This window comes from Aulostomus chinensis, chromosome 5 (genome assembly GCF_037954235.1).
Source record: "Aulostomus chinensis isolate RoL2024-O1b breed Wild chromosome 5, RoL_Achi_v1.0, whole genome shotgun sequence".
Taxonomy (NCBI): Eukaryota; Metazoa; Chordata; class Actinopteri; order Syngnathiformes; family Aulostomidae; genus Aulostomus; species Aulostomus chinensis.
This window is the reverse complement of record NC_141324.1, coordinates 2,312,787-2,374,639: the sequence shown is the minus strand read 5'-3', so window position 1 is coordinate 2,374,639 and position 61,853 is coordinate 2,312,787. Positions and strand designations below refer to the sequence as shown.

Genomic DNA, 61,853 nt, shown 5'->3' with positions numbered 1-61,853 from the left:
CAGAGATCACGACACAAAGAAGACATCAATCAAACTGCAGTCACCTTCCCAATGCCACGTCTACTTCCCTGTCCTCAATTATTCACAATACCTCACCACCTTACAGAAGACCAACCTCATCACTATGAACAATGCCATGAGTACATCTCCCCATCTCCCACATCACAAATCCATAACAGAAAAAGATCACATCCACTGGACACCGTCCACAGCAACCTGGATTCTTAACCACTGGCTCTATCACCTGGATCACCAATAAACCATGGACTCTTGCCACTAAACCCTATCCATACCATAACCCTAACCCTAACCCTGAGTCCGAACATGTCAACCAAAATGATACCAACCCAAAACTCAACCACCAAAATGAACTTAACTTTAGGAAACTTAAAACCCAATAAAATAGGACATCAGTGATCATAAAATTAAAAAAAAAAATTACACTTCCCATTGGGATGTCTTGGACTTGTCCCCAAAGGGTGATAGACACATTGAGGCATGATCAACCTTGGATGGGCCTCCCTTGGGCAAGTGTGTCTTGTGACAAGTGACCGAAACACCTGTGCACACCAAAATCCACTACTGATGATGAGTCCTCCTCCTTCCAGTCGGGAAAACAAGAAGAAAAATGTTTGGTTCGTCCACAAGTTAAATAAATGTCCAACTTCTATTTCGGACAAAAAGAGCCCAAGAATGAAAACACTTTAAATACTGTAAATACTTACTTGACCAAGCAACAAAATATGATGAAATGAGTTCCTGAACCTCATCTTAACCCTTTCCTTAGCCTAATCTTTACTTTAGCCCTCACCCCAACCCAGCCCTAATCCTAACCTATCCCTAAAACTGAAAAACCATAATTGTTACTTTAGACTGGACTTTTTAAAAATTCTACCCTAACATAAACCCTAACAGCATTGAATGGGTTAATTTTGAGCCATAATGCCTCCAAGAAGTAAAAGAAAATAGAAAAATTTCCTCTGCTGTGGCAACACAGAGGAGGAAAACTTGGAATGACCTTTTTTCTCATAGCATTTTTTACGAACAATGTCTCCAGGTGTGTAAGCGCTCTGAAACAATCCTCAACAACCACACAGTTGAAACAACGGTTCAACACTGTGACATTGTCACATTAAAAACAGACCCATATGGCAGCACATACATCACATCAAACACGTATTGCTGATGGATAGTGAACATGTGCATGTGCGTAAGTTTTTTACCCTCCTACACTGTACAGTCCTGGGGGAGCGGGGTAGTCCTTTCAGAAGTCTGCTGCCCGTTAACGCCACTGCGCATCCAAGATTATATATTGGGTGACGTGGAGTGTGAGGGGGGCGGACCATATACGATGAGGGCAGCGACGCATGTCACAGCTTTGAATGGTGGCGCCAAGTCAAGGGTTGCTCCTTCAAAAAGTAATCTCCTCGTGAACCAGGTCAGAAAAAACTAAACCTAAAAACTGTAACAGACTGTGATACCTGGGGTTAGGGTTAGGGTTAGGGTTACAGGTGGACAGCCCGAGGAGATTAGTGCGCCCGGACCGCAGAGACGTCACCAAGCGAGGATTCAAGGACCAACGATTCAAGACTCGCCAAGCCAAGGACTACCGATCTGGTGAGATCGATTCATTTTTTTCCCCCTTGAGAACTGTTGCCGTGGGATTCGGAGTCCAGCGACCGCTGTTTGGTTGATCTTTTTATTTTTGCTTTGACACCCTTTGGATTTTTTTTTTCTGCTGCGATCTGTTACTGCCCTCTGCGTTCTGTTCGCTGGATGTTTCCTGGATGCGCGAGCTGGAAGCGAACTGACTGTTTGGACAATTAGATTTTTGTTGTATGAACTATGAACAAAAGGGGGGGTTCACTGGGGGTTGTGAGAGGTTTCAGTTGCGCATCATATAAATGGCGTGGATTCGATGCGCATAATTAGATCTTGTGGGGGTGCGTCTTTCTGTATGCATGTGCAGCGCCGTCTGAATGTGTGTTGCTGGTGGCATTTACATTTCTTTCATACCTATTGAACTCCTTGTGCGCTGTGACGCAACTATTTAAAAAAAGTTGGATTTGTCAGAACACATTTTTTGAAATTATCATTTCAGATTGACGATAGATCCACTCTGACCCCAGTGGAAGGATCTGTGTAAAAGGTTCTTTTGTAGTTCTACAAGTCATCTCTTCACCTTAATTGTGTGAAAACCAGATCCAACAAGATCATTTTTGAGAACCGTCCTGGGAGACAGCTCAAATTTGGGCTGGCGACCTTAAGTGGATTTTACAAAAAATATGGAGCAAATCACCTTTTTTTTTCCTTGGGAAAACCTCTAGTGTTGGTCTTCTGCTTCACACAGTTAAATCTGGCTCTGCAGGGTGTGGATGACAGGGCGCCTTGTGATAACAACGCTACCTGTGTGACTTTGACCAATGGCCCTGGATACTGCAGGTGTGCACCAGGTTTTCTGGGAGAGTACTGCCACCATAAGGACCCTTGCCATCCTGGCTACTAACCCTAACCCTAACCCTACTGCCTGAAAGGTGAGAAATGCTCTGTGTCAATTTTGGCCAGGTGTGTACCAGGCAGCGCCTCCTGCATGTGCCCTCTTGGCTTTACCAGACATCAATGTCAAGCTCCTTTGACTCCAAAAAAAGGAATAAGAAAAGGGACAAACACAAATTAAAGACCAAAAGGGGAAGAACTTAAGGGACAAAATAGAAAGAACAACACAAAAGTATAATTCTAAAGACAAAAGAGAAAAAGTGTTTGTTGGACGTAGTCCAGCTTTTGCCAAGCCAAGCAAAGCCACTCATTTTTTGATCAGCTGTGCCTGAGGAAGGCTGACAAAAAGCTGAAAGGTTGCATGCTAGGCTGATCAATATGATGGCTAAAGGCCTATTTTTGAACACCTGAGGGTGGTAGAAATTCTGTTTTTTTACTTAATGTCTTGAGCCTGAATGGTATACCCCCCCCTCCCCAACCCACACACACATCCATTCTGAACCCTAATCCTAAATTATTTTTCTTGGACCAGGGAGGACTGTGCACCACCCCCTCCATGCCTGAACCCTAAATCCTAACCCGAACATACACACATCCAAGAAACACTTCTACACATCCAAAAACTGGCCTTGAGCTGATCTTCCATATTGTCTCTGCTTCAAAGGCATCTTGATGTTGTCATCTCTGACAGACACAGCATGTCAGTGTCCCTGCGTGTAATGTAACCTTTACTGCTGCAGAGTTGTAACATGGTTTGTGAGAGGATGGTTGGACTGTGGTGCGACGGAGGCGCTGTCGCTCACGCCAAGTAGGTTGGGACTGAGAAGATGTGGGGTCCCAGGGTTGGAAAGACCGTGCATCCCCTGTCTCACCTGAGAGGGGGCCTATTCCTTTTTTCTTAATCTAACACTAAACCTAACCCTTCAGAACCCTAGGAAAGACAGAGCAGATCCCTGTCCCACTTCAGTGGCAGGGGCTTCCCCTAACACCTAAACCCTAAACCCAAACCCATCAACTACAGGAGCATGAATTATTCTGACGTGTGTCGGCCCATGCATTGCCTTTGGCTCCCCATTCAACTGCCAAGTCGTTGGACAAGGCAGGGAGTCATCGAGAGAGACTGTCTGACCCCTCCCCACCCAAACCTACACCCAATCACAGAGCAACCAGACTCCAGGAGCCGCAGCAGGTCGGAAACACTTGGAAAACCAGTCACCCTCAGAATGAAGTTTACGTGATGTTGTACCAATTTAGGTGAGACGGCCAGTCACAGCAGGGTCAAACCAAGAGGCAACCCCCCCCCCCCCCACATAAAACATTAAAATGGAGCTGGCCACCAGCACGGCTGCTAAGCTAAATACTCGTCACCATCCTAACGAGTCATTAAGAGCAAGTCAGTTGGTAGGAGGGAACTCTAACATCCACGCTGCTAACAGTGTTAGCATCAGAGAAGGTCAGCGAGGTGAAGACCGGGTCATCAGGTGTGATCCTGCACAGCCATGACGGTCGGACCTGGACGACCCAGCGAGAGGTTTTACAGATTTGTGGTTCGTGAACGTCATTGTTCTACTCCCAAAACCAGATTCATTTGATGATGCCAGACCACAGCCCTAACCCTAACCCTAACATTACATTTTAAAAGCTGTGGTTAATTTTCAGCTAACTTGCAAATGAGGATGGCAGGATTACAGAGGGACAGTAGGGAGACAGATTGGGAAAAGAATAGGAGGGAAAGATATTGGATAAGGAGGTTGGGAACGAGGGAGCCATTTGGCTTGCAGAAAACACAACCAAGGAGTGGGGTCCAAAAGGCCGAACATAACAAATTTGTAAACCAAAGCAGGGAAGGGAGGATAAAAACAGGTCGGGGAGGTTTGGGAAATTCAAACACAATTTGGACACCAAAAAGGGAAGAATGTAAAGGATAAACACAAAGTAGACACCAAAAGGGGAAGACCTTAAATGACAAACATAGATTGAAGCATACAAAAGAATAATTTTAAAGATGAAAACAGGAAAGGGTAGCAATAGGAAAAAGGGAGAAGGACATAAAAGGGAAGGGCTTGTGGGACTGAGTGCAGCTTATGCCAAGCCAGGTAAATCCTCTCACTATTTTCTGATTCAGCTGCACCAGAGGAAGGCTTAACTGAGCCTCAACGTTGTGCAAGGCTGATCAATGGAATGGCTATCGGCCTAAATTTGGAACACCCACCACTTCAGGGTGGTGGAAATTTTAATTTGTTAGTCAAATGTTTTGAGCCCTACGAGCAACTACCCCCAACACCAGCACCCATTCTAAACCCTAATCCTGAACACTAATTTCTCTTGGACTGGGGAGTCTGGCCAGTACTTCCTTGGAGGACTGTGCACCGCAGCCCATGGGGTGCCCCAACCCTAACACTCCTTGATTGGGTCCATGTTGACATGAAGCTCCTCTCTCAGGTACTGCAGTTCACCTGTTCTGTACTAGTGTGCATGCTTCCAGGTATTCTCTAACAACCTGCATGACACTGACAGACCTGCTGCTGGTCACGGCACTCCTGATGCTGACATGTTGCAGTGTTTAGAGCTTTTGTATAACTTGGGATGGAAACTATAAATTATGAAAGATGGTGAAGTGTGAACCAAAGACTCTGAACAAAGAGAGAACTATGAGGTGTCAGTTCAATGTTGGAAAATTGTTTTAAATGTGTTTTATCTAGTACAATGGTACACACTGTATTTGTACAGCTAACAAGGCAGTAAAGTTCCTATTGAAATGACATTTGTATTGTGGAACTGCGTTCACTGCATTTTTGGTATAAATTTGAGTTGGCTTTCTTGTCTTTCTTTGTGTTTTTTTTCTTTCCCCCTTTGGGACAGTGTTTGAAGTTCATTGTATTTTTCACTTTATCTTTTTGTCTATTTTTGTTTTTAAGTTAAACAAAAATTATAAAATACACAAAAAAATCACAAAACATAACATAAAAGTATACAATCTTCAACCCTGATGATGGGTGGAGGTGTGCTGTCGTCGGCATCACTGTGGGACGGTCGGTAGGTGGTTGGACGGACAGAGCACCTTTCTTCCCCTTTAGGGGAATGGCTCAGGCCCAATGTCCTAACCCTAAACCCCAACCCGTGCACGCACACACACAGACCCACACACACTCACATGTACACACATGGCCATACATACACACTAACACACAATAACTGGGGAGTAGGCAATCTTTTGGAGCTCTAGGACCCTAACCCTGGTCCTTGTAGTACCAACTGGTCCTTCTTTGCTGTGTACGATGGTCACACAGGATCAAGGGTTGCCAACTGTTTCTCCAAGCATCGTCTTGAACATCTAATCAGTGGCAGTTCAGGTGCTGGAGGGACACGAGGCTCCCTGACTGGGTCTGACTGTGGCACCAGGAAAGCGGCAAGAAGCTCAGACCTGAAAGCCCTCCAGCTGAGACCCAGGAGGAAAAGAAGAAAGAAGACCACCACACCACAAAAGGTGTGGAGAGCAGAAGAGAAGTGGTGAGACAAAACACCACAGCAGACAGACAAAGGGCTCAGGAGCCAGACTTGACCACAATCCCTCCAACCACTAACCCCGAGCCCAGTCTGGATCCTAGATTGATCCTGATACCCCACCGGAGGGACGGGTGAGTGCAAGTGTTTTCTGTGTGTGAAGATGGATTCAACTCACTTTTCTTCTTGTCCATTTTCTGTTTTTATATCAAAAACCTGCAAAGCCAAACAAACCCAGCCTCAGCAGCTCTCAATGGAACCGTAAAGCAGTGACGTTCACTCAGTCATGATGTTTCAGTTTTATTTACTAATCATTCCCAACTAATATTTTCATTCAAATGAAGATAAAAACACAAATTGACAAAGGTGGGAGATGGTTGGACAGTTGTCCAGTGTGGTAACAGGGCCAGACCACCTCTACAGATACCGATCCCTCACCCTCACCCAAAAACCTGCTGCTGACTGGTTCCCAGTGACAGCGGTAGTGGAACGGATGAACTTCCTTGCAGTATTCCTGCCTCTTGGCGCTTCCTGATTTTTCTCCTCTCAACTGGGAAAGGGGGGAAATAAAGGGTGGAAGAGCAAGGATCCAGCAGTCTGCCTCTGAGCCAGAGCCTGCCTGACTCCTTCACTGAGTTGTGGGACAATGGAGGAACCGCCTCCATCGGCACCATTCCCACTGGGACTCTGACGGAGGGGAGGCTGAGAACATGGAGATGCATGTCCTCAGTGACAAGGCGCTGGCTGAGGGCTTTGATGAGAAGCTGTTGGAGCTGCTTCCTGACGTGTCCACTCCAGACGGCGCGTCCCCCCAGGTCCACCTTTGTTAAACTTGTGGGCCAGTTTTGGTTCAAATATGGCAAACTGAACAAGTAGGGAACTGGACGTGAGCCTAAAGTGGTCCACATATCAGGTAGCACACTTGGTCCACCTTTGTTAAACTTGTGGGCCAGTTTTGGTTCAAATATGTCAAAATGAACAAGTAGGGAACTGGACGTGAGCCTAAAGTGGTCCACATATCAGGTAGCAATATCCACTAAAAAAGAAAAAACCAATACACGAATGAACAAAAAGCTCCATTTTGTGTCCTGCAGCTTCAAAGTGCTGTCTGAAACTTGGCCTGGGATGGCGTCCATAAAATAGAAAATCAAAACGTTGTCATGGAGCTGAACCAAATACTTTGTTGCTAAGGTGTTGACCCGGGGCCTCAGGGTACAAATGTGGGCGTAATGAGGGCGTAAGAACATTGCCACCCAAAGTAAGGGATAAATCAACTTGTACCTGTGCTCAGAACCGTGCGTAATTGAAGCCCAGCTCTGACCGTGCGCACACACAATCTGGTGGTAGAAACTACCAGAGCTACAAGGCTGCCACATCATCTTGGCCACCAGACAAGGCGCTCCTGTGGACCCCCCAGAGGGACTGGCTTGAGTTTCTGAGTTCATCTCATCATCCAACGTCACATTGTTGTCCCGTTTCCTTCCATTCAAATTCCCAAATCCAGCTAAATAAATGTTCATGAACGCCTCAGCTCAGCTGCTCATTTCACCTGCAGTGTGACAGCTATGGATGTCTTGGTTGGTTGGTTTAGTTTGGATGGTTGAGCTTGGATTCTACTAATGTTGGTTTTGGGTTGGTAGTCCAGCTTCAGGAAGAAAGCACATTTGTGTTTTTGTGTTGAGAACTGTTCAAGATATTCAGATCCACAGTGAGGGAACACTCAGCCGGTTGTCTCCCCCACCGGACAGATGCAGACTGATCAAACTACAATAAAGAAGTAAAAACTCATGAATACACGTTGAGTAATGGAGCAGTTGAAGTTCAAAAATGAAGGACAAACGAGAACCAAACTCTACAACTTCTGCTCCTTGATCCCGACTGACCATAAAAATGAGCCTCAGGCAGGAAAGAGAGTTCCCTTCAGTTTGAACGTTGTGCCAGTGCCACAGAAAATGGAAAATTTGTGTCTGCAGCCCAGACACACAGGAACAGATTGCATTTGGTCGCTACAGCCTGCTGCTATAACTCAGTAAGATGGACTGGGTTGGACATTCCACAACATCAAGAAAACACAGCCATGAACAGCCCTTTGACGCCTCGTCTCAGTGATTTGTTCCCAACAGAGTCAACATTCCTAAGTCTCCATGAGGATCTTCATTCCAACTATGTTTGCCCTTGTGTTTTCTCCCTATTGGTGGGGTTTTGTGGCTTCATGTTGAGCTGTGTGTTCTCATGTCATTGTATTTGCACTGTTTCGTAATTTCCATGTGACGTTACTTACCTTTATTGTGAAATAATCACCGGATATAATGTGGGCGGGCACTTCCTGTTCCGTTGGTCTTTGCCGCGCTATTTCGGTGTGTTCGTTTTTCCACGCACGAGAAAAGAATGCTGAGGGATGTAATGCCCACAGAATAAAGACACAAACAATTACCAAGGGTGTATTACTAATTTGTGGACAAGTGGAGCCTGCTGCTGGTGGTGATGGACACTCAAGGAACGGGAGGTCAACAAGCAGAAAGCGCAACAGGTTATGGGCCAGGCGCGGTGCAAGTGGAGGAAGATGGCAAAGGCTAGTCTTCGATGGAGATGAAAACAACTTCGAACGTTGGCAAGTTACGCTTCTTGGACACTTGAGGAAGCTAGGACTGAAGGACACAATACTTAAACCACCAAATGAAGAGCCAGATGCAGACAAAAGTGAAGAATGCTACGCAGAGCTGATACAGTTTCTCAACGATAAGAGCCTATCGTTGGTAATGAGAGATGCGACTGACGACGGCAGAAAAGCACTCAAAATATTACAAGAACATTACGCGAGTGATGGTAAGCCAAGGGTCATAGCGCTTTACTCCGAACTAACCTCATTGAAGATGTCTGAAGAAACGGTAACAGAGTACATCATCCGAGCTGAGAAAGCAGTGACATCTCTGAGGAATGCGAAGGAAACTACTGGTGACGGACTAATAATAGCCATGATCCTGAAAGGGCTTCCAGAGTCGTACAAGCCATTTGCCAAACACAGAACTAAAAGCAAAGAAGGCATTACCTTCACAGAGTTTAAAAGCAGACTATAGTCGTGTATTACTAACTCAAAGTCATTGAGGTCAGGTAACTCAAAAGCAGATTTTTAGTTTAAAAAACTATAAACTATTGAGTTTTCTGAATGAGTAATGCATTTTTAATTTGAAGTACATCAGTACTATTGAGTTAATGGCTGTCATTCAATGATATCTTTTAAGTAAATGGCAGAACGCTGCGTGGTGACGTCATGGGCGTCACCGCGCGGTCTCATCCGGCGCAATTTGACTTCTCAACGGCTGAACCTGGCAGAGACTGACGGATTATTTAGCAAGTTAAGGTGACAAGACAAACAATTTTTTTTTTTTTTTTTTTACAAGGACCCAGTGTATCAATGCTGTAGTCGGTGCACAGAAAAGGAATATTTTGTGTTCTTGTGGTTTTGACAACAGCAGAATTGGATAAGTCAATTTGGGGCACTTGCCGCCTTTGCAAGCTAGCAAAGATGGTAGTTCGTGGTCGTGCTTGCGACTGAGGCCATTATCATCCACTCGGTCAGCTGCATTGTTCTGAGCCTGGGACTTCTCCTAATGCTAAGCGCTCTTCTGTGGTGAGTATGAATGTTTCTTAAACGTCTCTTGTCTGTTGAAAGACACAGCAGTGTTATTAAGACAAAGAATAGTACCGCGCAGGTTTATGTGGGCGGTGGCGGAGTAATACCTGTCACTTGGTGTGTTGCAGGTAATGTTTCTATCCGCGTGCGAAGGTCTGAGAGGACATAAAGTAATCGTCAAAGTGACAAAGTTGAAGCATTCCTAATAACATGTTTTCTTTCAAAATAGGATGTCGGTTGGTTTTTTTTTCCTCTAAGGTTTAAAAAAGCTGTTTAAAGACAAATTTAGATAGATGTTTTTCTTTCAAATAATACAACAGTGGTGCAATAGTAAACAATTCTTGTCAGCTTAAACCATCTTTGTGATTTTTTGGAAGTTAAACTTCATTCTCTCTAGGTCATGTACTGTCTTGGTTTTGAGATGCTGCAGACAAGTGCTGCAATGTTAAGCTTCCTGTCGCTTCCCCCAAATTAAAATGACTTTTATCTCCTCCTGCTTTTGATAAAGGAACAGCGTGATATGCACATGCTCTCCCTTCATACCTACGAGAAGATGACTCCCAGTTCTTCAAGACATGCAATGTATGTATTGCCTGACTTAACGCAAATGTCTGTCAATGGCCACAATATATACTGTACATGTTGTTTCTCTTCTTTGGAGCAAACAAAATCTGACTCCTTAGATATCACAGTGATCAACTATTCGGCCTGTTTGGTGCTGAGGCACCACTGCCTTTTGCAAGGCCAAGCTTTGAAGAAATCTGTGACAAATTTGTGCCTCTTGTTGAATGTAAAAAGTAGTTGAGTTAAAGAAGGGAAATATAGAGGGAGAAAGAATATCTCTATCTCATATTATTTGTCAAACAGATGCATTCACATCTCCAGTATTCCATTCCTGAGTTAACGATTCAAGCCGGAGACCAGCTTCTCAAGCAGACTCGAGCACAGTGGCCGAGCGCAGGCATGTTTGTGTTCATTCTTATAAAACAAAACAGACATTGGGCCTAAGAGTACTGAGGTGCGGGCCTGGGTTACAAATGTGAAAAAATCCCCAAATCACATTTGGCTGAGATTTTAGAGTCAAGATCAAGAGAGCAAATCATTATGACTCCCAAAAGCCTGTTAACTTGGGTAGTTGCATGCAAGTGTTGTGTCAAGACAAGAAAATGTTAACTCATCTTTATTTCTGCATGTAATTCCAGTGCATCACCCCAAATCCAGCCTCTTGAATCATCTCGATCACCTTTTACTTTATTCTGTATGTGTATGTCTGTGTGTATTTTGCAGTGGGAAGATGATCCAGACATTGAGGACACTCCTGTCGCTCTCCTCTCCGTGGCAACGGACAACCCCACTGGCACCATCCAGTTTAACTCCGACAGCATTTCTGTTGTGATCGAAGATGGCATTCTTGTGAGATGTCTCCCCAGGTTGGCTGATGCACTTCTTCTCTTGTTTGGCTTAATCTATGCATTGCATTTAGATTATCCAAAGAAACTTATCCACACGTCTACCTTGGTTCAGAAAATACTGCTGTGTCTTGATGATAACAGACCACTCAAACCACGCCTGCTAAGTTTGAAAAACGAGTTGTTCAGCAATATTGAAGGCACCAGTGCCTGAATGAGACATCCCTGGTCCTGCTAAGATTGATAACTTTGCACCGTACCTCTAAGGTGGCTGAAGAGAGGAACTTCCTTAACGTACTTGTTAGCTGTTAGCAGAGTAAGTATGTTGTGTTGATCAGTTCAAGTGTGCAGTAAGTGATCCATGAAACAGTGGTTAACCTTTAAGTAATTTCAGAGCTTTCCTCTGCTTTATCTACCTCAACATTGTTGCACTGTTTGTGACTGATTTTGTTTTAATAATTGGATGTGTTAGCTTTGATTCCACCAAAATGTCTTTTTTCATTTCATGAATAATTTGTTGGTTATTAGTATTTTTGACCTTGATTTGCACCTTGTAGCGAGTACATTGAAATTGATTATGTATGGTATGTTATGGTATTTAATCAAGTACACGCTTCAGAGAAATCTTTTTTTTTATAACAGCAGAGTATAATTTGTGTTTTTTTTTGTTTTGTTTTGTTTTGTTGTCGTGTTTGTATCACACCTTTATCACTGTTGTGGAAATTACTTACAAGAACTGCTCTGGGGTTTATTTGTTGTTTTGGTTAGTGGACATGCTGTGCATTTAGCTTCTGCTAAAATTAACATGGTCTGCCTTCCTGTAAAATACACTTCCGATACCTGTAACACTGTTAAGCCTCAACAACAACCTAAAGCTAAACTAGTTGAACAAAACTCTTGATGTTTTATCAAAGGTTGTTTTAAACCTTAATTAAAAATGTGAACTGAAAAAGACATGTGAGGTGTGTTTTTGTTTTTAGACATTGATAGCAAATGTACGTATACATGAATATATGTTTTTATATATATATACAATGGGGGAAATAAGTATTGAACGCATTAACTTTTTTGTCATTACATTTATTTCCAAAGATGCAATTCATGTGACATTTCTTCCAGACACTGGTATTAACTCAAATAATCCACACATGAAAAGAAATCACAACATTCAAATCCATAAATAATGATTATGTGGAATTATGTGCAATAACACAGGAAAAAAGTATTGAACACACTATCTGAGACTCGTTTAATACTTTGTGGAGAAGCCTTTGTTTGCAATGACAGCTTCCAGACGCTTCTTGTATGTATTAACTAATCGCCCACACTGCTCAGGTGTGATTTTTGCACATTCCTCCGCACAACAACAATTCCATAACAATAATAATTATATATAACCAGTTATAAACCAATTATAAATAACCAGTAACACACCCATGATGGTTGATCTTAATTTGTTGATACTACAGTGTGTAATAATGAAGTTATTGAACAATAATTCCATAAAAATAATAATAATATAACCCAAAAATGTTCAAAAGCAGTTTTCCCAAACCAAGTGTTGTAGTATAACCAGTAACACACCCATGATGGTTGATCTGAATTTGGTGATACTACACTGTGTAATAATGAAGTTATAGAACAACAATTCCATAAAAATAATAATTATATTACCCAAAAATGTACAAAAGCAGTTTTCCCAAACCAAGTGTTGTAGTATAACCAGTAGCACACCCTTGATGGTTGATCTGAATTTGGTGATACTACACTGTGTAATAATGAAGTTCTTGAACAATAATTCCATAAAAATAATAATTATATAACCCAAAAATGTACAAAAGCAGTTTTCCCAAACCAAGTGTTGTAGTATAGCCAGTAACACACCCATGATGGTTGATCTGAATTTGGTGATACTACAGTGTGTAATTGTGACGTTATTGAACAATAATTCCGTAAAAATAATAATTATATAACCCAAAAATGTACAAATCAGTTTTCCCAAACCAAGTGTTGTAGTATAACCAGTAACACACCCATGATGGTTGATCTGAATTTGGTGATACTACACTGTGTAATAATGAAGTTATTGAACAATAATTCCATAAAAATAATAATTATATAACCCAAAAATGTACAAAAGCAGTTTTCCCAAACCAAGTGTTGTAGTATAACCAGTAGCACACCCATGATGGTTGATCTGAATTTGGTGATACTACAGTGTGTAATAATGAAGTTATTGAACAATAATTCCATAAAAATAATAATTATATAACCCAAAAATGTACAAAAGCAGTTTTCCCAAACCAAGTGTTGTAGTATAACCAGTAGCACACCCATGATGGTTGATCTGAATTTGGTGATACTACAGTGTGTAATAATGAAGTTATTGAACAATAATTCCATAAAAATAATAATTATATAACCCAAAAATGTACAAAAGCAGTTTTCCCAAACCAAGTGTTGTAGTATAACCAGTAACACACCCATGATGGTTGATCTGAATTTGGTGATACTACACTGTATAATAATGAAGTTATTGAACAATAATTCCATAAAAATAATAATTATATTACCCAAAAATGTACTAAAGCAGTTTTCCCAAACCAAGTGTTGTAGTATAACCAGTAGCACACCCATGATGGTTGATCTGAATTTGGTGATACTACACTGTGTAATAATGAAGTTATTGAACAATAATTCCATAAAAATAATAATTATATAACCCAAAAATGTACAAAAGCAGTTTTCCCAAACCAAGTGTTGTAGTATAGCCAGTAGCACACCCTTGATTGTTGATCTGAATTTGGTGATACTACAGTGTGTAATTGTGACGTTATTGAACAATAATTCCATAAAAATAATAATAATATAACCCAAAAATGTTCAAAAGCAGTTTTCCCAAACCAAGTGTTGTAGTATAACCAGTAGCACACCCTTGATGGTTGATCTGAATTTGGTGATACTACACTGTGTAATAATGAAGTTCTTGAACAATAATTCCATAAAAATAATAATTATATAACCCAAAAATGTACAAAAGCAGTTTTCCCAAACCAAGTGTTGTAGTATAGCCTGTAGCACACCCATGATGGTTGATCTGAATTTGGTGATACTACACTGTGTAATAATGAAGTTATTGAACAATAATTCCATCAAAATAATAATTATATAACCCAAAAATGTACAAAAACAGTTTTCCCAAACCAAGTGTTGTAGTATAGCCAGTAGCACACCCATGACGGTTGATCTGAATTTGGTGATACTACAGTGTGTAATAATGAAGTTATTGAACAATAATTCCATAAAAATAATAATTATATTACCCAAAAATGTACAAAAGCAGTTTTCCCAAACCAAGTGTTGTAGTATAGCCAGTAACACACCCATGATGGTTGATCTGAATTTGGTGATACTACACTGTGTAATAATGAAGTTCTTGAACAATATTTCCATAAAAATAATAATTATATAACCCAAAAATGTACAAAAGCAATTTTCCCAAACCAAGTGTTGTAGTATAGCCTGTAGCACACCCATGATGGTTGATCTGAATTTGGTGATACTACAGTGTGTAATAATGAAGTTATTGAACAATAATTCAATAAAAATAATAATTATATAACCCAAAAATGTACAAAAGCAGTTTTCCCAAACCTCGTGTTGTAGTATAGCCAGTAGCACACCCTTGATGGTTGATCTGAATTTGGTGATACTACACTGTGTAATAATGAAGTTATTGAACAATAATTCCATCAAAATAATAATTATATTACCCAAAAATGTACAAAAGCAGTTTTCCCAAACCAAGTGTTGTAGTATAGCCTGTAGCACACCCATGATGGTTGATCTGAATTTGGTGATACTACAGTGTGTAATAATGAAGTTATTGAACAATAATTCCATAAAAATAATAATTATATAACCCAAAAATGTACAAAAGCAGTTTTCCCAAACCAAGTGTTTTAGTATAGCCAGTAGCACACCCATGATGGTTGATCTGAATTTGGTGATACTACAGTGTGTAATTGTGACGTTATTGAACAATAATTCCGTAAAAATAATAATTATATAACCCAAAAATGTACAAATCAGTTTTCCAAAACCAAGTGTTGTAGTATAACCAGTAACACACCCATGATGGTTGATCTGAATTTGGTGATACTACACTGTGTAATAATGAAGTTATTGAACAATAATTCCATAAAAATTATAATTATACAACCCAAAAATGTACAAAAGCTGTTTTCCCAAACCAAGTGTTGTAGTATAGCCAGTAGCACACCCTTGATGGTTGATCTGAATTTGGTGATACTACAGTGTGTAATTGTGACGTTATTGAACAATAATTCCGTAAAAATAATAATTATATAACCCAAAAATGTACAAATCAGTTTTCCAAAACCAAGTGTTGTAGTATAACCAGTAACACACCCATGATGGTTGATCTGAATTTGGTGATACTACACTGTGTAATAATGAAGTTATTGAACAATAATTCCATAAAAATTATAATTATACAACCCAAAAATGTACAAAAGCTGTTTTCCCAAACCAAGTGTTGTAGTATAGCCAGTAGCACACCCTTGATGGTTTATCTGAATTTGGTGATACTACAGTGTGTAATTGTGACGTTATTGAACAATAATTCCATAAAACTAATAATAATATAACCCAAAAATGTACAAAAGCAGTTTTCCCAAACCAAGTGTTGTAGTATAACCAGTCGCAGACCATTGATGGTCGACCTGAATTTGGTGATACTACACTGTGTAATAATGAAGTTATTGAACAATAATTCCATAAAAATAATAATTATATAACCCAAAAATGTTCAAAAGCAGTTTTCCCAAACCAAGTGTTGTAGTATAACCAGTAACACACCCATGATGGTTGATCTGAATTTGGTGATACTACACTGTGTAATAATGAAGTTATTGAACAATAATTCCATCAAAATAATAATTATATGACCCAAAAATGTACAAAAGCAGTTTTCCCAAACCAAGTGTTGTAGTATAGCCAGGAGCACACCCATGATGGTTGATCTGAATTTGGTGATACTACAGTGTGTAATAATGAAGTTATTGAACAATAATTCCATAAAAATAATAATTATATAACCCAAAAATGTACAAAAACAGTTTTCCCAAACCAAGTGTTGTAGTATAGCCAGTAGCACACCCATGACGGTTGATCTGAATTTGGTGATACTACAGTGTGTAATAATGAAGTTATTGAACAATAATTCCATAAAAATAATAATTATATAACCCAAAAATGTACAAAAGCAGTTTTCCCAAACCAAGTGTTGTAGTATAACCAGTAACACACCCATGATGGTTGATCTGAATTTGGTGATACTACACTGTGTAATAATGAAGTTATTGAACAATAATTCCATAAAAATAATAATTATATTACCCAAAAATGTACTAAAGCAGTTTTCCCAAACCAAGTGTTGTAGTATAACCAGTAGCACACCCATGATGGTTGATCTGAATTTGGTGATACTACACTGTGTAATAATGAAGTTATTGAACAATAATTCCATAAAAATAATAATTATATAACCCAAAAATGTACAAAAGCAGTTTTCCCAAACCAAGTGTTGTAGTATAGCCAGTAGCACACCCTTGATTGTTGATCTGAATTTGGTGATACTACAGTGTGTAATTGTGACGTTATTGAACAATAATTCCATAAAAATAATAATAATATAACCCAAAAATGTACAAAAGCAGTTTTCCCAAACCTCGTGTTGTAGTATAGCCAGTAGCACACCCTTGATGGTTGATCTGAATTTGGTGATACTACACTGTGTAATAATGAAGTTATTGAACAATAATTCCATCAAAATAATAATTATATTACCCAAAAATGTACAAAAGCAGTTTTCCCAAACCAAGTGTTGTAGTATAGCCTGTAGCACACCCATGATGGTTGATCTGAATTTGGTGATACTACACTGTGTAATAATGAAGTTATTGAACAATAATTCCATAAAAACAATAATTATATTACCCAAAAATGTTCAAAAGCAGTTTTCCCAAATCAAGTGTTGTAGTATAGCCTGTAGCACACCCATGATGGTTGATCTGAATTTGGTGATACTACACTGTGTAATAATGAAGTTATTGAACAATAATTCCATAAAAATAATAATAATATAACCCAAAAATGTACAAAAGCAGTTTTCCCAAACCAAGTGTTGTAGTATAACCAGTAGCACACCATTGATGGTTGATCTGAATTTGGTGATACTACAGTGTGTAATTGTGACGTTATTGAACAATAATTCCATAAAAATAATAATAATATAACCCAAAAATGTACAAAAGCAGTTTTCCCAAACCAAGTGTTGTAGTATAGCCTGTAGCACACCCATGATGGTTGATCTGAATTTGGTGATACTACACTGTGTAATAATGAAGTTATTGAACAATAATTCCATAAAAATAATAATAATATAACCCAAAAATGTACAAAAGCAGTTTTCCCAAACCAAGTGTTGTAGTATAACCAGTAGCAGACCCATGATGGTTGATCTGAATTTGGTGATACTACACTGTGTAATAATGAAGTTATTGAACAATAATTCCATAAAAATAATAATAATATAACCCAAAAATGTACAAAAGCAGTTTTCCAAAACCAAGTGTTGTAGTATAACCAGTAGCAGACCCATGATGGTTGATCTGAATTTGGTGATACTACACTGTGTAATAATGAAGTTATTGAACAACAATTCCATAAAAATAATAATAATATAACCCAAAAATGTTCAAAAGCAGTTTTCCCAAACCAAGTGTTGTAGTATAACCAGTAGCAGACCCATGATGGTTAATCTGAATTTGGTGATACTACAGTGTGTAATTGTGACATTATTGAATACTTTTCCTTTCGGTGCTGCACTTTGTAGACGGTCCCTGCGCTCTTGCCTGTCCGTCCGCTGCACTTAGAAAACAATGTTATTTGTCGAATGCAAAAGACGCCTCATTTCGGTTAAATTGCGTTTGTAGCCCATTGTCTGCATAACTACAATAGCATAGATGCATCGTTTGTATTTTAATAACGTTTCGATTGCGCGCTATTGATCTCGGAAGTTCGAATCTGCCAATATCTTTCCAACTGTACCGAAGTAGTGTTGTTGTGATAGCTCGTTAGCACACACTTCTTGAATGCTAAAATGGTGCTGCTGTGAGCACTTGGGGTTTTTGTGCGGGAGTGGCAGTGTTTCACGTCCATTCATTTATCTTTGGAACACTGGAACCTCCACCCAGGGAAACGTGGCCGCTGTTGTTCACTGCTGGGACACCCTCAGCCGCACCTCCACCTTTTCTCCTCTCCATGAATCCTGGCTAAGCACTGTGGATACAGTCCTAAATATGTTGGACGATGTAAAGCTACGTGTCTTTGCATTTATTTAGCCACCCCTAAATCATTAGTCCTTGTGTTTTTAGTCCTATTTTTAGTCAGCAATGAGAATGCGCTGGTGTCTTCACCTTCACCACTAGTCGGCGCCACTACGTTGTCACTTGGCAGTAATTTGGTGTGCCGCCCCCCACTATAAGCCTCATGCACCCCCTGGATAGATGTTGTGGCGCCGCCACTGCCACCCTATGACATAATAATGTACAGTTATGTCAGGTGTATTAATTTGAAAAAATAGAATTTGGATTTTACCAATCGGTCATAAGATACCTGGGCAGACTGCACAAGTCCAGTATGTGTGGGAACCATTGACAAGTCTAGACCCTGGATATAGGACAGCCTTACTTTAGATTGACTAATGGAAAAAATCCTCACCTTATATTAGGGTCAATACGGTAGCATGCAGCTGGCCATTTCTCAGCACCGTGTGTAATTTATCCACAGCTGAACTGTTGTCTCCATCTTTAGAAACAGTCAGAAACAAGGCCTTAACAGCAACTGCAACGGCCCAGGAGGTGGAGGCAGACACAAAGAGATGGCTCCATCTTGCTGGAGACAGAGGTGGTGGCAGGAGAGGGAGAGAGGAGAAGAAGAAGCGGCCCAGCAGCACCCATGTTAGTCAGCTACAGCACCTATTTTTCAATATACAGGGCCAAGAAAAAGCAGATGGAGCACTGGGAATGTCCTGGTTGACTGCATTAAATGTCGGCTGAACCATCTTGAAGAAGTATCTCACTGTGATTGATGTGACAGAGACTGACACTGGGATAGGATCTGCAGTGTGAGAGGGAATGGTACTTTTTACATCATTATTCTCAGTAAAAACATCAAAGGGATTCTGGTGGGACTTTTGCAGGGTCTGGACTAAATAAAGAGGTTTCCTCAAGTCTGTTCAACCCAGTGAGGAGGCAGGACACGTCTGCAGCACCACAACATTTGGTTTACCCTGGGATTTGATAGACATTTCACCTTTAACAAATGTTGCACCTCCTGCCATTTGAAAGTTGCAGCAGGCTGTGTTGTGATTGTGATCAAATTATAATTCATTGTTGGGCCCTAATTAAATGGTCATTAAATCTGATCTGACACGGCACGGTCATGGCAACCGAAGCCCAAGCTAACGCAAGGTGATGCTAGTGCTCTGGCATGAGAACACATAACAACGCTCATTATAGGTGACTCGGACATGAGGCCTACCACGCGGAAAAACACCACAACGTGCTGTTTTCACGGTGAACTCGTCCGGACATTGAACGACAGGTTCCACAGGTCTTGGCTAACCACAAAAATGGAACACCTCATTCCAGCCGCAGTGAACGGGCTCCAGTATGGCAGAGGTTGACCGCTCTCAGTTTGTGGCAGCAGCAGCAGCTGATTATTGCTGGAAAGGTGAGCTTGGAAGCTTTCCGCCGATGGTGACAGGCTTGGTTTGAAGGAAGGCCAGGGACAATCACACAGGGAGCACCATGAAGGTTGGCTGCTGCTCCACCCCTGACTTCAGCTGAAATGCTCTGTCTCTAAATGAACATTCCACTGTGCAGAGTGAGGGATCGTACTGTCGTTGACACCATTTTCAGAATTCCTGTCTGTCTTTCCAGTTCAGCAGTGAGGAGGGAGACAGGATCCTCATTTGTAAGTTCAGCAGGTGTCCGTCTCAGCACCAGCACAGTTGGCCTCCTCGGTAGCAGTGGTGTTGAGCAGGATCCTCTCTTGATCCCGCACTGACATCTTCGTCCTCCAGACTTGGGCAGTTCAGATGATTCTGACTGTTATCCTGTGCATTCTCCACTGTTACAGTTACCTGTTTGATGTTGAGGAGGAGATGAGTGATTGCTGCTGCAGGCTGCAGGCTGCCCCCCCCCCCCCACATCCTGTCTTTTCTAGCTGCAGAGGTTTACCGGCCCTCATCTCTCACGTCCATACCTTTCTTCACGGGCCATCTCCCATCTCTAGTCATGTCCAAACAGACGCGCCGTATGTCCTCTTTGTTCAAAACAAAGCTGTCTCTTCTTCCTCTCTTTTTTCACCTGACCTTGATCAGTGCGGTAGCATCAGCAGGACTGGTGGAGGAATGGGGGGGGGGGGGTGACCAACTGTGTCAGGTAAGAGATGAACCCCCCAGAGCCATCAGGTTTGTGTCATGTTAGATTAATTTGAACCAGGATTGCTCCTCTGTGCTACGACACAGCGCTCAAACTGGTTGCTAAAGAAAGTTGCTAGCCTTCTCTGACCGGTACCTGTCCTTCACTTGTGTGCTAATGGACTCAATTTTATAGAGCGCTTTTCTACCTTAGCGGCACTCAAAGTGCTTTAGTGTCGTCTCATTCACCCTTTCACACACACACACACACACACACACACACACACACACACACACACACTGATGGGGGAGGCTGCCATGCAAGGTGCCAACCTACTCATCAGGAGCAGTATTTTGCTCAAGGACACTTGGACATGGTCACCGGGGTCGAGAATCGAACCAGCAACCCTTTGGTTGCTAGACAGCCACTTTACCCCTGAGCCATGCCGCCCGTGTGTGTGTGTGTGTGTGTGTGTGTGTGTGTGTGTGTGTTTGTGTGTGTGTGTGTGTGTGTGTGTGTGTGTGTGTGTAAAACACAAACTGACACACATAAAAACACATTCATGGGTTTTTATGAAGACAGTGGCAGGTTTCTGTTGTGACTAAATGCGGATCGTGCATCCGTTTCCGGTCTCATGCGTGCAGGAAATCAGACACAAGACAGCACCAGGCTCCCCAAGATTCCATGTGACTCACCCCTTCATAAAGGTTCTGAGGTAAGCAACTCAACATCAGAAAAAAGGTGAAACACTGAGGACAAATCTCAAGAAGAACCTTTGTCCCTTCCCTCCCCAGACGGCAATGTCACATCCATGCCCTAGCGGTGTTCTTGGTTGACCTTCTTTCTGTCTTGTCTCCTGGCTCCCGGTTTTATATTGAAATTGAACTCTGCTCTCATTTCTGGTAACTTCCCTTCCCCCTGGTGTGTTTCCCACCAGTCTGATTGTCTTCCCTGCCCTGATTGTGTCCACTCGTTTCAGGGCAGACCAGGCAACCAGGAGACGTAGAAATAGGGAAGAGTGTGATCCACCATCTTTGGGTGGTGGGCCTGTCCCCTACGGAAGGACCTGCACCCTGACCCTATGGACTGAGCTCTGTGCGGGGATGGTAGGTTGACATGGAAGATGCTAACACAGTTGTGCTGGGACTACCTGGTCCTGGTATGACTGACTGGTCCTACTTCAGTGTTTTGTCTGATTGTCTTCCCTGCTCTGATTGTGTCCACTCTTTTCCAGGTCCAGACCAGGCAACCAGGAGACGTCTGGAAATAGGGGAGAGTGTGGTCGATGACCCGAAGGCGTTGGACCGGTCCCCTATGGAAGGACCTTCACCCTGACCCTATGGACTGAGCTCTGTGCATGGATGGTAGGTAGACATGGAAGATGCTCACACAGCTGTGCTGGGACTACCTGGTCCTGGTATGACTCACTGGTCCTTCTTCAGTGTTTGTCTGATTGTCTTCCCTGCCCTGATTGTGTCCACTTGTTTCCAGGTCAGACCAGGCAACCAGGAGACATGTGTGGAAATAGGGGAGAGTGTGGTCGATGACCCGAAGGTGTTGGACCAGGCCTCTTGGAAGGACCTGAACCCTGACCCTATGGACTGAGCTCTGTGCGGGGATGGTAGGTAGACATGGAAGATGCTCACACAGCTGTGCTGGGACTACCTGGTCCTGGTATGACTGACTGGTCCTTCTTCAGTGTTTGTCTGATTGTCTTCCATTCTTTCTTCTGATTTGTTTCCAGGCCAGACCAGGCAACCAGGGGGCGTGTGTGGAAATAGGGGAGAGTGTGGTCCATCATCTTTGGGTGGTGGACCGGTCCCCTAGGGAAGGACCCGCACCCTGACCCTATGGACTGAGCTCTGTGCGGGGATGGTAGGTAGACATGGAAGATGCTCCCAGGTCCGTCTTAGCTTCCATATGAAGTTTGTCCATTTTCAGCGCTCCTCAAATGACCAGACATAAAGAGGAAGCCTCATAATTTGTCGACGGTCCCGGAGCCACAGCTCGACAGGCCCTTGCAGCCAGGCAGCCTTGAACAACCACTCAGGCCTGAGGGCTGCTCAACTGACAGGTTCGGTTCTCCTACAGGGAGGCTGTGAAAGCATCACATCTTCCTTTTCTCTCCAAGGTTCTGGAGAAAGCAGTTGCTAAACAGCTCTGGGACTTCTCCACAGCAACAGCTGATTGGAGGATTCAGTCAGGTTCCAGGTTCATCCTAGCACAGAAACAGAACTAGTCAAAGGTACCAGTGACCTCCTACTGGTACCAGATGAGGGACTGGTCTCTGTGCTGGTCTGATTAGATCTCAGTGCAGCTTTGATACCATTGACCACCATATCCTTCTACAGGGACTGGAACCTGTCACTGGTATTAAAGGAACCACACTAAACTGGTTCAGGTCATATTTACTGGGTAATCTCAGTTGGTACCAGTTAATGATGGTTCCTCTGAGACCACTACAGTCAGTTCTGGTGTTCCTCAAGGGTCTGTGCTTGGACCAGTCCTCTTCACCCTGTACCTGCTTCCTCTAGGTCACATGATCAGGAAACACTCCATTAATGTTCACTGCTATGCAGACGACACTCAGCTGAACTCATCAATGATCCACATGGAACAAACCAGCTGACTGAACTGGAGGCCTGTCTGAAGGACAGGAAACATGGAGGACCATCATTTCCTTTATTAAACTCTGATAAACTGAAGTTCTGGTGCTGGGCCCAAACACCTGAGGACCACCCTATCTACTGAGACAGGTACCCTGGATGGCACCACCCTGGCCCCCAGCACCACTGTAAGGAACCAAGGAGTTCTCTTTGACCAGGACCCTTTAACTCCCACATTAAATCTCCAGGACGCCTTCTTCCATCTACGTAACATCGCTAAGATCAGACACATCCTGGCTCAAGAAGATGCAGAAAAACTAGTCCCTGCTTTTGTCACTTCCAGGCTGGATTACTGCTCCTCCCTCCTACCAGGCTGGACTAGTAAGTCCCTAAAGACTCTCCAGCTGGTCCAGAACGCTGCTGCCACGTGTTGACTAGAACTGGTAGCAGAGACCAGGTCTCTCCTGGACCAGAGGAAAAACTGGGGAGTAATTTTCCCAGAGTAATTATTTTAGAGTTATTATTTTCCTCTTCAGTAGTCGTATCTACTCATTTGGAGTCATAAATATCTCCTGTGACCAATAGAGTGAGAGCAATTTTCCAGAAGAATTTCTATTGGAGTAATACAGCAAGGCCCCGCCTACTATGTCCAGGTTTTTGAATTCTAAAGGCGCCATTGTCTCAGCCCGCACTTCTCCGCATCGGCATTACTCGGCACTCGCAGAGTCTGCAGACGGGACCACAAGAATACCGTACATTGGACTTCATATTTTTCCTCACTTTGATGGATCAGAAACCAGGTCAGACTATTATTGTTTAACTTAGTAAACAGCAATGTTTGTTACTGATTTGCAACTTTTCAGCTGGCCACAGCTACTTACCCACAGACGTTAGCATGTTTGCTAGCACCAGGAGTACTACTAATTATTAGGAAAAGTATTGGCACGTATTATATAGTTCAGCACTGCAGATGTCAGACCCTTTGACTCCTAGTTCAACATTATTAAAATGGTCTTTTTTCCTCTTTCTGATTTTTTATTAGGAAATATCAGGTTGAGAGCAGAAACAGAAATGCACTACAAACAAATATCATTGCTTTCAAAGAAAACTCTTTCAAATCATTTCATGATAATAGTCATTTTAATGTTGACTTTAATTTAATGTTTTATCTTAAATGTTTTCAAAGAGCAGCAGCAGTTACTGTTGGATATTTAAGCTTATATTAATGTGAAGGAGTGAAACCAAAGTGTACACCAATGTGTAAACACGTTCAGCAACAAACTAGAGTCAAAAAAGGAAATCAAAGAAGGCCCCTTGACTACTGCTCGACACGATCAAGCCTGATGGAGGCTGTTGATCAGCCTGGATATTTCCTCTCCTCAGCAGGGAGGCTGTGTGCTGCTCCACCCAGCCTTCATGTGTCATTTTGTCTTTGACTGACTGTGACTTTAGACTTGATTTAAAGTCTACTCGCACAAAGTCGGCAAGGTACATGGTCGTCACGATAAATAGCCCTAACAGTGAGCTAAATGTGGCCATCAGGGTTAAGTCCATGGTTTGGTTCCACATTCAAGAGGAGTCATGTGGTATATCTATGTACACATACAGGAAACAAGAACATATTCATAAAAGTTAGACCAGGCACTCCTAATCACTGCCACTACCAACGTAGTTCATTGATCACTGAACTTGGATAGATGCTGAAAGCCTTTTTTGTACTCTTTTCACCAGAAAATCAAGAAATGACAATACCTGAAGAGCCCTCCAGCTCCTTTGGTAACGTATGGGAAATTCATAATTTGTCCTTGCTATATAGCAGGCAGTACTACTGTGCTAAATGGTGTCTGACAGAGGGGAGAACGCAGACAAATTGCAAAGCCGTGAAAACTTCAGAACTTCTTCAATCTTCTTGTTATTTATTGATTTATTGTAGGGAAAAGAAAAAGTATGCAATTGACCCAGGGTGAGGCCAAGAGTTGCAAAGGTAAGGTTTTTGTTTTTGTCTAAAATGGCAGTAATGGTTCAGAGGGGTTTCCAGAAATCACATTGCCAGATTTTGTCCAAAAAAACGTATAGTTCCTTGGAGATTTACATTTTGATACGGTGTCATTATGAAAGTTAATATTTACACAACGTTTGTCATGGCACCCTGACTGAGGAGTGGCACTTCACATTAAAAAGGCTGCAGACCCCTGGTAAGGGAAAGTGAAAAATAACTTAAGCCAGTAAGATCTCTGACCAACTTACCCCACCGAGAAAAAAAATGAAGGTTCAACCCAGAAGTTCAGGCTGCTATTCAGTAAGTAGTATTGTTTGGTGTAGAAAGTGAACTTCTCCAGAGATGGATAGGATATTGTACTAGCTATTCAACAAAATAATTTCTTGCTTCTCCAGGGCAAACAAAACTGTGTGTGACCCAGAGTGTGGTATCAGTACATCAGCACATGGAAGTGAATAGATAAATATTGACAGAATACTACAAGCACAGTTCAATGTAGTACATGGTGTCATCATCTCATGTGTACATCACTAAGAGAAATACTACTGTGTGTGACCCAGAGTGTGGTATCAGTACATCAGCACATGGAAGTGAATAGATAAATATTGACAGAATACTACAAGCACAGTTCAATGTAGTACATGGTGTCATCATCTCATGTGTACATCACTAAGAGAAATACTACTGTGTGTGACCCAGAGTGTGGCATCAGTACATCAGCACATGGAAGTGAATAGATAAATATTGACAGAATACTACAAGCACAGTTCAATGTAGTACATGGTGTCATCATCTCATGTGCACATCACTAAGAGAAATACTACTGTGTGTGACCCAGAGTGTGGTATCAGTACATCAGCACATGGAAGTGAATAGATAAATATTGACAGAATACTACAAGCACAGTTCAATGTAGTACATGGTGTCATCATGTCATGTGTACATCACTAAGAGAAATACTACTGTGTGTGACCCAGAGTGTGGTATCAGTACATCAGCACATGGAAGTGAATAGATAAATATTGACAGAATACTACAAGCACAGTTCAATGTAGTACATGGTGTCATCATCTCATGTATACATCACTAAGAGAAATACTACTGTGTGTGACCCAGAGTGTGGTATCAGTACATCAGCACATGGAAGTGAATAGATAAATATTGACAGAATACTACAAGCACGTTTCAATGTAGTACATGGTGTCATCATCTCGTGTACATCACTAAGAGAAATACTACTGTGTGTTACCCAGAGTGTGGTATCAGTACATCAGCACATGGAAGTGAATAGATAAATATTGACAGAATACTACAAGCACAGTTCAATGTAGTACATGGTGTCATCATCTCATGTGTACATCACTAAGAGAAATACTACTGTGTGTGACCCAGAGTGTGGTATCAGTACATCAGCACATGGAAGTGAATAGATAAATATTGACAGAATACTACAAGCACAGTTCAATGTAGTACATGGTGTCATCATCTCATGTGTACATCACTAAGAGAAATACTACTGTGTGTGACCCAGAGTGTGGTATCAGTACATCAGCACATGGAAGTGAATAGATAAATATTGACAGAATACTACTACAAGCACAGTTCAATGTAGTACATGGTGTCATCATCTCATGTGTACATCACTAAGAGAAATACTACTGTGTGTGACCCAGAGTGTGGTATCAGTACATCAGCACATGGAAGTGAATAGATAAATATTGACAGAATACTACAAGCACAGTTCAATGTAGTACATGGTGTCATCATCTCATGTGCACATCACTAAGAGAAATACTACTGTGTGTGACCCAGAGTGTGGTATCAGTACATCAGCACATGGAAGTGAATAGATAAATATTGACAGAATACTACAAGCACAGTTCAATGTAGTACATGGTGTCATCATCTCATGTGTACATCACTAAGAGAAATACTACTGTATGTGACCTTTGTATATCATAAGGGTGTCCAAGCTTTTTTCAAAGAGGGCCAGATTTTAAAATGTGCAAATGTCCAAGAGCTGATGTACTTGTACTTTAACCATGAAAGGCAAAATATTTGCTGTGTTAAGCAATTGACGTGAACAGATATTGTAATTTCCACCTTCCCTGGAAGCATCAGCCCTCAAAATCAGTCGTCCTCTTTTCATCAAGAGTTGCCATGGAACAAAGTGGCCTGTATGGGGCACACAGTCAGGGGAAGTTCCAGAGTGCTGCTGTCACCATGAAGTGGAAAGAGAAACTGTGTTCTGGGTCTGCATGCGTTCTTAGTTCTGTTTGACAGTGGTGGTGGGCCAAAACTATATAGCCGTATAGAAGCTGACCTCATGCCATGATTGGCCCCTGGCCGGGACTTTGGACAAGCCTGGTGTAGAACATAATGAACCTTAATTTCAGCAGCTCAAAGGTCATTTAAAAAATATTAAACTGAATTTATAACAGCTACTGTCCTCACTATCTTAATTGAGATTTTTTTTTGATTGACAGAGTTCAAATCAAGAAGATGTGTGGAAAGGCCCTGGACCAAGGATGAAATGAGTGCTGTCATGAAACACTTCAAAACTCCCATTTCAAAGGGACACCTTGACACAAAGTTGGAGTGTGGCAGTGCAGGCTTCCTGAGCACCCTGTTCTGATGAGCAGGACCATTCAAAACATCAGAGATTTTGTGAGGACCAGGGGCCTGATGTTTGAAGAAATATGGTCTGATAAAGACCTCTTTGCTGTTACAGTGAATGTGTTGGGTCTGTGGTTGAGGGTTGTTTTTACCCCTTGATTCTTGTGCAGTGGACTTCCTGTTCCGCTCAATTTCTGTTGTTTAAATTTGAAATCAATATTTTGCAGTTCTCTCAGGACAGTACTTGTGATGAAGTCATTCCCTTACTCAAGTGTTGCTGTGCACTTTATGGTGGGATACATTACTCTGCACTTCAGATTTTTGATGTCGATTTAAATCGTAAATCAACAGTTGATTTGAATTGAAAGATGTGAAAACACATTAATACATTATTCATTACTTATTAACTGATTCAAACACCATTTATTGTCATTTCAGGACATGAGGGTACATAAAAGGAACAAAATTTAGTTAAAAATAGCATTCAGTGCAAATTTGATGTATAAAATAAATTTTCAGTGTTTATTGCATTTAGATAGCAGAGTATTGTGGAGAGAGTACTAGTCTTACAGTTTAGTAATATTACTCTCTGATAATACCAGGTAATGGGCCAGTGGGGTACTTTTTCACTGATGCATTGCCAAACAACACTAATGTATGTGTGTAGTGTACAGTTTGAGCAGTGTGCTGTCCTCATAGGTAAGAGTTTTGGCCTGATTGTGTGTGTGTGTGTGTGTGTGTGTGTGTGTGTGTGTGTGTGTGTGTGTGTGTGTGTGTGTTAGTATTGACCACTTAAACCAGTGTGGTCCTCATAATTAAGGGTTTTGGCCTGATTGTGTGTGTGTATGGAAAATGTCCCAATAAATAATGGGGGTCCTCAGAATCCACTGTGGTGCTAGGAAACACCTCCTCCCGCCCCGTCCTCATAATCTTAAAATGTCAGGTTTTCATATTTTCAGATTCTTTGACAATAATCTCATTTTAAATGGACAGAAATGTTTCTACACTTTTTGGGGCCAATTTGATCTTTCTTGCATCTGTCTAACCCTAAGCCTGAACCAATGGTCTACATTGTGCCTTTGTATGGTTTAAGGAACGGTCGTCTCCATTGCTCAAAAGTCAGTCCAAATTACTGAGATGGATGGCCTTTGAGTCTGATTTCAAGCCTGCACGGCCCGACGGGAGGTCCAATCATTGCTAAGGAAGGGGAATCACCTCATACTGGTCAGTTACATCAAACGGAGAATTTGATCATTTTCAAAAATGTCTGTCATATATGTGTTCGGAACAAGAGGATTTTTGTTTTAGAAATCTTCAAACCGGGTCTTATTTTCAGATCAAACTACTCATGGAAAGTGAGGCCAGCCTGACTGACATATTTCTTGACATGGGCAAAAATAAGGACAGTAAGAAACTAAACTGCACTCCAGGATTGGATCGAATGACAAACGGTCAACAGATAAGGTTCCATTCAAATGGGAGAAAGAATCTGGAATGGTCGTCACAGAAGAAGGGTGGTGGAATATTTGCTCTGTGCGGTCAACTTCCAGGAGTTCTGGTCTCTGGAGAGGTTTTTGTTGGTGGACTCTGGTGAGATATTTCATAACTCCTAAGTTGAAATGTTTACTTTACTTATATTTATATTTATACAACACTTTTCATACAGAAATTGCAACACAAAGTGCTTCACAGAAATGAAAGAAAAACAGGCAACATTAAATACGATATAAAGCAATGAAGCAATACAATAAATGTTAAGAACCCAGCCTTCCCAACCCACATGACCACACACACACACACACACACACACACACACGCACGCACACAACCACACACTGACTGTCAGTACAAACACGGCAGGGCCCTGATCCTAGTGAGGAAAGACCACCTATGGGAGCATTTGCAGACAGGGGAGAAGGCCAAGGGGCTGTGTTGGAGGAGCTGTGGTGAGCAGCCAGCAGACCATTTTCATTTATTCTGGAGCTGCTCAGTTATTCAGCCCTACTGGCTTAGATGATGCATGGAATACAACAAAATTTGACCATGAAATTCACAGTTCTGTTTCCACAATTTACCTGGGAAACATTGCACCTCAAATGCTGGGGCGAGACAAATATGATCTTCTCTAAATATTATTAGCAAGCAGCAAGAAGACTGGAACTCCAAGATGGTTGCAAGCCACACCTCCAACAGAGTGGGACTGGATTGATATCGTGACCAGTATCCAAACTATGGAAAGGATGACCTTCTGGTTAAATCTAAGGACTGATAAATATCAGCAGCACTGGGACAAATAGATGGATAGATTAATAGATGGCTAGAAGAGATGCTCACTGAGCCATCATGGGAAGTGTAAATCCATCAGTATAACATCTGAATGGGTGGAGAAGTGACTGAGTGTTTTTCCTTCTTTAAAATGGGTGTCTCCCTTCTGTTGCATATTGTTGATGTGTCTTCTATAAGAATACAAATCAAAACAAAAAGCTTTAAAAAAAGAAAAGGCCAGAAAAGTCCCAGGTTGCTTCCTACACTGTGGGAACATGCTGAGGGTCACGCCCTCACAGTCTTTAAAGCTTCAACTTCTCACCTGTGACTTAGACCTGGAGAAGCCTGCTGGATGAGAGGCCCAACCTCTTCAAGCAAGCTGAAACAATCCAGTTGCCTTCAACCCACATCTTCAGAGTTTCCGTGTCCTGAACAGCTGAGCTCAGTCACAGACGTCTCTCTGAACAAACTGAATTTTCCCCTATTTTTATTTGGCAGCTTGTGGAACATGTCTCTACAGCCAGTGGGATGGATCCAAGTCCGACCGGGTCTCCCGCCATGTTTCTGCATGACTGGCGCATTGACGAATCCAAACCCAGCTGCAGCTGAAAGAATGACACTGACGCTGAAATGAAAATGCCATCCACCTGATTAATTAAATGAGAGAAATTAAGAGTTACAGGTTCATCATTCTCACAGTTGGTCATTTTAATCAGCTCCTTCCTGTTTTGGCTGCAGAAAATGTGTACATGGAGAAATGTTGCCTGAAGGATTATAATATGTTCCTCTGGAGTGAAACACACCGCTCTCCACCTTTCCATGTTGAAGGACGGTCACCTAGTGCTGGCTCCGCCCCTTTCATGTGAACACACACACACACACACACACACACACACACACACACACACACACACACACACAAACAGGAGACGAGATGCTGGCTTGATGTACTGAGTTTTACCGCTGATCCCTGACTGATGTTATTTGCCAAACCACAGTGAGAAAATGACCTGGATATGCTGACTCTGTTTCATGGTACAGTCCCCAGAAAAAAGGAGGGAAAACAGACACCTGTGATTTCAAAATAAAACAGGAATTAACCAGGACAGAGAACAACATAAGAAAGCTGACAATTTGAAACAAACCACATGACTACAGATGAATTTCTTAAAATGAACTCATTGACAATCAGCAGTCAGAACAGGACTGTCACACTTCCCCCAATTTGAAGAACCCAAATTAGATGTTGCCTAGTTGGCTCCTCTGATTAACTACTAATGTCAACAGCACAACCCTTGAGATCAAGTTACACCATTTGTTTAACTTTCACCAAAACAGAACAGAGAAATTTGTCCCAGTGAAAACAGGAAAGGATGAAGGAGTTCCATTACAAGTGAGCCTAACAGAGCCAGCTTGAGGATACCCCACAAAGTACCTTGACAGTCATGACACCAAAAACCAACCACATTTGATATTGGAAACACTAGACTGGATCAGGAGGGTCGCTGCAGGGAGTTTATCAGGCCGGTCCAACACCAAGTCACTAAGGCCCTAAAAATAGAAGAATGAAAAGAAAGCATGGTTATAAATGCTGTTCCTGGTCCTGAAATACCACCTAGCATTTCTGTAGATGTGAAAATACACAGTGCTGATGAATCCGTTCCAAACCTGTGAGGGGACTGAATTACCATCATAAAGGTGCTCCTACTCTGCATCACCAGTGACGCTCCTCACAGTGACATTCAACCCCACAGACACCTTGTTGTTCCACTGACCAGATTTAATCACTGCTCCTGAGTCACCATTCTGAGGACATGCAGGTGTCAGGCACCTCCACGTCAACAAGGGCGTTTTAAACACACCCTCTTATATTACCCATATGCTACCAACAGTCACGTGCAGCTGAATGAGAACAAAACTAGGATTCCTTTGGTTGGTCTCAAGGCTTTGATGCTCCACTTCAGCTCTTTCTGTCCCTGTTGGTTAAATTATGTTAGGAGACCTAAAAGCTTGGGTGCAGCTTTGAGATGGTTGACGTTCACTTCCAGAGGCACAAAGCAGATATTTCCTGATCTGCAAAGTCAATTTCAGGAGTAAAAGTCAGCAGTACATGAGCGACTTTGGAACGCTACTGAAGCTGTTACCTCAGGACAACTGTTGGTTGGGGGAGTTCTTTTTCTACTTTTAAAATCGAAATTTCTTCTAGCCCTCACAAATTACACCATTTGTGTTGCTGAGTGGTAGTGACTGGAATACTGGGACCAAGAACCATCTGTTGGTTCATTTGAATTTAGTTGTCAAACAGGATCTCCAATATCATCGGATCAAGCTTGTCAAGGGGGCTGCAGGTGAGGTGGACCGACTGTGGAAGGTGTCCCATCCTTGGTCAATCAAACCTGTATATCTTCCCCTCCTATGCAGACCCAAGTATCACATTTTACTGACTGGTGCTGCAGGCTGGGTTTATTTACAACTGTCAATGTTATGGTGAGAAAATGTACTTCTACTCTCATTGTACGGTTGGTGAAATCTGAAATGTGTATTTAAACCAGTACCTTCACAGATGACGCTGGCATCTTCACTGTGACCACAGTTGGTCCTCCCAAGCCCTTTTTGTGGACAGTCAGATAGTGATGACTCGTCTCCTTGACACTTCACATTATCCATCCAGATTGGTCCACTGCCCTGCCCAAAGTATGCGTCACCTAGTGCGGACACAGCTATGCCACAACCCAGCTGTCGACAAACCACTTTGGCATTCCTCTTTGACCAGCGATCGTCACACACCGTTCCCCACCGGTCGCCTACAAAGACGTCCACTCGTCCAGAACATCTGCTGTTGTCAGAGCTGACCAGCCTCACTGGAGGATTTGGTGCCGAAGTGCTGTCAGCGCCTGATAAAATGGAAAAAAAAGTCAGTAAATACCAGTTTTACTGCCACATTTTTGGAAATTATGGAAAAAGGCACCGTATGAATCTTCAAGGTTCCAGTGAGCCAGACAGTAAATCTAGGATTAAAAGAAGTCAGTGTTTTTCATGACTTGAGAACTTACAGGTGAGTAGAATAACTAAAATGATCTCGTCACAGCTCCTTGTGTCACCTGTGAGGTCAAGTCTGATTTTTCTCCCGTCTCCATGTTTTGTCTTGTCGTTTTCTGTTTTATTTTGAAAAGAAACTGTCCTCTTGTTTCAGCTGACTTGCCCTTCCTCTTGTGGCTTGGTCTTATGGCATCTGATCCCTGTTACCCTGTGTTTCTATGTTGTCAGTGTCTCCCTCTGTCTTGTGCCAGTGTTCCGTCTCCGTGGGTTCACCCCAGTCCTTTGACCACAGCCTCAATCAGTGTTCTGTGTTTTCCTACCACCAAGGAAGAGATTTTGTTAATTTGTCAACCTTAGTCTAGTTTTTAATTAACATTTTTATAGCCTTTGTTTGCTGACTTTTTCGTAGCCTATTGCGTTTATTCCTCCATTTCAGAGGAGTGTTCTTTCATATATTTGTCATAGCCACGCCTCTTCCCCTACAGGAGAGGGGTGATCTTGTAAGACAGGTTCGGAGCCTGTTTTCTGTTCCTAAAACTTGGAGTCACCTGGAAACCTTCAATAAAGACTTCATTGACACACCTGAACCCTGCGCCTGTGTCCAAGCCTGGTGGTGACACATTGTCTGACCTTTAACATTTGAGTGTTGGACTCTCTTGTAATTTGGTTTCTATCTCTCTGTTTTTCCTGATCCTCTGATATCTCTAAAGGGGTTTGTCATTACTGAACCCACTGCTACATTCTCACCATTAGCAGCCGTCTTCGTTGACCTGTCAGCAGCAGTCTCTGTTTTGGTCCACCAACAAGCACCCGATTCGCGAAACATTCACTTGTAAAACCTACGAATTGACATCACTCACAAACGCCTGCAAACAGGTGGGCTAAGGGTGCACACTGAGGATTGTCTCTCAAATGAGCACGATAGCAAACACTGACTCAGCACATTTGCCTTGATGAATATTGTTGGGCCAACTCAACCAGACCAAGAGATTAATTCAGAGATGTGACAATCAGTCCAGCTGAAGAGGCTTTCGGCCTGTGAGGCCTAACACCTCTTTTCAAAGCCTGAATTCAAGTGACCACATGCTCTTGAACAAAGGGTCACAAAAGAGGTGTGATGACTCTGGCCACTGGCCCCCCTCTGAGAACCTGGCCACTGACCACATCCAAGAACCTGTCAAAATGCTATTGGCTGAGAGCCAGTATCATCCCACAGGAAGTGACATCATCGGCCTCCACATAGAAACTTCAGCGCGAAGAAGATTCTCTCTCTCGGTGATTTTCTTCTCTCAGTGGTTTTCCCCTCTTGAGTGGTTTGCAACGTCTTCAGAAGATTCAGCCTCTCCGGTTCTCCACTTCGGACCTCGAGTGCAGTGCAGCGATGACAGAGACTCCACAAGGACACTTCTCTCCCTCCTGTCCACTCGTCCAGAGAAGCCACCGTCGAGCCAAGCAACCCGCGTGAACTGGTCCCAGGAGAAAGAAAGCCCATCCCAGCTTCTTCATCCATTCCACCAGTAACTCCAGCAGACCCTGCAGGCTGCCCTGCCGCCGCTCTGCTGCCTTCCGAGTCGAGCCGAACCGCGCTCCGGAACACGGAAACTGAATCCCTTACCGCTCCACTGGGTCAAGTAAGGATTCCTTTATCTAGGCATTTTCTGGGCAGAGAAATAGCTTAGTGTGTTGTACAATGTCTATGAATGCACTGTTGATGTGACGAAGTCCTGTAATTAGCAGAAATTACATAGCATTATACGTTATTTATTGATGTTAGTTATTAATAACCGTGACCTCTCAAGAAGGTGTTAGCGGTTATTGATACTGCACAAGTGTGTTAACACACATTTTTGGGTTTACCTTTGTCCTCTCTCTCTCTCTCTCTCTCTCTCTCTCTCTCTCTCTCTGTCTGTCCGTCTGTCTGTCTCTCTCTCTCTCTCTCTCTCTGTCTGTCTGTCTGTCTCTCTCTCTCTCTCTCAGTCTCTTTGAATCGCTAAGTGCTCTGCTTAGTTATTAACATTCCATAAGTTCTACCTCCACGGTGCTAACTAGCGGCTAGCTAGCCTCAGCTAACTAGCCTAGCTGTTAACCCTGCTGCGACGCTAACTGGTTGCTAGGCAACCAGACTCCCCCTCCCCTTCTTCACTCCCTCACTCACTCACACGTTTACGCACTGTGTTAATAAATATATTTTTATTACATGAGAGAAGTCGTAGTATCTTTTGTGTACCAACTTGTGGTCACGTGTCTCAGCAACAGCAGTGCTCGGACCTCCTCCTCCAACATCAGAGCTGTCCCCAGGTAGTTGGATGTTACAGGATATTGACTGTTGGTGGATCAACTCTGTTAGAGACTGGTAACTGTTACAAGTTTGGTTGTCTTATAGTTTCCAGGGTGGTGCCCCGAATTATTAATATATATTATTAATTATATTTATAATTATCAATTATCATTATTTTTGACCAATTGGCTCTTCAGCACACAACAATATGCAGCATGGGGGTTTTTACCTCAGGATGCAAAATACTGGAGGCAAAAAATGCAAGGCACAAGCTATGTGATGTACCAAAGGCCTGCACTGAACGCCTTTGGAGGAGGGTGTTACACCACACAACACAGCACACAGACGGCTGCTGTCATTGGGTGGTGAGGGGGAGACACAAGTGAAATGGACTATGAATACAACAAGGTAAGTTTGAATGAATATTGAGTTTCCTATGAATGGTGGTCAGGAAAAGGACCAGACACTTTTCTTGTCTGTATTGAAGTAATGATGGCAGACCGCAGTAAGTCAGTTTGCAAACTAGAGGTCTTACCCAGTGACATTTTTCATTTGTTTTTAGACCGAGGAGAACAATGAAATTAGACCAGATCTGCAGAGACAGGGAACAGTCGCTGGTGGCATGAGATCAGTTCTGGGAAGAGGGGGAGCAAGAAGGAGTAGGAGAGCAGCTGCTGCTGCAGCATCACAAGTAGACCAGGAACAATGAGTGCAGCCTGATTAAGGCCAGTTCCATGAGATTCATCCGTTGTTTTTACATCAGCTACATCCACTGGCTATCAACTGAGTACTGAGTGGCTTACAACAGCAGCTCCCTCCAACCCGCCGGACTCCTTCATCCTGCCAGCTGTGGCATACCAGAGGCTAAATATTGGCATCCAGTGGCAGAAGCTGTTTTACAAAAAAGAAAGAACGGTACCTGAGGGTTCTTCAGTCTATGGGCCCTATTTAAGTGATCTAAAAGCTGGCGCCCGGTGAAGTGTCAGCGTCATCATAGTTTCGAGCCAGCTAAAATGATGTCTTAGTGTCAAGAGCCCTCGCCCTTGAACTAACAAACGAACTTGCACTCCGACTGTGCCAACAAGTGCTTAAGTATGTTAATGAGGTGTAGTGTGGTGCAACCATGCTGCACTGACATTTTAGAATACCAGAATAAATTCACACCGTAGAACAAGAAGAGGTTGGTCTTTGGTCAATCCTGTTATGGTTCAAGCGCTATTTAAAGGGCGCATCAATCAGATGAGCAGATGTGCAACATAGCAATGCAGTTCTATTGATGCCGGACAAAGTTGGAATAGCGGCCGCCACTTCCTCCCAGGCCTGCTGCACCTCAGATGGCTTCAGTGGATTCCTGCTGCTCCTGTTTCTAAACATGACCTGAATGCCCGCCTTCATCCGGCACACAAGGAGGTCACTTTCTCCAGATAAGAAGCGCTTACTCCTCCTGGGCTGAAATGGGTGCGTCTCTCATATGGCAACATGTAAAATCCTGGCATACCCTAAAGGCAACGATACGAGGCACTCTGGTTGGTTTCAGTGATGTCATGCCTGATCCACACCTAAGAATAATTAGGTCCCGCCCTGCCTCTTTGCACCATGGTTTGTGCACTGATTACATGCCCTCTGAATATAAAAAAATGAAGCTGAACACAGCACAAACACAAAGCGAACCACTTGGAGCCCACTGGGACCGAGAACCATCTGTTGGTTCATTTGAATTTAGTTGTCAAACAGGATCTCCAATATCATCAGATCAAGCTCACGTGTATGTAGACAAGTACCTTCACAGATGACGCTGGCATCTTCATCGTGATGGCAGTCGCTTTTCCCAATCCTTTTTCTTTGACAGTCAAATAGTGATGACTCGTCTCCAGCACACTTCACATTATCTAACCAGATTGGTCCACTGCCGTCCCCAAAGACTGCTTCACGTGGTGCGGCCACAGCTTGGCCACAACCCAGCTGCTGACAAACCACTTCGGCATTCTCCAGTCCCCAGTGGTCTTCACACACCGTCCCCCACTGGTTGTTGTGCAAGACCTCCACTCGTCCAAAACATTTGCTGTTGTCAGAGTTGACCAGCCTCACTGGAGAAAATGAAAAAAGGATCATAATAATTGTCATTTGATAAATAAAGGGGTGGCCCCCATGCCGCTTTTCCGTGAAGCGGCATAGAAAATGTACGGATGGTGGATATAATAACCATAATTTCCGGACTATAAGCCGCTACTTTTTCCCCCTGCTTTGAACCCTGCGGCTTATACAACGGTGCAGCTGGCAGTTTCTGGTAGGCTGGTTATATTTCAAACAGATGTTACTACACCTTTAGGTCTACTGCTCTGTTACAGGCACTTTTAATTTAGCACTTTTAAAAAACACTTAATTTAAGCATTGCCTCGACGAGCACTGTAAGCTTTGTTTATGGTACGTGCGCTGAGAGCGCACCGTTTATTTCTCCTCAGTAAATACGTTTCGAATGCTGTGAAAGTTTGTGTGTCTTAAACGTGGTGTGATGTGATACAATACAGTTTACACAGCAGGTACATGTTCCATACTGTTGTTATAAGTTATGCATATATGCAACTTGTTGTTTGTAGGAAATGTTAACAAATCGGAAGCTTCCCCAAACAGCCGTCTCTTTCCTGACAATCCCCTTTGTGCACGAACCCTTACATATGGTGATGAAACATTAAAACACCTGCGGCTTATAGTCCAGTGCGGCTTGTGTTTTTTACCTAAATGTTGCTGGTGCGGCTTCCAGTCAGGTGCGCCTTATAGTCCGGAAATTACGGAAATCAATAACATGAAAAACATTCAGTACACCAGCTCAGGCCATTCCCTTCATTGTTGAGTCCCCCTGGGTCCCAGCACCAACCAACCTGACTTCATGAAGTTGTTCATTGGGAACCAGGACATAACTCTTCTAATTATATTCAATGTTTTGCCCACAACTTTCCTGTGGCTTGTAATTCTGACCGTCTTCCTAGCCGGAGAAATCAATTTGATTTTGTCTGTGTAGAAAACCTTTTTTAGCCTCCTGTGTCTGTGTTTGATCTGCCCTGTGCTCCTGCTGAAGACCATGAAGCCTCTTATATCTAAACACTCCAAGCCTGTTCCCAAAAATGAACCCTAACCAGGGGTCTGAGAAATGGCTTCGTCCTCACACCCTGAATAAAGACAGTTGTCTGTGTGGTCAGGTCTTGTTTCGGGGGACAGAAGGGGCGGAGTTTTCATTTCTGTTAATATTGCCTCTCTGTACAAGAAATCCTTTCTTACTTTATGCCAAAATCATGAATATATTGTGTTGGATGTCAGTCTTGGTGGAGGCATGCCTGCGACCATTACTGGTACTTCCTGCCTCCCTTCAGTGTATTTACATGCTGTGGAGGAGATTGCCCATCTTTGTCACTGCATGCCTCCTCTGAACTATGAATTATGGGAGAACTAAAGCTCTTGCAAATTAAAAGAATAGTGACTAGAACTGAACCTTTTTCAACTTGTAGACAAACCTAGGCCTCACCTCAAAAATCCTTCAAACTCCACTTGAACTGACTCATACTCACAAACCACCCTCGTAAATACCCTGCCTCAGAAGTTTGCCCCTTGATATCAGGGATCACTGCCCCATTGTCAGTGTCATGCAACAAAATCCCCTGTGCCTGCATGGGTTCTCTCTGGTACTCCAGCTTCCTCCACAGTCCAAAGACATCAAGAGGGGACCAGGTTAATCCAAACTCTAAATTGACCGTAGTCATGGCTGGGAGAGCCAATGGTTGTCTGTCTCTATGTGTTGGCCCTGCCATGGACTGGTGACCTGTCCAGGGGGAAGGCTGCTGGGATAGGCTCCACCCCCACCACCCTGAACAGGAGAAGAGGGGGAAGACGGAGGGAGGGATGGATGGAAAATGTTATTGTTGTGTCAATAAAGTGATCAAACCATTTAAAGAAAGATAATTGCAGGCTGTCAGTTTTGGTCAGATGACAGTTTGAAGGATGAATGAACCACACAATTAAACCATTTCAACCGACCACATGTGTCCACCCCAGGCGTGGCGTGCCTACACGGCTGGGACTCTTTTGGCTGCAAAGAGAGAAAATATGATCGACACTTTACCTGTGCTTCCTGTGACAGACTGCATCAGCAGGAGCACCAGCGTCCCCTGAAGCACCTTCATCATGGGATGCAAAGTTGCTGGAAACGACACAGGAGATTTTACATCAAACTTCATCCATTCAGACTTTCTTTGGGGTTGATTAAGGTTGAAATACAAATTCAATAAATGTCAAGTACTACTACTTACAGGTAGATGAGACCATTATTTTCCTGTCTGTCTACTTGCCTTGCAGTGCTTTCTGAGGGACAGAATCGATGAGACCGGCAGCGCAGAAGCCTGTTGGTGACCAAACATATGATGTGAATTTACAAGTTACTTATGGAAGTAATACCAAAACAACCAGGGTTAAATGATCAAACACCTTAATGTTAATGGCAAACCCTGTCACATCATCCTTGACATCATTGGTCACTTACCTTTACCAGGTGAGAGATGGTGAGTTTCTTGGAGGCTTTTTGGAGCTGTCAGCATCAGATCACTAGCATAGCCAAGCTTAGCTTCTGCAAATGTCTCAGCAACACAAATATATACTGCCACATTTTTAATTAAATGTTGATGAGCTTGTAAGATGACTCATCACAAACTCATGTGGGAGTGTCAGAATAAAATGTGTATCAAATCAAAACACTTTGAAAGAAGCTGTCACGCCCAGACTTACTTTGAGTACCACTGGAAACCCTGAGGCTTCTGTTGTCTTCAACTCTCTCTGATCATCAATCATGGTGTTGGGGGCCAGCGTTTGTAGTCACCTCTCTGTTCATGGATATCAGCAGCTTTGTCAGGTAGTCAACATCCTTTCTGCCTCTCAGAGCAGAAAAACAAGATGGGTACATTCCCCACAATTTGGCATGTACGCTGTTAACGTGAAGGTAACTGTGGGGAGAGCATTCTGCTCCCTGCTTACGCTCGGCTGCATAGACAAAGGCAACATGCAGAGACTTACTGTGGTCGACAATGACAGCATGAGAACGCCTCTAAAACTGCCCAGGTGCTGCAGTGCTACTGAGATGTTTGGATGTTGGAGTGTCTTCCTTGGTGTTGCTTCAGGTGCAGGGAAACAGTTTCAGGGAACTGTGCAGCTCAAGCTTCAGTTCACCCAGAGAGCTTGGTCAGGTTCTCCCCAGGACAATGTAGACATTGGCACTCCTGTTTATATGCAGGTGACGGCTGCTGACTTTTTCACTGTGGTTGTATCCATAAAAAATGTGCTCACTGGGGTGACATGGAAGGGGAACAGAATCCCAAATATCTGATTTGGTCCTGCAGTTGCTATATTGCATCTATGGAGCAGTGGTCCTCACCGTGGCCCCCCAGCAAGAAGGTTGTGGGTGGAGCCCACGGTGACCAAAGGCGTGGCTGGGAGAGCCGATGGATGGATGGATGATGTACAAATCAAAAAAGTGGGACAGAAGATAAATTCAAGTAAAAGTGTGTTGTGGCTGGTTCTGCTGAGGCAGGTGGAAATGTTACCAGAACATTCCAAAAGAATTTCTCCTGTTCTCTTTTATTGTCTTTGTTGGAAGTCTCAAAATTCCTGGCACATTTCAAGAAATGAGTCAAGCACACCATTTTCATTCAAGCTGGATGCTTCAGGGAGCAGCACGGTGGTGCAGTGGTCAGCACTGTGGCCTCACAGCAAGAAGATTCAGGTTCGAGTCACGGTTAGGGCATGGGGTCTTTCTGTGTGAGTCTGCACGTTCTCTCTGTGCCTGCGTGGGTTCTCTCCGGAACTCTGGCTTCTTCCCACAGTCCAAAGACATGCAATTGGGGACGAGGCTGATTGATTCTCTAAATTGACCGTAGGTATGAATGTGTGTGTGAATGGTTGTTCGTCTCTCTATGTTGGCCCTGCGATGGACTGGCGACCTGTCCGGGGTGAACCCCGCCTCTCGGCCATAGCCACTGGGATAGGCTCCACACCCCTGACCCTTAATAGGAATAAGCAGAAAACAGTGGATGGATGGATGGATGCTTCAGGTTAACAGCGTCTTGCGGAGGCGTTTGTCAGCGCATTAATCCTCTTTACAAAAATCAGACTGTGCAGGATGACCTCCGCCCAATCATGTCTTTGCAAGGTGCTGGAAAACTCTGAAGTGAAAAAGACTTCTGCATTTCTTAGCAGGTTTCACTTCATTTTTTTCCGTCAGACTTTTGTCAGAGCACACATCATCTTCATCATCAAACATACAGGAAATGAAATGCAGTTATTTATACACATATGATTACATTTGGAAACAAGAATTTCCAGTGTGATATACAGTAAATACAGTCAAACAGACACTGCTTAAGATCCATAACATTCAATGGAATAAGGACACAGAAGAAGCCGAAGCTCAGACACAAAGTTCAACTTGAAGAACAACATTGGACAGAAGCAAATAGAACACGTAACATCAAGGGAAGGCAGCTTCTGGCAGGGCTATGAACAGTTTCTCTGCCTCTGGCAACTGAGGTAGACGGATATGAAAATGTTCCAGAAGAGCTGCATTTTTGTGTCTTCTTTAATTTTGCTGCTGTGGAGAATGAATGTTACTTTGTCTTGTCTCCATGATGACAGTGTAAGAGATCATTAACCTGCCAAGTCAGATGGGTTTGGCCTCTGTCTACATGCTTCACGAATGATGGGACATTGTCAGGAAGACACTTTTCTGGTTCCCACTGTCTGCTGATGTCACGTATTTTTCCATCAGGGGAGAACTGTTAGCAGAGACTCCGCCCACATACTTATATAATTATGACATTATCAGTGTGTGTGTGTGTGTATTCACATGTACAGTATATATATATATATATGTATATTCATTTATTTATTTATACAATGTAGAAACCATTTGGAGTCAAATGCTTCAAGGAGCAACTTCCAACCAGTAAAGCCTGTCAGTGGTGACTGGTGTCTTTACTGGTGTCTCTTTAGATGGTCAGGCTCAGACTGGTCCAGCAGGTGGGAGTCCAAAGCTCAAGGGGCCTCGCCAGAGGTTTTAGTCGGCACTTTAGAGCAGTGACTAAACTCCTGCCAGAGGAGCTGAGGGGCTGCACTGGTTCATCCACTGAAGACCAGTAGACATGCTGGTGGAGACCAGGAAGTGCTTGAACAACAAGCCCACAACAGGACCATCAATGTGCACACTGGAAGACAACCAGTGGAGAGACTTAGAACCATGAAATGTGGCTCTGCTTCTGGTTCTGCTCAGGACTGGGACTGCCCAGTTCTGACTGATGACACGGATCCTAAAGGTCAAAGGTCAATTTGACTGTGACATCATCATCCATCACTGAAGGCCTCTTAGTGACATCTTCAGGATCAATGATGACTTCATTTTCCCACCATGACATTTCAATGTTCTATCAAAGTTCTTGAAGTTTTCCTATCAACCTGTTTAAATATGCAAATGAGGCATCAACTCCAAACGTCCACATATCAAAGCTGATCCTAAACCAGAGATGAGAACAGATTTCATCATTGATGAGTTGGTGTTGATGCCATGTTTGCTCATGTTTCCATTTCTTCTTCAGGCTGGAGGAGTGTGAGCTCTCAGAGAGAAGTTGTTCAGTTCTGTCTTCAGTTCTCAGCTCTCAGTCCTCCAGTCTGAGAGAACTGGACCTGAGCCTGAACCTGCTGCAGGATTCAGGAGTGGAGCTGCTGTGTGCTGGACTGGAGGATACACACTGTCACCTGGAAACTCTCAGGTCAGAGTCCAGCTCTCATCTTAGCAGGCCTCCACTCCACCCACAATTTCTTTACTTTGACTCAAACGTTCATGATGAACTGGTTAGATTTTGGGGTTCAAAGGTCATGTGACAACAAAACATGTTCTTAAGTGAAGAGATTTGAGCCGATGTTCAAGCCACATGAAGGTCAGTTTTATTCTGGAGGGTCGATCGTAGCCTGATCAGTGAGCAACCGGCCGTCTGACATTTGGAGGAATTTCAAACGCTCAGAAGTGTCGGTCAGCGTCGTCGTGATCTCCTACAGTGGAAGCAGAGCTACCAGCCGTTTCTCCAACCTCAGGTCACCTGACACTTATACAGTGATGAGCCACATCACGGAGGCAGGTTGGTTGCTATGGCAACAGCAGGAATGCCTGTCAACTACTGCTGTGAATCTGTTCTTTATAAATGGTCACCTTCCAAACCTCCCTCAGTGGTCACCATGTAGCAGTGGGACGTCACTCAAGAAGTGATGGTCAACTTCAACTGAGTCCAATGTCTTGTTTTCCTGACCTCCAGCCTGGATTTCCAGTTGTTTCCAGGGATCAGCAGCGTTTGCTGCCGCCTCCATAAAAAGGCTCCAGCCACCCAGAGGTGTCTGCCTGTTTAGTGCAGCGGCTCCAAGTGCTTCTGGTTGAACACCGTCTCTCTTTGATGTGGGTGGGGACTCGTCACCATGGTAACACAGTGGAGGAGGAGCTTGTTCCTGTGGTTCATCCTGAAGTATGAATGTGTGATAGATTCTCTAGTAGTGGAGAAAGAAGCGTTTTATCAGAGGGTAGTGAGAAGTTGAACTCCTGTCGTGAGTGACGGGACTCAACAACCTGCACGCTGTCATGACAGTGAAACAGCAGAAACCTCACTGATCAAAGCAGGTCACCAGAGAGAAGTCAGAACAAAGACTGGAGGAGGAAATGTTCCATTTGTTGGTGAAGACCAGAGGAACTTGACAAAGCAGCTGCTGGTGTGGGAAGCAGTGAGAGCAGATGGACAGAATCCAGCTGTTTGTCAACAGTTCCTCTGGAATATCCTGCTGGTAGTAGATTACTGAGGCCTGGTAGCTTTGTTCCTGAGGAAACTGTCACTGTGACGGTGCAGTTGGACCACAGCCTTTAGCCTGGCACTGCTAAACCAACGATAAACACCTCACTAACTTGGAGTGAAGACCATCAACATCTGAGAGGTTCAAGTTCCAGGATTTGGTAGAACAGTGAATTAACTCTGTTCTCTTAACTGCAGCCTTTTAGGTTGTGAGATCAGAGAGGAAGGTTTTACTTCTCTGGCCTCGGCTCTGAGCTCCAACCCCTTCCACCTGAGAGAGCTGCACCTGAGCCTCAATCATCCAGGAGGCCCAGGAGTGGAGCTGCTGTCTGCTGGACTGAAGGATCCTCACTGGAGGCTGGAGACTCTCAGGTAGGAACATAGAAGCAGAGCTTCAGAGCAACAATAAAGGTTCTCCCCAGAACTTCCTCAGAACTGATTCAGTCATATTTGCTTTGTTCTCTGGTGTTTGATCAGACTTCAGACCAACTGGAGGAGGCCCTCGGGGAGATGTTGGGCCTCAAAGTGACATCAAAATATTTCAGACATGATGGACAGTTTCACAAAATACTGATAATTTCTAGTTTGTTTCATTCATAACTGTTACAGTGAAATACTATAAACTAGCACTTCTAAAGTTCACTGCAGTTTGTAAAGACAACTTCCCTGAAACGTGGGTGCAGAGGGACTTCCTGCAAGGTGGTGCCTGAGACCTCCATCAGACCTCCTGTGTCGTTAAACTGTCCCACTATGCTGAGCGTTTGCTTCCTGCTGAGGCTCATAACCACCACTTCTTTTTGATTTCTTTCCTCCAGGCTCTACACACCAGCCTGGTGGACTTGAGGGTGCCTCACATGTGGAGTTTGTCTCCTGAAGGACGAGCTACTTGAGTGCGTCCTTGCTGGTCTCTCCCTGCTAAGAAAAGGAGTGTTGAGTTTCCCTGTGCAGCTCCTGAGCCCAACCAGTGGAGGTTGATTCCCTGAGGCTCAGTTCCCTAGACAGCTTCAAGATTCAGGCTTTCTCAACTTTTCCAGATGAAGGTTGTTCCTGATTGTCTCTTGTTTGTGTTCCTGCTGACCCCTGACCCTGGTAACCCTCCAGATGAAGGTTGTTCCTGATTGTCTCATGTTTGTATTCCTGCTGACCCCTGACCCTGGTAACCCTCCTGATGAAGGTTGTTCCTGATTGTCTCATGTTTGTATTCCTGCTGACCCGTGATCCTGGTAACCCTCCTGATGAAGGTTGTTCCTGATTGTCTCATGTTTGTATTCCTGCTGACCCCTGACCCTGATGAACCCTCCTGATGAAGGTTGTTCCTGATTGTCTCATGTTTGTATTCCTGCTGACCCCTGACCCTGGTAACCCTCCTGATGAAGGTTGTTCCTGATTGTCTCTTGTTTGTATTCCTGCTGACCCCTGACCCTGGTAACCCTCCTGATGAAGGTTGTTCCTGATTGTCTCTTGTTTTTGTTCCTGCTGACCCCTGACCCTGGTAATCCTCCAGATGAAGGTTGTTACTGACTGTCTCATGTTTGTATTCCTGCTGACCCCTGACCCTGGTAACCCTCCTGATGAAGGTTGTTCCTGATTGTCCCTTGTTTGTGTTCCAACTGACCCCTGACCCTGGTAACCCTCCTGATGAAGGTTGTTCCTGATTGTCTCTTGTTTGTGTTCCTGCTGACCCCTGACCCTGGTAACCCTCCAGATGAAGGTGATTCCTAATTATCTCATGTTTGTATTCCTGCTGACCCCTGACCCTGGTAACCCTCCTGATGAAGGTTGTTCCTGAGTGTCTCTTGTTTGTGTTCCTGCTGACCCCTGACCCTGGTAACCCTCCTGATGAAGGTTGTTCCTGATTGTTTCATGTTTGTATTCCTGCTGACCCCTGACCCTTGTAACCCTCCTGATGAAGGTTGTTCCTGATTGTCTCATGTTTGTATTCCTGCTGACCCCTGACCCTTGTAACCCTCCTGAGAAAGGTTGTTCCTGATTGTCCCTTGTTTGTGTTTCTACTGACCCCTGACCCTGGTAACCCTCCTTATGAAGGTTGTTCCTGATTGTCTCTTGTTCGTGTTCCTACTGACCCCTGACCCTGGTAACCCTCCAGATGAAGGTTGTTCCTGACTGTCTCATGTTTGTATTCCTGCTGACCACTGACCCTGGTAACCCTCCTGATGAAGGTTGTTCCTTATTGTCTCATGTTTGTATTCCTGCTGACCCCTGACCCTGGTAACCCTCCTGATGAAGGTTGTTCCTGATTTTCTCATGTTTGTATTCCTGCTGACCCCTGACCCTGGTAACCCTCCTGATGAAAGTTGTTCCTGATTTTCTCTTTTTTGTATTCCTGCTGACCCCTGACCCTGATGAACCCTCCTGATGAAGGTTTTTCCTGATTGTCCCTTGTTTTTGTTCCTGCTGACCCCTGACCCTGGTAACCCTCCTGAGGAAGGTTGTTCCTGATTGTCTCATGTTTGTATTCCTGCTGACTCCTGACCCTGGTAACCCTCCAGATGAAGGTTGTTACTGACTGTCTCATGTTTGTATTCCTGCTGACCCCTGACCCTGGTAACCCTCCTGATGAAGGTTTCTGCTGCATTCAAAGAGAACTTCTTGACATGAACTTTTTTATAGACTTTACAACGACGTTAAAATGAAACAGATTTTTGATTCCCAAGAGCTCAGGTTGTCAAAGGTTGTTGAAGCTGAGCTGAAATGAATCCCTGGGGCCAGCAGACGTTCTCTTTTCTATCCATTTTAGAATTAAATAGATGAGGACTCCCAACTCCTTGAACCGTTGAGCAAAGGAAGTCAGAAGTGAGGTTCATCTTGAAAGAGCACCAAACTCCATGTGACGTTAAAGGGAGACAGGATTCAGGTCTGTCCTCCTCAGCATGGATGAGGACTGCAAGGTAGTGATGGGATGATGATCCCTCAAGGAGTGAACTGACACACTACACTAACTGTGTCAGCACTGGATTGACACTGTGTTGGCCACTCAATAGCGACCCCTGCAGGAGTTGTAAATCATTGCAGGTAAACAAACTGAAAAAAAGATGGAAAAGCTTCCATACTGCTAACCCAACATCAGCCTGTGAAATAACATTTAATCGCTCATCCTTTCCTTCAAATATCATCTCATCATTGCAGAATTTCATTTGTTCAATTTGTTTGTGTAAATGCTGAAATGAGCCGCTGTGTAAAATGGAGCAAATTCGTCTATAAAAAAATTCAGAACTGAAATGTTCAACTTCTCTATGGAATTTTGTGAACTTCAGTGTTGAATCATATAAAATAAAAGACTAAAAATGGATTCATTTCTGCATTTTTATTGAGGAACACAAGTTCTCTCAGGTCCATTCACGTCAAGAAATACAGAGATGATAATGAGCTTGATTCGTTTATTCTAGCACAAACTGGCGGTATGGCTCTGTTCAGAGGAGTCCCCTGAGAATTTTCCATGAGCACCATGAAACAGGGGACCAGCAGCGTGAGGGAAGGTTCTCCCAGTGTAAGACTGGAAGAGCAAACATACCCCTGTGAACAGAGCAGCAACATGACATGGAACGAACTATGACATGTATACACGACAAGGTGGAGCTGGGGAGGTGGAGGGTAGCAAGTTGCAAGCAGGAGCAACTGTACAGCAAATAGCAGCAGATAGCAGCAGCAGCAGATAGTAATAGGCAGAGCAGCATAGCCAGAAGCTAGCAGAGCGGTAGTTGAGGCCGGGTGACATTTAAGTTGAGAGGGGCCAATCAGAAGCGAGGGATTTGATCAGCTGATGCGGAGCAGCTGTAGATAAGCTGATTGATCAGTTTGATTGATGGACGGGAAAGCCAATTGCGCTCGACTACCACGGCCTGACAGAACAAACGCTAACGCTTGATTTTTGGAAGTGTCTTTGCTGCAAGGCGATTTCTTCTGACACCGGTTCCCCTGCCTTAGAAAAACTCTTTCACAGGGTACAGATGAAGATGTGAGCATGACAATGGAAGATATCAGAGTGAGCTGATAAAGGTGGGGATGTGTTCTCTGGTTATTTTTCCAGTATTGTAATGGGTCCTGTGTTCTGGTGTGTTGCTTTCAGCCAGGTGGCGACCCTTTCATAGAAAGATAATATAGATAATAATAAGCAGAAGACAATGAATAATATAATATAATATAATATAATATATCATGACAGGACTCATGAATTCATCCAAACCTCACATTTCTTCAACACCCTTCCTGCTTGCTAGAACATTCAAGGGTGCAATGAGCTTCAGGAACTCCTCAATGCCTCATTTTCAACAGTGGCCGGTGGCTGCATGTCGACCACAGCCTCATCCACTGCTTACTTGTTAGGAACTGCAAGCAAAGAGGAAATCTTTTGTTAAAAGCAGAGTAAAGGACTGTCATTTTTACAAACAATATTACCAAGTCACACAAAGCCTTTAGTGTGTCGTAAACTTTGTTTGGAAACTCCAATTTTTGGTGAGAATTTCAACACAGCTTGGGACTCACAGGAGGATCTGCCAATTCTTCATTGCCACGCTGAGCTCCAGAACGCCCCCCTGTTTGATCAGTCAGACTCCCTCTGGATTATTAAAGTTTGAACTACTTGGCCTGGAAGGCAACTCCACGAGTGACCTGAACCCCCCCCCCCCCCATGATGCTATGGGTTAGCTGAGATGATCGTCTTCAAAGAAGTTAGAGGAGGGTCCTAGGATCTCAAACAAAGATGTGCCAGTGTTGAGTGTTGTTGTCTGAGGGAGTTCAAAACACCAGTGCTTCAGCTCCCAAGTAAGGAAAGCCCACACTCCACTCTATTCAGTGGCTTCAGATGCTTCCAGTCATGGCACAGCAAAGCTCTTCCCATTGTCTCTGAGATATTGGCTTCCTGCTTCTTTGTCTTTGATCTCTGAATTCTGTCTTTGATCTCTGGGTTCTAAGCATTGATCTCTTGCTCATCCCCTGTACTCTGGTGCCAGGATGAGGTCATGGAGCTGATCTGGGAGCAGTCCTGATGTTAAATGCTGTGATAGGAGGACAGTGTGGTGGCAAAATGGGTCAAATTTAAATTGTCAACAGTTTAACGTTGTTGGCAGGACTCCAACCTGAGCAGGGAGACCCCAATGGATTTCTAGTCCATCGCTTTCACCACTCGGCCACAACAACCACATTCACACACATTTGTAGGAGACTGAAATTCAACAATTCATCTTCATGTCAGCACAGTCAAATATTTTTTGTCCTCTCTCAAAGACAAACTATTGTGTGTGTGTGTGTGTGTGTGTGTGTGTGTGTGTGTGTGTGTGTGTGTGTGTGTGTGTGTGTGCATGCATATGTACTGTAAATGACCAATTAGTAGCCCGGGCGTTTGTTTTGCAACATCGATGTGGACCCCGGGCGTTTAAAAGAGACCAGGCGTCTATTGGAAACAGGCTTTCTTTTTGGCACTGGCCAGCACTGGGCCATTATTATTATTTTTTTAGCAATAGGTATACAAGGTATAACAATATACTGAAGTACTTTAAAGAACAGGAGTGCAAATATCAAGATTGTCCAGAGAACACTTTACACAAGAACACTTTATTAGTAAGGAAAGGGGCGTGACAACTGTAGAATTTTTCAACAAGTCATCATTAATCAATCAGAAGGACCCACAGAGTCTATGTATTGCGCTGTTCCAAATCTGGAGAGGACACCTTCCAGTTGGTTCAAAAGAATTTATTCAGATTAACAGGAAAGAACACAAAGCTCTGGAGATGGTCTTCCCCTATGCTGGAGTCAGCATACGCAGATGCGTCGTCCCTGGCGTTGGGGCAAGAAGTCCCATGATCTCACTATCTTCTCCAGTTTTTATGTGTTACAGGGAGGTGCTGATGTGATCGCTTCTGCGTGCAAGTGTGTATTTTTGATCTTCATGTCTGTTGCAGGATCTTCTGTCTGACCCCATGCCAGTCCCTTCTGGTCCATCGTGGCCTTGTTGTTGCAGCTGTGAAGATTAAAACCTCTTTCCGATTTACGGCCATGCTCTTATCTTTCACGGCCTCATCCCACCATAGAAATTCTTGTGGACTCTGTTCTGACTTAATTAGCTTGAGGGAGTGATGCTAGCATGAGCTACACTCCCTGTTCCCTGTTCCCTGTTGTGACCTTTTCACCTGTCCACTCTTAAACAGTCTGGTCTGTGCTTCACTGCTGATAGTAAGTGTTCTTCTGTTGTCTTATATCTTGGAACGTCTATCTGTGTTGGCTCCAGTATTTATAAGTTCCTTCCTGGAGTCGCAATGGCACCAACTAGTCCTGGTGCTTTGGAGATTTGTGGGACCCCTCTGTAAAACACCTTTTACTACTTCCAGATGTTCATGAGGTCAAATAAGGTGACTTGCAGCTAAGTCATCGATTCTGCCTGGGATGCATGAGCAGGAGATCCCGGTACCGCTACTAACACTAAAGAAGTACATTGATGAACTAAATACAGTGTTGGAACATTTTCTACCTCTTTGGGAACTGCCACAGAAACATCTTTATTCCATCTGCCTTGTGTTTCCTACACTCTATTTTAAGTGACTGTGTGGGTTCTCTCTGGGTACTCCAGGCTTCCTCCCACCATCCAAAAACATGCAACTAGGGACTAGGCTGATTGAATTCTCTAAATTGACCGTAGGTGTGAATGTGAGTGTGAATGGTTATTCGTCTCTCTATGTTGGCCCTGCGATGGACTGGCGACCTGTCCAGGGTGAACCCCGCCTCTTGCCCGTAGATGCTGGGATAGGCTCCAGCCCCCCCACGACCCTTAATGTGTAGGAATAAGTGGAAGATGATGATGGATGGATGGATGTTTCAACCTGCTATTATTTGGATGCTGTATGATTTCTAAACCCCAGACTAACTAAGGGGTACATACTGCAACCTAAAGTATGGTAATGAGGACAATGATGAAAAATCCACGAGGTGATCAGAAAATAATAAATGGATCCAGGAAAAACAAATCCATCTCTGAACATTTGTGACTGAAATATGTGAGTGGGACTGGCAGAACCTGGCTTTACCACAAAGTGTCCCATCAAGAGATCTGTCACATGCGTCTGCTGTGGAGGGTCAATCTGTCCGTCCACATTCAGATCATTGATGCAGCAACTTTGCTGGGATCAAACTACTCAGGATGAAACAGACCAATGTGGAGATCAGGTAGCAACTCAGCCGCTGATCAACAGAGTCCTCAGCACCAGCAGAGCCTGGTCCTGGTCCCTGGGGGGCTCCAACCACCAGCCTCTCTGTTAACGGCCAGCGCGCTGACCGATGGACCACAGAGACTCTGAGTCTCCTGCTGTTCATGAAGAGTTTTCAGGCTGAACTCAGTGTGTGAGGTCCACACTGAGGGAACATGAAGGACAGATGAGAGTCTGGTTGTCATGGAGAAAGCCTTCAGCACTAGAACTGAAACAGCCCCCACCATCTTAACCCCCCAGACCAAACATCATCGTCCAGCCTCCAACCAGAGGTCCATCAGTGATCATGGAGCCACAGGTGGAGTCTGGGTTCTTTTCTGGAATGAGACGGCAAAGACAGGCCTGCCAAGTGACATGACTGACATGACTTCAGTCACCTGACCGGATGACTTCAGTCACCTGACCGGATGACTTCAGTCACATGACTTCAGTGCATCCAATTACCAAGTGCACCTCAGTCCTTGTTGCTGTCTGCTGTTGGGTCACAGCAAAGTCAGGAAACAGCCTGACGGTCCTCAGGAGGAAATTCAACAGCCTCCAAAGATGGAGGTGAATCCAGACCTGCTCATGTTGGCCATCCTTGATGAACTTGGGCGGTACTCTGGTGCAGGGATGAGGTCATGGAGCTGATCTGGGAGCAGTCCTGATGTTAAATGGACTAAATGTGTCAACATGAAATAAATTTGGAAACCTATTTGAAGCCTTATTTTGTGTTTGATGGCCATTTTTTCAATCTCTAATGACTGTTTTAACTGAACCTGCTGGATCCTGTGGTGCCTGATGAGGAGACAACTTGAGTACAAAGTTGGAGAGGAGGCTTTTTGGAGGGGAGGGGATTTTTTTTGCAGTGTTGGAAATCAAAATAACTCCAACTACATGATCGAATTTTCTCCAAATGTCCTGACTAAGATGGATTCCAAACCAAATCAGCTGTCACAAGGGAAAGTCTGCATGTAAACACACACACACACACACACACACACACACACACACACACACACACACACACACACACACACACACACACACACACACCAACTGACACTCCCAGGGTCTAAACCAAACCAATTCCTACTTAACCCTAAGCTCCACCTCAGTTCTAGATGAAACTGGTAGAACATGGAACCGTCCCACTTGGAACCTTTCCATCAGCTTCACCACCACTGGAGTATCTGGTCAACACCAGAATGGTGGAGACAGACAACATGCTACCAATCCTCTCTCTCTCCCTCATCATCAGCTGCTGCAGCCCTTGAAAGAAAACCTTTGACACATGAACCTACAGTAGGAGCAGGTGTTGTCTCCTCCGGAGCAGCAGTTTAACATTGTTGGCAGGACTCCAACCTGAGCAGGGAGACCCCTATGGATTTCTAGTCCATCGCCTTCACCTCTCGGCCTTAACAACTACACTCCCACACATTAGTAGAGGATTGATACTCAACAATTTACCTTTATCAAAGCACAGTAGATTTTTTTAATCTTCTCACAAGAGTGTGTGTGTGTGTGTGTGTGTGTGTGTGTGTGTGTGTGTGTGTGTGTGTGTGTGTGTGTGAGGTGTTTTGACGGAGTCGTGAAGAGGAGGATTTCTCCATTTTTGTCGTCACTCTGCAACTAATTTTCAGTTTAACTCATAAGAATGAACAAACTTTGACATGTTTCTTTCTTTTGTGTGTCAACAACTTTGGTCTTGAAAGCTCCTGACAAACACACCACATGTCACACACTCTACAGTTCTAATCTGTTGAGAACATGAAACGTGCGGCCCCAGTGACCCTGCAGGACATTTTTGTCCAATTTAAATTTGGATTCATGATCCACAACCTCTCAAAACCCCAGAAAAAATAAAGGTTTTGTGCTAGCGCTAGCTTAGCATGTGAGAGGTAGAGGGATGGATGCCCTCCTTCTCAGAATACTTCAGCTTGTTCTGTTGATCAGAGGAGCTGCTGGGTGATGAATGCTGATGTTTGTCCACTGCTGTGATAAAGTGTCCCCTGTTACTGAGATGAGGATGAACACCTGCTCAGGTCAAAGCTGCAATCAAACCAGGGACTCTGAACCTCCCACACAGTGAAGGGAACAGATTTTTCTGTGCTGAGATGGAACCAAAGCTACTAGATAGATGATAGATAGATGGAACTTTATTGATCCCACAACAGGGAAATTTGGATGTTACCACAGCTCAATTACAAGACAGAAAGAAAATTAAATATTTCAAAAGACAGGAGAAGACCATTGTATACAGAGTTGCATGTGTACAAACCACCAAATATACACAGTTTGCAATGAAGGGTGGAGGCTTGGAGGTTCACCAAGGAGGATTACAGACTTTGTCCTTGCAGGAGTCAGTGACTCAGTCGTGTCTAGCAAAGCTGGAGCCGGGGCTCAAACCCAGAACCTTCTTGCTGTGAGGCAACACTGCAGACCACTGCACCACCATTGTAGATCCGAACCGTTCCATCAACGTGTTGCTGATTGATGCAGTGTGTTTCATGAACTCTCTTTATTATAAGAGAAGTCACAGCGTCCTTTTGTGTACAAAACTGTGGTCACGTGTCCAAGTGATAGCCAGCGCTCTGACCTCACCCTTCCAAGATCAGTTATTCCTAGAAGTTTAAGACTGAATATTGACTGTTTAGTGGATAAACTCTGTTTGAGACTGACAATTTCCCAAATTTGTTCAACACTTTAGTTTCCCTGCACTAATCAGGGTGGTGCCCCGATTGATATTTAATGTTCATTCGTAATTTTATTGATTATTATTTTTGACCAAATCACTCCTCAAGGCATATCACGCTCAGTCACTGAATGGGGAGGGAGAGATCTGGGAAGGTCCTCACTGTGCTGTAAGTTTCCTTCTCCATTACTGGCAAAAACGGCACAAACGCGTGACTTTCATTTCCCGCGATGGGAAAGGCTTTGATAGCATTTTGAATGCTTATGTGACCCAACGAGTGTCACCTTTCGTCATCGCCCAGGGGAGCAAAATACTTCTGATCACTGATCATGACGATCAGCTTCAATTTATCCACTCAATCTCCTTCATCCCCATCCCACTCCAGGAATTCCTGAAAGCGTCAGGGTGTAAAACGGAGCTTAAAGGTTCCTCTCCACACAAGTTCACAGCCGTCTCAACAAATGGGTATAAAGGTCCCCATCCCTTGCCTGGTATGTATGGAGCAGATGAGGTGGCACCGAGACAGAGACAGGATTTTTTGATCTGGTATCACTCAGTAAAAGATCAGGAGTTCAACTATGACCAGGAATTAGTAGCTTATTGTGAAAATGATGTCCAAATCTTAGCTGAGGGCACAATCAACTTCTGCGATAAATTTATAAAGACAACCGGCTGTGACCTGTTTGATAGCGCGACACTTGCATCAGCAATGCTCGCAGTTTTCCAAAGCAGTTTCCTAAAACCCCAAACCATTGCAAAACTCTGTCCAAACAATTGCCAAACCGAGCACAAGGCTTTCTCACACGTCTCTATACAGTGGCTGGAGTTTGAAGCCTTCAAATATGGATTTGCATGGTCAACAAACAACAACCAGTCGAGCAAATCAAACCAACAGAAACCAGCTACTGGTTCAAAACCAGTAAAAAACAAAAACAGAGGAGAAGTCTCTGTGTGTAGGAACATGCATGTGTGTGTGTGTGTGTTTGTGTGTGTGTGTGTGTGTGTTTAGATGTGTGTGTCAAAAACTGACCCACTTCTTTTGCCAACATGAGCCCACAGTGGTGGTGTCTCTAAGGAGGTGGAGCTCTGTCCTTCACCTGCTAGGTTCCAGCAGGAAGCTCAGGTCTAGTTTTCTTCACTGAGCCACCATGATGAGTTTCCTCTGAGAAGTTCTTGTCCAAGGTCCCAGCTGGTAAAACCATTGTCACCAGTGATACTGGGACCCTGCAGTCCAGTGGTCTTATCAGGACCACACTGGACCTGCCGTCTTTGTTTGTTGTGTTGTTGTGCAGGTCGATGGGAGAACGAGGCTGATGAGAGTCCCTGAAGCTCCCATGACTGGGAGAGGAGCTGCTGGCAGTGTTGCTGACAGTGCACTTCTGACTTCAGGTTTGGCTCTGATTGTTGCTTTATCATCTTATTTTGATCACTGGTCCAGACAGACCCTCACTGTTTGATCATTCAGTGAACAACATTTGTTGGTTTGATTTGGTTGAACTAGAGGTTCCTGCCAGAGTCAGAAAGCCTTGATGCAGTCAACAAGTTGATGTGCTTCTTTGCTGCATTTAAAACCTCCAACAGGTCACACAGGAGGAAGGTAAATCATGTGACCATCACCTTTGTAAGGACAAGATTTTGTCTTGATGATGTCATTGTAACTGTCTTTCTGATTCTAAAATATAAATGCATCCAAGAATAAAATGTCAAACTGCCCCTCCATGGAAACATCATATTTAATATACTGCAATATTCTTTTCCAGTGTACTACACTATATTTTTGTTTTATCAGAGAGGCTTTAATGTCTGTCTTTGATCTCTGAACTCTGACTCTGATGTCATTGGTGGTGACTGAATTCTACCACCTGACAGACTGGGAAGGTTCATATTGGTGATGTCATCATAAATATATGGAGGTCTTGTTTCAATGAATTGAAGTGAAATAACTTGTTATTTTGTTCATGGTTGTCATGGTGACTCGTCGTATCGGGGCTCCATTGATGATGGCATTTTGTCCTGGTTGTGCATGTGTGACACTCAAGGTGAACGTACTCACAGCTGATTGGACCAACTCAGATCAGCTGTTCTGAACCTGATACTCAGAGTTTCCATCTCAGTGTCAACTCAGGAGTGACTGAGGAGAAAAGTTTCAGAACAGCCACAGTTGGGGGACTTCCATCCAGCAGCCATTTTCTATCCCTGTAAGGGAGTGAAGGGATCTGGAGCTGCTGGGTTCAGGTGGATCCAGAACACAAGATGGAGGTCAGTGAAGGAGACCAGCATCTGGAAGGTGGAGATGCTTTAATCTGACACCGTTGTGTCAACAGTTCTGAAATCAGAACAAAAATTAAAGCTGCAAGCAGCGTTGTTAGGGCCTGAGCCCCCACGCGGCCTATGGCCGCGTCCTTGACACCGGCCCGAATCCAACGGTGTAATCGGCAAATCCCTAGGCCTTGTAGTTTAGGAGATACGAGCCTCAGTGCGCTGCACAGTGTGAGTGCAGAGCTGAGAGCCGGCCCTTTAAGAGCCCCTCCCTTCTCTGCTCGCTCTCTGCCATCTCTGTCAGAGTGGAGAGCAGAGGAGGATTTGGCAGTTTTACTGACAAACACAGTCATAACTCTGCATATGTTGGTCAAAAGTGTAATGTAAAGACATCAGTTCGTAGAGTTTTTTCTCAGGAATTCAATGGTGTGTTTTCTGAAGGTGTGAGTGTTTTAATTTAGAAGCGACAAGTGTTTGTATGAGAGTATGTACATGAGGGCAGAGAAGTGCCAATTGTGGTTTCCATGACTACAGTAAACAAATCTCTGCCATCTCTGTCAGAGCTGAGAGCAGAGCTGAGAGCAGAGCTGCCAGCTGGCCCATTAAGAACCCCTCCCCCGCTGCACTTTCTTTGATCTGTGCTAGAGTGGAGAGAGTGGAGGATTAAGAGAAATGTAGTGTGTAAAAGCTGAATAACTCGGCCTACGTTGGTGGAAAGTAACACAAAATACCATATTTTTGTAGGGATTTTTGTCAGGAATACAGTGATATGTTTTTAAAAGCTGTGCGATGTATGGTATAGACGTGAGAAGCATTTGTTCGAGAGTATGTATCATGAGAGGACACGGCCTCCCCATTGACTTCCATTGTAAGCGTGAAACGTGTCTCCCCCACTTTGAGGGCTTATAAAATCCAAACCGAGCGCGTAGTATATTAGCCTTTAAAGATTTTTGAAGAGCACAGTTGGGAGAGTAATGTGTGAAAGTTTGGAAGCCCTGGCATTTACGGTTTAGGAGGAGATAGATTTTGTTCGGGGAGTAAAAAAAGTCCTGATTTTGACAGTTTTGTCCAATTTGTGGACATTCTGTTGGAGATAGGTGAGGGGTCAGAGTGTAAGAATTGTTCGGCTTGATGAGACGAGTCCAACGGTGTTGGTCCCATGTCTGTGGGAGTTTTGTGTGAGGAGTTATAGCGCGCGAAATGAAAAAAAATTATCTTTTTTTTGTGTGGCTCCCTAGGTGGCGCTATAGACTTTTGTGGCGTTTTTGTTTTTGATTAGTGAATGTTGAGACATACCGAACGATTGTGCCGAAATTCAGCGAATTTCATGCATGTTCAGGGGGTCAAATTAGATTATGCGCGTTATGCGCGTTATGCGCATTATGCGCATTATGCGCATATAGCGCGCACTCATTGAGAGCAAGAACAGTATAATACCAGGTTTTGAATGGGTGTGTATGTGAAAACTGGCTCCGGGCCGTCTGGCCCAGTTGCCTCATGGGTGTTGGGGGGGCCTGGGACACTGTTTAGTGTGTGTTTTTAGTGTTTTTAGTGCTGCTAATGTGTTGCTCTGCCGAGCAAACATAATAGGGTCTTCGCCAGAAGTACCTTCTGGCTCAGGCCCTAATAAACAATAGTATTTCCACCTGCTACTCCTGCATGTATTCAAGTGAACAGGAACACAGATTCATGCTCAACTTCTCCTGTGTGTTCATCCACAGTCACGAAACAACAACAACCAAACAAAGGGGGTTTGCTAGCGTGGCTGCTGAGCTAGAAGGGCTCTGTACAAATTGAGTCCTTTTACCATTTCTTTCCTGGCTGCTTCTAGCGGTGCTGTCGTCACTTCCTGTGACCACGGGAGGGAAGGAGTCCCCCTTCAGAATAAGTTTGATATCATTGTTACTTCCTCTTCAACATGCCTTTAGCAGACCAACTCACTGACTAGCTCAGTGAGGTAGTGTGGCTGAGTGGTCTAAGGTGCTGGATTAAGGCTCCAGTCTCTGAGGAGGTGTAGGTTCAAATCGCACTACTGCCATCATGTCCCAGGTCTATGGAGAGGTGTGGCAGGTCTCTCCCAGCCTCTCTGTGCTGGAGGTGTTGGCTGCTTTTATCACTCTGGGAAGAAAATGTCCTGAACTTGAGGTGTTCTCCTCATCTTGAGCACTCCAAAACAACAATGTGCAGTAACGCTGAGCTGCCTTCAAGCCAACAACAAGGGCACAGTGTACCCAGAGCCACAGGCTCCTCCCAGAATATTCAGCACTACCAGTGACCTCTGCTTCAGTGTAACGGTGACTCTCCAAACTGAAGCTGATCCAGGACCAGCTCAGGAGGAGCCATGGAGCAGACAGGCTCTCTGATGTAGTGCTGCTGTCTATTGAGAGGAACATCCCAGTTGACTCCAACAAGGCTGCTGATGTCTTCAAACCCAGGACCAGAAGAAGAACCCTCCTCTGAGTCCACAGACCTGAGCACCACTGCTCTGACTACCAGGTTACCTCCTGGTTATCAGGGTGAAGTCATGGTGAGGTGGTCAGTTGTTCCTGGTGTTTTATTCCAGAGACCCGGTAGTTAAACACTGAATTAAATCATTTTAATTCTTTACTTGAAGTTTCTTGCTGTTTAGCTGGAAATGTTTGACAACTTCCTCCATGCTGGTGCCCCATCACACACAACAGGAGCACTCCTCTTTTCACCTCTAACCCACAAACATTCCACCAGTGAACGTCCAGAAATTGAAGCATCAACAGTTCAGCAACAATGAATTCTTCAAATCTTCCTCTGAAATCAGTGATGAATCTTTACCTTCTGAGGCTTCAGAGCCAAATTATGAAACCTTCAACACTCACATTCCTGTTCTTGTCTCAGTCCTGCTCTCCTAAATCAAGACCTGGTCAATAAATGGTAGAGCAGAGTGGAGCAGAGGAAGTGTGCTGGGCCCAGAACCAGAGGTTGATGGATCAAAACCATCCTCTGCTGAAAGAAAGGAACAAAATAAACCTGGTTGTTTTGAAATGTGGTGTTGGGATCTCAGACTGGAAGCTCTGGCTGCTGAGTTGTCCAACCAGCCGTCACATCACCTCCTGAGCTCTCAGCCTCCTCTTGACCAGGTTCTGGATGCTGACTCAGCAGGAGACAGGAAAGTAATCAATGTTGAAGGAATTCCAAAGCGTCCATCGACCTGCAGGACAAACTCCTTCACTGTGTGGGAGGTTCAGAGTCCCTGGTTTGATTGCAGCTTTGACCTGAGCAGGTGTTCATCCTCATCTCAGTAACAGGGGACACTTTATCACAGCAGTGGACAAACATCAGCATTCATCACCCAGCAGCTCCTCTGATCAACAGAACAAGCTGAAGTATTCTGAGAAGGAGGGCATCCATCCCTCTACCTCTCACATGCTAAGCTAGCACTCTACCATTGGAGCTAAGTCCCTGCTAATGAGCAGCAGATGATGGAGGTTGACCTTCATCATGGTTGGATGACCTTCACCAGTTGGAGCTCCTCTGGTTGACCAACACGTGGAATCTCTTCAATACTCCAGTGGAGGTTTAAGCGATGAGAATATGGGTTAGTGACTGGGAGTGTGTGCGTGTGTGTGTGTGTATGTGTGTGTGTGTGTGTGTGTGTGTGTGTGTGTGTTCTCTTTTACTTGCTCCATATTGAGGACTAGAATACGCATGTAACCAACAGAGTGAGGACATTTTAGCTGGTCCTCACTTCTTCAAAGGGCCGTTTGAGGCAAAGGACTTGATTTAAGGGTCGTGGTTAGAATTTGTTTCATTCAGAAAACTATTTCTTCCTGTGGGGTGCAATTAAGGGAGCCAACAGTGGTACACTTTGTGACCCAACAACACAACAAAACACACATCAGGTAAGGAAGTGCAAGGACATCTTTACCTCCCAGGTTGAGCAGCAGTTGATTTGTAAAATATTAGACAACATCTGACAGGAGGAGTTTCTTTCCCAGTGATTCCACTGGTGAAGTGAAAAGCTTCGTTCATCAGGCTGGTCTGATAGGATCAACTACGGTTTCTCTGGAGTGGAAACAGCAACCTGTCAGAAAACATGAGTCAGATCAAAGTCAAGATGAAAGCAAGAGCCTCCAGATCAAAGTCAGAATTGAGGATGATGTCATCAGGGCTTTGATAGTGTCTTTATTTGTACCTAGAATTCTGTCTTTGATCTCAGGAGGACATGAAAGGAACCCAACTGAGGAAAGTAGAGAACATTCAGCTTCATCAGAAACACTTGAACTGTTGAACAGGAGAGTTTGTTAGAAACCGTTTACAACACTGAGGGACAGGATTGAAGAGGGAAGGTTTTTCTACTTTTCTACTTTCTATTGAATTCTAACTTCAAACTGGGATGAACATTTTGAGTAGTTCATACACTAACACACAGAGGAAGTCATGTCATTCCCTTTTGAAAAAAACAAACAAACATGTGAAGCTCCTCCCCCCAGGTCCAGATGGGACAGACAGATATGAGAGTGGCCAGGAAGCAAAGAAGTGCTCTGGTGCTTCTCTCCAGTGCTCTGGTGCTGTTGTGTTCTTGTCAGCTCCATCATGAAGACCTGCTGGCACTGGGCGCTGGTGGAAGTTTGCAGCTCTCACTGGAAAGTCCTGAGGCTCCTCCCACTCTGAAGCAGGCAGTTGCTCCCAGCCAGCCGACACTTTCACTCTCTGGTGTAGGAGTGAAGAACAGAATCAGAATAAAGAACCATCACTCTTTCATTGGGGCACCCAAATGTACCTGATTTTACAGAAATTCCAGCACTGTGGTGCAGTGGTCAGCACTGTTGTCTCAAAGCAAGAAGGTTCTGGGTTCCAGTCTCGGCTCAAGCACAGGATCTTTCTGTGTGAGTCTCCATGTTCTCCCTGTGTCTGTGTGGGTTCTGTCTGGTACTCCAGCTTCCTCCACAGTCCAAAGACATCAAGAGGGGACGAGGCTGATTGATACTCTAAATTGACTGTAGGTGTGGCTGTGAGTGTGGATGGTAGTCCGTCTCTATGTGTTGGCCCTGTGATGGACTGGTGACACGTCCTGGATGAACCCCGCCCCTCAACCAACGTCAGCTGTGATAGGCTCCACCCCCCACAAACCTTAACAGATAATCAGTGGAGAAATGGAAATTTAGCTGCTATGTTGAATCAGAAAAACCTTTTGAAGTCTACTTTTGCTTCAGTCAGAAAGGAGACTGTTGTTAACTCTCACAGTGGTTGGTGATTGTGGAGGAAGACAAATTTCCTTTTGAACCCCATTTGACAGACACACATTCCTAAAGATAAGGGTTTATTTTGTCCCTTCCATTTAGCAGAGGCTGCTTTTGATCCATCAACCTCTGGGTTCTGGGCCCAGCACGCTTCCTCTGCTCCTCTCTGCTCTACCATTGACTGAACAGGCCTTGATTTAGGAGAGCAGGACTGAGACAAGAACAGGATTTTGAGTTTCAAATGTTTCCCAGTTTGGCTCTGAAG

At 43.8% G+C, this 61,853-nt stretch overlaps 3 long non-coding RNA genes across 5 annotated transcripts; all 3 read left to right on the top strand.

Moving 5' to 3' along the window:
- The first annotated feature begins 9,289 nt into the window (after positions 1–9,289).
- Positions 9,290–18,960, top strand: LOC147260876 (uncharacterized). Of its 3 annotated transcripts, none has more exons than XR_015116192.1 (4): positions 9,290–9,361; positions 9,474–9,631; positions 10,143–10,216; positions 18,943–18,960. It is a non-coding gene; the product is annotated as an uncharacterized LOC147260876 (long non-coding RNA). The 3 variants fall into 3 exon arrangements; XR_015116190.1 differs by having other exon boundaries at positions 9,304–9,361; positions 9,477–9,631; XR_015116191.1 differs by lacking the exon at positions 18,943–18,960 and adding an exon at positions 10,922–11,099 and having other exon boundaries at positions 9,304–9,361; positions 9,477–9,631.
- A 2,893-nt stretch (positions 18,961–21,853) lies between these two features.
- LOC147260875 (uncharacterized) lies at positions 21,854–22,428 on the top strand. Its single transcript, XR_015116203.1, has 3 exons — positions 21,854–21,919; positions 22,047–22,176; positions 22,300–22,428. It is a non-coding gene; the product is annotated as an uncharacterized LOC147260875 (long non-coding RNA).
- Positions 22,429–23,804: 1,376 nt separating this feature from the next.
- On the top strand, positions 23,805–28,894 carry LOC147260874 (uncharacterized). The gene is made up of 4 exons (XR_015116188.1): positions 23,805–23,961; positions 24,893–24,937; positions 25,095–25,145; positions 27,647–28,894. It is a non-coding gene; the product is annotated as an uncharacterized LOC147260874 (long non-coding RNA).
- Positions 28,895–61,853: the final 32,959 nt, after the last annotated feature.